The sequence below is a fragment of the Sorghum bicolor genome, chromosome 9, assembly GCF_000003195.3.
Source record: "Sorghum bicolor cultivar BTx623 chromosome 9, Sorghum_bicolor_NCBIv3, whole genome shotgun sequence".
NCBI classification, from domain to species: Eukaryota; Viridiplantae; Streptophyta; class Magnoliopsida; order Poales; family Poaceae; genus Sorghum; species Sorghum bicolor.
In genome coordinates, this window is record NC_012878.2 from 49,347,065 (window position 1) to 49,418,819 (window position 71,755).

Below are 71,755 nucleotides of genomic sequence, written 5' to 3' on the forward strand. Positions count from 1 at the left end.
AGTAATCGGAAACATTTTACCTTTAATTTGGTTGATTTTAGTCACCATAGTCAACAATAGTCATTAGATTTATTGAAATTTCTAATAACAATAATTAGAAACATATGTCCATTAGATGACGCTGCGAACTGAAGTCTTTGTCTTCTCGCTGCCCATGGTCTGGAAACTATGGTGGAAGATGTCTGGTGTTCTAGCTTTTGTTTCAGACTGTATAAATCTTGTATGTTGGCTGTCTGCGGGTCTATCTGTGCTGGTTATGGCTTTTGGTTTGGTGGCTTATCCTTTTGTGGAGGTAGTAGTAAGTTGGACGATCTTTTTTGTCTTTTCTTCTGAAACAGTCTGAAACTCTCTGTATTTCCGTTGGTCATCTAATGGAAATGGGTATACCCCGGTTTGAAAAAAAGAAACATATGTCCATTATAAGTTGGGTAACTTTAGTCTGTAAGCATTATAAGCACTAATAGCCCCAAATATATTCTGTTTCCTAAAAAAAAGTATCCGCTTCTACCATTAGAAGAGAAATGACATCCTAATCTACATCTAAAATGCCAATCTCCATCATTATAAAAAATAATTTAAAATAGCCCCTTCAATAGTAAAATTACCCACATCTTATATTAAGAAATATAACCATTAATTTGTCCAAATTACCCACATTTATCATCACAAAACATGTATATATTACTACTATTAAATCTAAAGTACAGGTAAATGTTATTTGCCAAGTATATTTGCATACATTAACGATAAATATATATATTAATCGTTTATCAATCGCGAAACAAGTTTGCCTTTTACAAACCAAATATCAATGACACTTGTAATTTATTTTTAATTAATTATATTAGAACTCTATCACAATATTATAAGTTGTTGCTTTAGATAAGTTTATACATTTGAACTAAAACATTATAACATATTAATATTTATAATTCAACTATATGCACGTTCTTTTTATAAAATACTAATATACACACAAATCTAGTGGAAATTCAATATACTGAGAGGTAGTTGCCCTAGTATGTTTTGGGGTTGTGTCGGCTTTAGCCCAAGCTTGAGAGGGCTTGGCTTTGGGATATTGTGGAGATGGGTAACGGATTAGCACTGATATCTATATGGATATAAATAAAATCTAACTGATCTACAAAAACTAAGTTAAACCTATTCTAATACAAAATGATTGATATCCAATCCAATTGCTCCAATATGATCTAAAATAATAACAAAACTATTATAACTTCCTCTGAATTCTATGTCAAAAGTTGAACTCCATAATTTTAAAATTCATGTCCTCACCTTAAATTTTTAGCGAAATTGATTGAAATTTGTTAGAGACGAGTCAATATAATTGATTGTTACTTTGTAAAGACTGGTAAGTAAATATATAGGACCCCACGTTGAAAACCAAACCCTACAATTTAAACCTCGAATTCACACCTTAAAATTTTAGCAAACTTGACTAAAAACTATTAGAAACGAACAAACGATTCAATATGATTGCCCGGTATTTTTTCAGATCCGTGTATTGATAAAAGTGGGCCTCATGTTGAAAGCCGCACCCTAGAATTAAAACCTTACACGAGCACCATAAATTTTAACAAAATCAACTGGTTTTTTAAATGATTTATTAATATGATTGTTCGCTGCTTTGTGCAGACTAATGTAACTACATATATACATGGACCTCACGTTAAAAGCAGGGCCTTAGAATTGAAACCTCACATTCATACCTTAAAGTTTTAACAAAATTGACTTAAATTTCTTCGAAATGGTTGAGTACAATTGTTCGCTACTTTATGTAGATAGGTGCGACTACGTATGTAATTGGACACCAAAAGCCAAACCTCAGAATAAAGAACCTCGCGTTAACACCTTAAAATTTATCAAATCGTCTGAATCATTTGAAAATGACCTAATACAATTGCTTGCACCTTGTGCAAACTAGTGTAACTAGGTATATATATGGATCCCATATCAAAAACTGAAAACATCGTGTGCACCCCTTAAAATTAATTAAAATATATTGAAGATAACTCAGAACAATAATTACTCGCTATCCTTGTAGATTGGTGTGCCTAGATATATATTTAAGTCATGTGCCATAAATTTAAAGGTGTAGAGGTCTACCCTACCACACAAGTACAGTCAAGTCCGTATTAGTCCAATGAATTGGTCTTTTTTTTTCAGTTAGAGCTTAATTGGCGAGACTCCTCCTCAAATGCTCATTCAGAGGAGCCGGAGCACTTAATAAGGAGCTACTTTTTGTGGCTCAGGCTCCTGGCTTAAAATTGGTTCTGACTCTATCACAAAATGGCTCCTCCTTCTAAAATGTTTGGTAGAACTCGTCTGAAGAAATTGTTGCCGGAACCAGAGCGGGAGCCGTGTCAAATAGAATCTTAATATCTAATGAATCAAATCATTATCGACATTCAAGTCCAAAGAAATTCCATCTAAGTGAATCCAAAGTAACTATAATCCAATTAAATTTTGGATCTAGATCCACTGCCATCTCAACTAGTGGTGGTCATCGTCGTCGTCATGGTGGCGCTGGTGATGGTGATGATGGTGGCCATGGTGATAGCATGCATGACCACATCCTTGAAACAAGCTGCGTACCACCCACTAGTATCTTTTAGGACCGAAAATTCCTCAATTTAGAGACGATGGTGTATCTCTCTTGACTTTTCAGCCCCTTTGTGTTGGAGTTCGCCATCATATTTCTAGGCCAATTTTAGAGCAACTTATCTACCTGTAACAATATGGCATGCCATATACCTCCAGGGCTCTCACTCTTTTGAAGCTAATATATTTCCACACTTCTGCCTTCGACAATTTGGGGGTAGCAAAAGTAACATGCATGTACAAAGTCAAGAAATTCTTCCGCACCACATAGAAATTTTTGTTACAGTTCAGCTTTTGCATGGATATTAAATAGGAGGACGTCGCTAAGCTATCCTTCATTCCTTCATAGAAGTTTAGACCCTGTTTTGGATCCCTATAAATAATAGCTATCTCTTCTGGATCCAAACAGGTGCAACTAATGGAATAACAAATTGTTAGTTGGACTTCTAGATAGTAATTATCTCACTAGCCGGACCTAATCAGATAATTGCAGCTAATAGTAATCTTAGTAGCATTTTTCATTAGCTATGCATCCAAACACCTTCAAGCTAATAAGTAGTTAATAGTTAGCTAATATTAAGTATAAGCTATTAGTAGCTAATTATTAGCAGATAATAAATACAAACAGGGCCTAGTTCTGAACTCAGATAAAGGCCCTGTTTGGTTTTCCTTGCTAAATTTTAGCTAGCTAAACTTTAGTCACTTTAGTAGCTAAAGTTCCAAACACATTGACTAAAAGAAGCTAAAATAGTTTAGTTTCATTAGTCACCCAAAAGTAGCTAAAATAATTTTAGTTAGCTAAAATTTAGTAAGGAGAACCAAACAGACCCAAAGTCTTTTTGTTTTCATGAAAAAAGATAGCCACAACGTGTTCGTATACGTGTAAACAATGGTTGGTGCCCCTACTTGACAGCTAAAGCTTGGCAGTACAGAACTTCCACTACTCACAAAGGAGATGCTTGATACTGTTCTAAGGTTGAATTGTTTGATGTAAATCCAAAAACGTTGCCTGTATCGTGTCAAACAAAATAGACTGGTTTGACCAAGAGGGAAAACAACAAAAACTGCTACGGAAGGCAGGCTGCCATATGTGCATGGACCGGCGTGCTATGTGGTATCGTCCATCAATTCGTGTTCGCAGATGCAGCGCCCGCGGGCTCCCGTAGCAGCAGCAGCACCAAAAGGTGGCGTGCATGCACAGGAGTCAGAATTGAAAATTGAAAAGAGACAAAAACATTTGTAACAAAAGAGATTTTAGTGCTGCTCTTATAGGTGGACCTGACCTGCCCTGTGCCCTGCTACTGCTAGCTATATTCTGGTGAAACAGGCTACATGAAATTCGTGAAGGAAAATGGAGACTAAATGCAGAGGGGCATCAGGTTCATGAAACAGGGGACAAATCCTAAGGGTGATCTGATGGAATTCCAACAGGAATCTAAGCACTTACTAAAAGGAAAAAACACACACAGAAATCTAGCAAACCAGATCGAGCATAATTAAGGAGTACTGACAGTAGGAGGACGGAGTGCGTCACTCACCAAGGATGAAGGGCATGGTCCTGAACCCTCCCCGTTGCTTCGCCGGCATCTTCACCGCCGCCGACAGGTCGGCATCCTTCTTCTCTCCTCTGGCATCCTCAGCCATGGCGCTCTCTTCTCTTGCTTCAGAGGAGGAGCCGGCTACGGCCAGTGGAGAGGTATGGGGTAGGCACCGGCTGCCAGTGTCAGCACAGCACCCTTCACTTGTGATGTTTGTGGCCTTGTGGGAATTGAAGACGGGTACGCGTTGTACGCACGCTTTTATAAAGGAATCGGGTTAAGATCGGATGGAATTGGACGTGCGGTCTGGGAATAGGACGTGCTGCAAGGCTCGACCACTGTCTTTTTTTTATTTCTTTTATATATAACCCTCCGTCTTGTGCATGTCACTTCTAAAATTTATTCTAAAATATAGTACATTATTCTATGTAATTACTATATCTAGATTTAGCAAAGTTCATTAAAAAGAAAACCATAATTTAAGGATAAACTCTTTAATTGGATATAATCTATGGGTATGTGTATCATTTGAGTGTTTTCTTAAGGTGTCTTAAAATTTTTAGAATACATGATAGTGAGGGTAAGGATTAAAGTATGATCAATATAAGAAGAATTATATGTTTTTTATTAAAAAAAGAAAAATATGCACATAAATTTTAGTTGAAGATGACTCAAAGTTAAATGTTAGGGTCAGTTTGTTTCATGTTTTTTTTGTTTCTGCCAGCTAGAAGCTGATACAAACAACATAGTTATTGAGTTAGCTTTTAAAAGCTAGAAAGCTAACTTTAAAGCTAAAAGACACACCGAGAGAAGTTTCTTGAGTTTTTGATGTGGAGCTAAAAAATATAGTACAAAATTAATAGCAAAGGTTCAACAGCTAGAAGTTAAAGCCAAAAATGAGTTTTTTAGCCAAAAATCTAAAAACCACGGCTCAAATAAATAAGCTATTAGAACTAGACGTATGACTACATCTTCCACCCTACTAGTTCCGCTAAGCTCACATTCTAATCTATAGGGCTTGATTGAGACGCAACATCATTGAGGACCTCCAGGCACTGATCCTTCCATCCACTGCAGTCACATCAGGTGGCACGAGCAAGTCAATTTGATTATTATTCGGTTTTCACCACTTGGTGCTCTAGATTTTGTGCGGACCTGGATAGCCGCGCGTTGAGGCAGATATGGAGGTAAAGCAAATCTAATAAGGATGCTTCCTTTCGTCCATATAAGAATGCAATTCTCACTTAGAAGTCAGATAATCTGAATTTTAACTAAAATTACATTGAGTAAGGAAAGTTTTGTCAGGTTTGCCTTTTATACTTGTTATTGGCCTTTTGGGAGTTTTTTCTGAGTAAAGCCTAATTCACCATCTCTGAATTAATTAATTAGTCACTATTTTTAAAGACCCCTCAAATTACAATGGATAACATACTCCATTTAAAATAATTAACCATATCAAAGTGGTTTCACGGATGCTCTGTTAAGGCAACAGTGGGGCCCACCTGTCAGTTGGTCTCTCTTTCTCTTATATATAGATAAAAATGCATAACATTTTCATATATAGTTGTGCAAAAACTTTATATCAAATTTGTAGGCTGGACACAATCTACAACTTTGTACTCCCTTTATTCTAAATTATAAGATGTTTTGGTTTTTTACTACGTATCTAGACAGTGTGTGTATATATCCACACACAAGTGCTATTATACACCCTAGGTGTAGAATACTATTCTACCCGTACTGAACAAAAAATATATATAAATGCTTAGCAGAAGCAATGTATTTAGAAAAGCTAAAATGTCATATAATTTGGAACGAAGGGAGTAGTTGACAAGTTTTTTACTTATAAATTTTAGAGACTCAAATATTCGTTTTAGTTTACCATACTTTAAAATTAAAATTATTTTTTTCAAATGACCTCAGATGTTTAGTTTATACCAAAATTATAGTTCTCAGTCAGATATGCAACTTTGTAGTTGTTAACTTTTTTATCTTAGATTGTTTAGAGCCCTAATTTTCATTTTAGGCTCTCTAGTTTTCAAATTCATTTTTTTGAATTGGTCAAACAACCTCTGATATTGACATAGTTCACACCAAAGTTGCAGCTCTCAACATGTTCTACAACTTTATATTTGATATTTTTTATTTGATATTGTTTGTTGGCCCAAATGTTCATTTTAAATTATTTTGCAAAATTTAATTTCTTTGATTTTTTTTAAAAGATAGAAAATTGGGATTCTAAATGATATCAAGCAAAAAAATTATTAAATACAACTTTGGTGTAGACAATGTCAACATCTGAGGTCATTCGAAAAACTCAAAGAAATAAATTTTGCAACTTTAAATGAATATTTGAGTCTTTAAATTCTTTTAAATGGAAAAGTTATCAACTACAAATTTGTAGATCGTGTCGATCTCTACAACTTTGATATAAAGTTTGTATTCATACGACTTTATATAAAAAAAGTTATGCCTTTATATAAGAGAGAGAGAGAGAGAGAGAAAATTTACAGATAAAAGAAAAGTCAATGCAAAAAGAACAAAATGAGACGGGGCTCACAAAACCATCCAAGGTTGGTTGTCCCTACTGGTGTGGCTAACCCTGCTAAAATTGGCACTCTTCTAGAACCGACATTGGTTGATTTTCTCTGTGAAATGTCAAATCAACTCCAAGTTTACTCAAATAAACTCTAGAAAGCCGATTTAGCAAATTGGAGAATTTCCACTGTGGATTATTTATGTGATCCAAGTGCTAAAGTTGACAACCATATTTGGCGGAGTGCATTCAATTTTTTTGCACAATAATGATTTATACTAAACAACTGTTGAGGACTTGTTGGTAAGTGGTTAGATTCTAATCAAGCAAAGGTGGCTACAACAGAAGTTCACAAAAACATCAGTAGTACGCATCAATCAACTCCAAAGATAAAGTGGTTATTATGTTGGGATGGTTTCTATTGGCCTATTATGATTGTCGATTGTTTTCTCTATTACAATAGATGTGAATAATGTCAACAGTTTAGTAATATTTAGCTGGTGTTTGTTGTGGTGATGCATCCTATTATCAAACCATGTCCATTTCAAAGTTGGGGACTACATTTGATTAGCATTGGTTGTTGTAGTGATGCATCCTATTATCAAACCATGACCATTTCAAAGTTGGAGGCTACATTTGATTGGCCAAATTCATCCCCTGCCTTCACCAAAGGGACATTGTTTTGTGCTAGTTGCAATGAATTATTTCACAAAGTGGATTACAGTTGTAACTTTGAAGAATACGACACACAATGAGGCAATTGAGTTTGTTACTGAGCATATTATTCATAGATTTAGCATCCCTCACACATTAACAGGAATCAAAGTACATCTTTTGTATCAAAGGAGGTACACGATTTTGCTGAAATATATAAGATCAAATTGCTCAATTCATCTCCATATTATGCTCAAGCTAATGGTCAAGCTAGGTCTAACAAAACTTTGGTTAAGCCTACTAAGAATAAAATTGAGGACAGTACCATGAACTTGGGCTTATCGTATATCTAGACATGGTGTTACTAACGTTACAATTTTTGAGTTTGTATATGTGAAAGGTCCTAATATGGCTAGAGAGGGGGTGAATAGCCTATTTAAAAAAATCTACAAACTCACTAGAGCAAGTGGTTAGTAAATAACAAAGTAAAGCTTTTTGCTCTAGCTCTAATGGGGTGTTTGCAAGCCACCTATTCAACAATTCTAGTTGATATGATCACTAGGCACACAAGATCTATGTCACTACAAGCTATACTAGTGAACTATGCTACACAAGGCAAAGTAAGCAACTAAACTAATTACACTACTTTGTGGTAAGTAAATGAAGAGGATGAGATATTTATACCGCCGTGTAGGGGATGAACCAATCACCAATATATGAACAATCAATCACCGGGAGAATGTCAATCAAACACAATTGAGACACTGATTTTTCTCTCGAGGTTCACATGCTTGCCGGCACTCTACGTTCCCATTGTGTCGACCAACACTTGGTGGTTCGGTAGCTAAGAGGTATAGCACAAACCTTGTCCTCACTAGGACACCGCAAGAACCTACGCACAAGTGAGGTAGCTCAATGACATGCGCAATCCACTAAAGTTGCCTTTGGCTCTCCGCTGGGGTAGGCACAAACCCCTCACAATCATCGGGAGATGGCCACAAACAATCACCAACTCGTATCAATACTCCTCCGCTGCTCCAAGCTATCTAGGTGGCGGCAACCACCAAGAGTAACAAAAAAAACTGCAGCCAAATCGATCCCTAAGTGCCACCAGATATAATCACTCAAGCAAATACACTTGGAATCACTCCCAATCTCACAAAGATGTTTAATCTATGAAGGAGATGAGTGGGAGGTGTTTGCTTAGGCTCACAAGGATGTATAGTAGTCAAGAATGCCAAGAGAGTGAGCCCTAATCCGGCCAACAACTATTTCACTGGACAGCCCACGGGGTCACTGGACGTTCACTAGGTGACCACCGGACGCACGACCCCTGCGTTTGGTGCTCCAGATGCAGCCACGTGTTAGCTAATCAAACCATGCACGTTGATTTCTAACGGTAAAATTTGAACCACTGGACGCGGTCAAGTAGATACCGGACACGTCCGGTGCACACCAGTCACGTACGCAGAGAGGTTTACAAAAATGCAAGAGCACTGGACTCACACCACCGGACTCACTCCAAGCGTCCAGTGCTCTTAGTCAATCTCACTGCTGAAGTCAAGCCACACCGAACGCAAGAACAGGGTCTAGCCCACGTCCGGTGCTTGGCGTCCGGTGCACACAGCTAACGTCGCCAGACACTGACAGCACACCGGACGCGCAGGCTCAGTGTCCGGTGCCTGCGGTCAGAGCGTCCGGTGAGTGTTTTCAGTAAGAAACACTCTGGCGACTTCTCCAAACTTTCCACTGGCGCAACATAAAATATGTATTTTATTTTCTCAAAAGCGTCGAATCCCGCCGAGGAACTCAAACCTCTCTCTACCTTTTACACTCCACCTCCTTCTTAAAGTGTGCCAACACCACCATGTGTGTACCAACAAGTACAAGTATGTTAGCATTTTCACAATCATTTTCTTCGAAGGAGATAAATTAACTCACTAGGTTCTAAATGCATGCACATGAACAATGACACCTAGTGGCACTTGATAACCGCTTAGCCAAAGAATCCTCTCTTTACAGTACGGCTATCTATCCTAAATGTGATCACACCCTCTTTGGTGTCTTGATCACCAAAACTAAAACCCTAAGCGATACCTTTGCCTTAATCTCCATAGAGTTTTGTTTTTCTCTTTCTTTTTTTCCAAGCTGAGCACTTGATTATCTTGTGGTCATCACCAACATCACGATGATCATCTTTTACTCCATCACTTGACATGTACCAACCTCATTAAGTCTACACACTTAGTATAGAGGTTAGTACTAGTGTTTCATTAATTATCCAAAACCAAACTAAGGCTTTCAATCTCTTCCTTTTTTGGTAATTGATGACAACCCTTTTTTCAAAGATTTTCAATATTTTTCTCGGATTCATATTGTTTGTCTAAGCATTTTACCAAATACAAAGGTTATGGACAAGTTGGCGGGAGCTTCCACACCCTCCCAGTGCATTGCAATGCTGAATAGAAAGCAAAACTTGGCATGTCTTGTTGCATCTCAAAATCATTGGAGTTACTCATTCCGTTGAAAATTACGTGTCATTCTTACGTCCAAAAAAGTCAAATGATTTAACTTTGAATAAAATATGCAAGAAATCATTAATACTTATGGTATATAATAAGTGTCATTAGATTGTTTCATAAATATATTTTCATAATATTTTTTTTGAAGATAAAAATATTGCTAATATTTTCGATAAAGCTAGTTAAACATAAAAAATTAACTTATACGAAACCCAAAATGTCAGGAATGGGGGTGCACCTCCTGATGATATCATCAGTCGCCCGTTAATTCAAGCCTCTTCGTCCTGTATTTCCTTGACTCACGCGCGCTCCTACTAAGGACAATTTTAGTGGGTTTCAAGTAAGTTTAATTTATATTAAATAGGTTACATAAGAAAGACAAGAAATAAGCTTTTGACTCAGTTATAACTCTCTATAAATCTTGAAATTAAATGCTTTTAAAATCATAGAATAAAACTCTTCATTGAAAATAGATATTTCGTGCCAATTTTATTTTATTTTATATAACATGACAATTTTAGAAATAATATCATGAAACTTTACCTCGAGACTGAAGCAACAAATAGAGAGCGCGCGCAGTCGTCCAGATCACATCACGGTCCAGGAGAGCAACGAGATGCCTCCAAACCTCATGTGTCCTCTGTGCATCTTTCGCGGCGCTGCCCACCGGCGTCGCGCACGCTGACGGCGACGGCACGCCCGATCATCACAGTGCTAGGCCTTTAGTTCAAAAAGAAATTGTAAAATTTTTAGATTTTCTATCACATCAAATCTTACGGCACATGTATAAAACACTAAATACAAATAAAAAATAACTAATTACACAGTGACCGTAATTTGCGAGACAAATCTTTTAAGTTTAGTTAGTCTATGATTGGATAATATTTGTCAAATACAAATGAAAGTGTTACAGTACTTTTTTTTAAAAAAAATGGAACTAAGCCCTTGTTTAGTTGCTGCCCGCAAAAAATTTGGGACACTGTAGCACTTTCGTTTGTATTTGACAAATATTGTCCAATCATATATTAATTAAGCTCAAAAGATTTGTCTCGCAAATTATAGACAAACTGTACAACTAATTTTTATTTTCGTCTATATTTAATGTTCTATGTATATATCTAAAGATTAAAGAATTAAAAAAATTAGAAGGAAGTAAACAAGGCCACAAGCCACAGTCATCTTTCTCCTATCTGACAGAGGAAAAGAGATGATCACTATTGCTACTTGTTGAAGGGCCCACGGCATCAATCATGCGCTGCCATCCTCAATACTCCGTAGTCAATATGGCACTTCCGACGATCAAAAACATTGCTGGCACGATTTTGGTTCCTGACTGAAATATGATACCAATCATGGGAGCAGCGACATCAGCGCGAGCTGTCTCGGACAAAACGTGGCGCACTTTAGTACTTTTCAGTACTAGTACTACCACTTTGGTATTATCCCCCCTTTTTTATAACAATATTTTTCTCCTTCTAATTTCAGTAATTTGCTAGATGCTAGTGCCCAAGTATTTTCTTATATTGGTGAAAAAACCAGAAGTACACAATTTGGTATTTCAACATACTATCCTACCAAATTTGCTAAAAGCATAAAAATTCTCCTCCAACAACTCCTTATCTCAACTTGCTAAATTTTCCAAGTTGCTATCCAGAGGTTTCTACTGTCGAGATTTGTCAAGTTGTTATCCCAAGTTGCTATCCCGAGCGCAACTTGTTGGAGACACATATTCTTTTATCAAGTGAGCGGGTCTCATCTGTCATCATCTATTTTTACCAAGTGAGAATAGCAATTTATTGGAGACACATCTTTTTTTCTTTTGCTAAACAAATTAGCAACTTGCTATAACTCAAGATTTGACAAGTGAATTTTACCAAGTTGTTGGAGATGCTCCATTCAATAGTTAAGCTAAGTTTGGAACACAAAGATCGTTTTACGAAAATTTCGATGATATTTATATGCTCAAAGATCGTTTTACAGGACCACTAGCCACCCGTGTACCGCACTAGTTTGGATATAGAGCTTTCCATATGATAATTCAAAAAAAAAAACTCAAAAGGCTACGTAAGACTATATGCCCATAAGCTCCTGCTGAGAACTTAGCACATGACATTGTGGTCCACATCCACATCCTCCTTTGTCATGTGTCAAAGTACCTTATATAAGATATAGGAAGCTAGAGAAAGTGTTGTGACACTCCATCCATTATATGAGAGCTCAGTGATCATATCCAAGTCTAGGATTTTTCTTATTGCCATCTTTAGCAAGTCAAGGCTTTTGCTTGAAGGCTACAGTGAGAAGGGCCTTGTTCCCTTGTAACCTTGGTGGGCCAGGTACTTGGAGTAGTGTTGACTCTCTGACAACTCAATTCTCTGAGTGTAGAGGGTGTTTGGTTGACGATGATAAAATTTAACAGCTATAGCATTTTTGTTTTATTTGACAATTAGTGTCCAATAATAAACTAATTAGACTTAAAAGATTTGTCTCATAAATTATCCTCTAACTATGTTTTTAGTTTCATAAATAGTCTATTTTAGTACTCCATACATGTGTCCAAACATTCAATGTGATGGGTGATAAAAAATCACTTGGAACAACAACTTGGTCTGTAGGAACAAGTGAATAACACTCCATCCAAGACTACGTACGATTCTGTTAGTGCAAGTGAATAACACACCATCCATCATATGAGAGTTTTGTCATTCCCAAAGCTTAGTATTCTATTTAGGGCACTCACAATGTAGAAATCATCCATAGTTTCTATAGCTTAGGATATCGTATCAATAAACTATCCTTCACAATGCAGTTTTTCTAATTGGAGTCCAAATAAAATTCTGCCCAATCATTATCTATGTGCTTCTCTGCCATCACTAGATCTTCTGCGCATGCTTCAGCGTGTGCTGTGAGGGGCGGCGAGCGCGTCTCGGACTTGCGCGAGGCTGATGCCATATAAACTATGGTAGAGTCTTGTATTAGGAGTGCCCTAAGTGCTTATCTTTGTGAGAAGTTAGGTTTTAGCTTGTGAGAGCAAGTAAAAACCCCCAACCCCAAAAAAATTGTAACTTTTTTAAAGCATGTGTGGTGATGTAGCATGCAGAAGAAATAAGCTTAGTTGGGTTAAACTCATGACTAAATCTAATTTAATCATGGTTTGAGAGCCTAGGACATGGATTGCACTAAGTAACCAAACCCTATGTGAGTTGCTTCTTATGAATCCTTTGCATAAACTCATAAATAATTTTCGTATAACCAAAACCTATGTGTGTGCATGTATGTGTATACATACATACATAATTTGGGTAACCCATCTGTTAGGTACTCAACAAATACCAAATGCATAATTCATTGTTTATATTGTATGGGTAAGTCCAATTGAGTATGCTTGTATGCTCATGGTACAACTTGTTGAGTTTTGCAAGTGAGGTCACACCCGCATATGGGTTCTTCTATGCCCCGATCCCTCGGCGGATTGGGAGCACCAAAGGCCTCCCTTTTATGTGTGGCTTAAATCATGGTTATGGCATGGAACATGATTTGTTGTATTAAACTTTATGTTGTTTAAGAACTTCCATTGAGATTTGATAGTCGTTTGGGTGAAATGTGATGAACTAATGTGTGAAAGAATATGTTGTAAAACTAAGCACTATCTTTCGTTAATTGTGATGTAACTTGTGGTGAGCTACGATTGTCCAGTTGTTGTGGATCCTGCAGGAAGCATGAATAGATATAGTGCTACCAATGATAGTACCAAGACAATGCAACTAGCAGGCCAGGGTTAGGCTAAGTGTGGTCAATAGATAATGACTTAGCCTAATCACCTGGTCCTCCCGAGAGAAATGCTGTCATACCACTAGGTAAACTATGAACTCAACATTTATGATTAATTGCTTTACATAGTAACTACTACAAAACTGAATTTTAGTATCGATTTACTTTAATTTTTTAAGATGCAGTTGTATTAGAAACTACTACAAAAAATGGTTCCAAGTGCAGAACGTCACTGCAAATCGATTTCTAGGGGCTGATTCCATCGTGGGTGTTATGAAGCACACCTAAAAATAGGCTAGGGGCGTCGAAAACACCAGTCATGACTAGAAATCAATTTTCACTGATAATGTGACCCACCCCTAAAAATAAGCATAACACAAAAAAATATCTCTTTTTCAAATAAAGTTGAATGAAGATGATCTTTGTATCGAAGTTGTAGAGAATGATGAGTTCTACAACTTTATTGATAGCTTTTTCATTTAATATCATTTAGTATCCTATATATGTATTTGAAGTTCTTAAATTTTGAAACTCAATCTTTTTTCAATTTTTGAATGACCGCGGATAAAGGCATGACCCATATTACAGTTTCTGTGCTTGACAAGGTAAAAAGTATATTTTTATTTGAGATCATTCTGTTCCGTTCATATTCAACACAAAATTTATGAAAGTTGATATAAAATGACATCATCTTATACATGGCCACAGGTGGGTGTGTTGTCTGGTGTTAGGGATGCGGGAAAAACCATGTGACTTGTGATTTGGCTAGTTGGCTTGTCCCAACATTTTTTTTAAAAAAATGATATTTTTATGAGTGATTTTCAATTTCTGAAAAAGAATATTTCTATGGGTGTTTGGTTTTTTACCACTTGTAAAAATTGATTTTGGGAATTGATTGTGGACCGGTCTCTAAAACTATTTTATTTCTAGAGAACCCTAGGTACTTGGGTAGGACAACAACCGTCTTTAATATCAAATCTGACCACTCCTGGAAAAAAAAGACATCATGTCTTCAACTTGCAAAACTTGTTCTGCAACTAAATATGGAATCACTTTGCTATTAAGAGGGTGTTTAGGACTGCTTCACGAACTCTACTCTATAAACTTTACGGTAGAGCAGCTTCTCAAAAATTAGAGTTTACGAAGCACCCCTTTAGGTGCTCTCAAAACTTTACCATTTGTCCTCGAATAGAGTTTAGAACCAAAACCGTTTAGCTAAAAATGTGAAGCGAAACTAAAACCGTAGGGTAAAGCAAACACACACTAAATGGTTCCAGACAGTTTGTCGCCAAATTTGGCCTAGGGAAAGATATATGTACATGAGTTCCTGCTACAGTTATTGTGTTGTTTTCTTTGTCATAATATTATAGAATTTTATGCAGTGATAAAATGAGTCGAAATATTGCAAAAGTATAATGACAAATATAAAAATCATAATCAATGCAATTTTTTAAAATATCTAGCCGTCGAGCGAAGGCAAATATAACACATTGATAAAGACGGACACTGTTGTGACAGTATCTAAAACATGCACTGAGATCACTCCGGAACGGTTGACCCAAAGGACCCGGCAGGTGCAAGCACCAGCAGACCAGCTAGTGCGTGGCTTCTATCTCCTATCTCGAATAGTTTTGATGTGCCATGGGCAATGAAGACCTAGCACATCCAAGATGCTCATAGCCTATAGCTTCTAGCCCCGCATTTAACCTACCGAGACTCCGACACGAACTAACCCAAAATGGAGAGGTTTGTATAGGGCTGAAAACGAAGACGGTAATTCTACATTATCATATATGTTTTCTACCAATTTTTCCCTTAAATGGAAACGGTGACGCTAACTGATAAAACGGAAACAAAAATGATAAAAACATCCGATAATAATGAAAACAAAAGTGATTTTGCCTCTTTTCCAATCGTTTTCAAAAAATATTGTATTTAGGGTATGTTCGGTTGCATCCAGGTGGAACCAATCCAGGGAAGGAGAATATCGCCTTTCCATTGCAGAGTAAATGTGTGGAGGAATGCAGTCCATAATTGACATGTAGATTTCGAACGGAATTGGTTCTGCTACTCTAGAGGTCCGGATTGAATCTAGGCGGCCATCATGCATGGATGCAGACAGCGTGGGTGACGATTGTGATACTGCTAGCATGATAACAAGGTGAGCAGCCGGCTATTGGCCGGCCTAGACCTGTGGAACGCAGCAAGGCCCGGGATTAAATCCAAGGGGGTTGGTCGCTATAACCGAACGGGGCCTTAATGGGTAATCTACCGTGACTCAAGCAGAGAAGGCGCCCGCTAATCGCCCCAGCCTTTGAGGCCTCGAGGGCACCTTGGCCATCTTATATCTTCATCCCCAGCCTAGTGGCCTCTGCCACCCTGCTTCCTTATCCCCTTCCTTTTCTCTCTCTCTCTCTCTCTCTCTCTCTCTCTCTCTCTCTCTCTCTCTTCATCACAATGGGCCTTGGGTTGGCCCTGCTCATCATTTTAGCCGCATTTTTTGGGGCCATTGTGTTTGGACTGTCAGCTAGGCATGAAGCCTAGGGTTTGCTGGCATGGAGGGCCCTATCGTGCCTACCTGGTTGATCGTGCCTAGTATGGGGTCGTGCCGAGTGGAGCAGGGCCGGCCCGTTGCCTATCTATACTTGCCTTTTGTGTCATGGATCATTACTAAGATCTTGTTTAGTTTCACCCAAAAACCAAAAAATTTTCGAGATTTTTTGTCACATCGAATCTTGCGGCACATACATGGAATACTAAATATAGACGAAAACAAAAACTAATTACACAGTTTGGCTGTAATTTGCGAGATAAATCTTTTAAACCTAGTTAGTCCATAATTGGACAATATTTGCCAAATACAAACAAAAGTGTTACGGTAGCCAAAACCAATTTTTTTTGACTAAACAAGGCCTAATACACTATTATTTGTCATGTGACCTAGGTTAATCTATAGCTTGTCATGCTTTGCATATTGGTGTGTTTATTGTATTTTAGATATCGCTTTCATAGTTTTCAAACATTATCGATGTACTTTTGATTGAATAGTTTCGGTTCTGAATTTACTGGAACATTGATGCTGTTTTCTTTCCGATAATATCATATCAATTTCATATTCGACAAAAAAATGTGAGACTGAAAATGATTTGACCTCCTAGAGATAGTTCCGATCGTTTTCAGCCCTTGTAAACTGGGTCCAGCCAGGTTTAGGTAAACAGATTATGTTCTAGTAAATTGGATCAAACATAATTTGGATTTGGTTCAGGTTCACAAATATTTTACCAAAACTCCTGAATTTGGTTCAGGTTCACAAATATTTCATAAATATTCTAAAACTACTTTTAAACACAAATCTCACATCATTTGCATAAGTTTAATCCAAATATTCAAATAGCTAAAGATGACATATTGCGTTAAAAAAAAGATAATGATGACAAAAGTTTGAACTTGTTGACTACCCATTGGCCATCTATGACTGTAGGTAGTATATATTTGAACAATCATCTCCATCTATGGACAAGAACTACACACCTCAACAGGGCTCCTATAGTCTTGTGATCTAATGATATATACTTGCGTCAACAAAACATAAACGGGAACTCAACAGAAGTAATTGGGCTTCTCCAACACAAAAGTTGGTTCAAACATTAACAAAAAAAAAGAGAACTCAGATTATGCTTGGTGAATTGTCCTCACCAAATTAAGGTGGCATCCACATAGGAAGCTACAAATTATTTGTTACATAGCTATATCTATACCAGAACATTCACCTACAGCGTCACTGCTTTGCTCTGCCCTTCTACATCAACCGTGCACAAATTAGTTGATGAATTCAGTAAGGCAATCACAGCTGCTCTAAACATGACAAAATTGTCCTATGATATAAAGCTGCCATGGCGAGAATCATTCCCCAAAATTTTGGACCAATAAAATACTAGGCACTGCCATTCAATACTTTACAAAACCTGTTTGTTTTTGTGCTTTGCCAAGAAATGACTCTATATCACCGTGGAATAGAGATAGCTGTTTAGCTAAAGCAAAACCACAATACATACCATCCACAGCAGCACTTAATATGCCCCCAGCATAGCCAGCACCTTCCCCAATTGGATATAATCCTCGCAGTGATGTACTTTCGTATGTTTCTCCATGTCGTGAAATTTGTAAGGGAGAACTTGTCCTAGTCTGGAAACAGATCTTAAACAATAAGCATAAAAGTAACCAGAGGGTGGAAATATTTTTTTTTTCTCAAATAATCAGGAAAGCTGCATATCATTGCGTTAAGAAGAACACTGAGAATAGAACAGCACCAAAACACACACAAATGAGCCCACACTGGAGGGTGAAATAAAACTTCATTGATAGGAGATACGGGCAAATGATTAAAGTAAACTTTCTCATGTTTAACTAATTGGAATTTAGAAATTTATGAGGTGAAGACTCATAGGAAAGAGCAGACCAATTTGCATACCTCCACACCATGAAGTAGGGCCTTGCTAGAAACAAAGCCTGGCATCTGAAAATATTGCATTACAAATGAATAACCATATGTGGGATTTGAATCATAAAATACAAAATAAGAATTGTCATACCTCTCTGTCAATCATTATTATTGACTGTTGTAAAGCTTCAGTTATGTAAGGAGGGAATAGCTCATGGAGATTAGATGGACGAACTCCTAATCTGTAGCTTGATGGTGGCAGTGTTGTAACTGGAACAGACAACCAGGTTAATTAAAGAAAAACTAAATGATTGCTTTCAACCTTAAAAGTTTTAGCAACGCCAGTACCTGACAGTCTGTTGCTGATAAAATCGGTGACACACTGTGCAGGAACAACAAAATTCCCTCCACCCATCATAGCTGCTCTTCTTTCAAATTCTCTCTGGTTTTAATGAGTACCAATTTTTTGTGAGCTTAAGGAGGGAAATAATGCACATCCATCATAAACTTTAAGATGGATGGCAGTGATTTAAGTTGTCATTATTCTACATTAATTATTATTGAGCTGAATGTATGAGCCAGTCCATTCAAACGCTTAAGTTGGTGAACAAAGGTGGGCAGTATATTTGTTACATTATTTGCACAAAATTCTATATTTTCCATCCACTTGATCATTTGAGTCTTTATCTCAAATTAGATACAAAAACATGTACCATAACAGAAAATTAGCTAAGTAACTCCCTAGAATTATTCCTTTGATATCCTTTGAGAACCGCTAACAAGTCAAACTTTATCTTTTTAGTTAAAGGAAAGATGAAACTCAATATGGATACCATGTCTTTCCTACCCAACTTGGATACAGAACTTCTACAAGCACGTTTGCAGAGTGATGGAGTGGCCAATAACCAGTAAGATCACTCTAGTTGGACTCCTTGGCTCCTTGCCTTTATATCTCAAATCAAATTATACTAAATATGTTTCCAGGTTGTATAGAGCCAAAATAGTTGATTCAAACATGAGGAACAAATATGTTTCCAGGTTGTCAACCTCTTGCGAGTTGTGACATCTGTGATTATTCTAGTGTGTTGCTTATTGAATGCACACTATTTGAATACAGGTAGACATTAGCAAGTTACTACAGCAATTTGAGTAGTTCTGTTGTTATTGTTGTGAAGTATTAGTGGATTGTCCACCTCTTCCCAATCGCTTAAGCTTTTTGGTTCACTTGGTTGGTGCATGAAACCTAACATGGTATCAGAACCAGAGGTCTCGAGTTCGAGTCTCTCGTAGAGGCATCTTTTAAGTCCTCTGCTCCCATCTTTATTTCCACGTTTGCGCCTTGTTCTGGCTGCACGTGAGTGGGCTTAAGCTTTTGGGTTCACTTGGTTGGTGCATGAAACCTAACAGTTATCACACATAATTCTCATATAACAAGTACCTGGAATTCAACAAATAAGTACCTGGAATTCAACACCAGCAAGAGGACCATGGGATTGAAATGGCTTGAAATCTTGAGATGATACAGTGACTACAAGAGCTGAGTTTGCCCACTTTGATGCACGCCTTGAGAACGACATGCCATTGATGCACAGTTCTGATGGATTTGTGCTGGTTGGAACAACCTGAATGCATGTCTCAAAAATTTAAAGGAAATGTCATCATAATACGAAATGAATATCAGATAGTGAAGGGAGAGAGGGGAGGGAGGGAGAGCGAGAGAGTGAGAGCGAGTGCCTTGCCTGTCCACCCGGGCACATGCAAAACGAGTAGCAACTGCGACTTGGCTCAGCTATGCCAAGTTCATTCTCTGTGTCTCTTTCACCAACAGACTTTGCTATTTTGTAATCTGCCACAGGTATCCGCCCACGTCCTCTCTGCACTTCAGCCGCCAGTTCGGAGTACTGCAATTTGTGACATTAACAATAGCATGCACCATATGCTTAGCTACACCAAACAGACAAGTAGTTGAGAAGTAAATCATTATTTACCAAGCCCACAATGTGCAGATACACAAAGGAGCACAGCAGATACTTCAAAATATTAAAATAGTACATTTTGTTTCCACTATTGTTTCCGGTAATTTGCATCACCATTTCTTCATGTTTCATATTTTATGGAAATGATTCAGTTGATGGATTTCCATCGCTGCTTTCACCCTAGTATTACTTTATAACTGAAAAGCAGAATCACTTGTGGAAGCAAAGCTTGAGCTACCCTGGACCGAGGCTGACCCTTGGTCGCAGCCCAAGAACAAAGGCACAATACCATGCTTCCGTGTCCTGTCTAATAATTGTAAGTGAATTCATTCAAGTACGACACATGTTCCTTAGCCCTGCAGTACACAGGCTACCCTGCTCTCTGTTTAAAAGATAATTATTCAAGCTGCTATCTGCATTACAAAACTGGGTGAAAGACCTTGGAAACAACAGGCAGTTTCTTTATTGTTTCCTTGATTACTAACATATCACTCAGAAACAAGTTAACACTCTCTTGCGCGTTTGAGAAAAATAATGGCAATCACACTGGAATTTTAAACCTCGAATTGTTGGCTTTGGCTTTAATTTTCCTCATTCGAAAATATCCCTGAACATCAAATATCATGCATGTAATAAAGGTAAAATTACAATTTCTTCTCTCTTAATGAAATGATACGCAATTCTCTTAAGCATTTGAGAAAAATAATGGCAATCACACTGGACAGTGTCATCCAGAAAGAAGATGATCAGAATAAAGAAAAAGGTCTTACTTGGATACTGTTTATCAGTTCTTGGGGGTGCTCAATTCTTAAGCCAACCTGTAACAAGAACCTTTGACTTTAAGTTACATGAACTGAAGTGTAAGCAATTATTATTTAGTAGTGTAACTTGCAAAGATAAAGTGAATGACAGTTGATAAAAAGGCTACAAGGGGGAGAATGTCGGAACACTTATGGCCCAGTTTAGTCAAAAAATGAATTCACATTAAGCATTTCTAAGGAAGCTGTGCGATTTGTGTGGGTGCACAAAATGTTATTACTAGCAACATTGCATGCAAAAGTAGTATTTGAGGCTGGAAAGTAAAACAGGGTACTGGGGTATTGTTAAAATAAAGAACATTGATAAGCTATGGTGAAATATTCAGAAGCTCATTAGTTTCTAATCCACAGGATTAACAGGTTGTCTCTTGAACTGGATGTGTGCTACATCATTTTAAATTTTCATTTCCACAATGCCACCCAATGAACTTTTGCATTTTAAAAAGAACGGCCTCATATCTTCCATTATAAATTGTCAGCCATGTGACCACTTGATACAATTTTCATTTCCACAATGCCACCCAATGAACTTTTGCATTTTAAAAAGCATGGCCTCATATCTTCCATTATAAATTGTCTGCCATGTGACCACTCAATACAACCAACATAAGTAATATCAACCTATAAAATGATTTTAATAGCATAGGCAACTTACAGCAAAACTTTTTGGGCTCATGTCTACATTATGCTGCCAAAGCATACTATATGTGTCACGAGCTGAGTGACCAACTGCCAATACAACTGCATCAAATGCTAGTTTCTGGCTGGCAGAACCTGGCCGTAGTTCTGCATCAGAGACTACAATTCCTTTTACCTGCCCATCTTCCACTATAAGGTCATCTACTCTAGCGTTAAATCTTATGGTAACCTGTAAAACAAAGGAATATGGTTCATCAATGCAATGGATCCTGCAGAACAAAAGAAACTACATAGCTCAAGAAACACATACGCTGAAACTTACACCCAACTCTCTTAAGTGATGCCTGAAATTTCGCAGCAGTGGAACAAGTTTATCAGTACCCAAGTGTGGTTTCCCATCAACCAAAATGTTTGGAGGGGCTCCAAAGTGAACAAATGTTTTCATAACCTGCAATCCAAGACCCACGGTAACTAAAATAACGAAGTTTGATCTAGGATTTTGTTTTATCAAAAAAAAGGAAATACTCTAATTTGGATGCCAATGTGTTCAAAGTTCAAACTGTAGAAAATGCCTGATAAATCAGTTAAAGAGGCTTAAAAAATCAAAACTTAAATTCTCCTATTGTGGGAGCCATGCAGTCAAGTCAGTGGACAGGCTACACAGAAATGGCCTCGGCTCCCTGATCATCTTGATCGCATGGGAGATTTAGAAAGACCACAATGACCGAGTCTTCAACAATGCTTCCAAATATTTCCATGGTGGTTAGAAGAGGAAGGAGCCCTATGGAGCTCAACCAGCAGGGCATCCGGAACCTTATCTAGGTTCTTTCTGTTCTTTGAGGTCTTTTTATTTGATTGAAGGTGGCTTGCTTGCTCATTGTGATCTAGTGTAAGGTGGTTTTGGTGTGTGGTGTCTTGGTGTTGTACATTTGGTACTCTTATTAATGACACATGCTCTCCTGTGTAGTCAAAAAAAAAAATCACAGCAATAGTTCCTTTGAACAGGAGGGAATGAGGATTGAGGAACATCTCTGAAGAAGATAAATTGCAATGTCCACAAACAAAAAGTTTAAGCTAAAATCGTCCGAACTGGTCAGCCTATCCATGATCAGTATGCCATTAGCTTGCCGGATACCATGGAATCCAGAACCTGGTCTCCTAGTGACTGACAGGTCCTAAAAGGCTAACAGTGCTGTTTAAAAATCCCTTATAAAAAAATGCTGTTTAAAAATCATGGTCAGATATGAAAGCTATTTCATTCAAAAAAAAGTCATGAGCTCTTGAACAATTGGAACAGGAACGTTTGTCATGCCTGGACACCGTGAAAAAATAGTGCACTAGTAAAGCTTTAAACTGAAATAGATTGATGTAGGCAGGAAGATTCTCACAGCCTGAACACCATCAGTGTTTCTTCCTATCCTGGTCATCAGCTTCCCATCACTCCATGTACCTGCACCACCCTGTTATGATTAAGAACAGAAGATCAAGAATCGATGGCCTTAAGATTTGAAGGAACATGAACACTGGATTAATTATTTGATCGATCCTTTTAGTACCCAAATGGGTTCTTGATAGTCCAAAATCATGTTCCGGGGCCTATCTCATGCCAAAAGTACTACTTGTATCAGACTAAACAAGTATAAGCATATTAAGGGTCCAGATAATGCATAAAAAAGGCAAGACTCATTTAATAATCAAGAAAGGAGTTCACAAATTGTTAGACTCGATAAGGGCAGTCCCAATGGAATATTAATGATAGTTTCTATCTCTATTAATTATCTTGACACGTCATCATTTTGCTGATGTGGCAATAGAATTAATGAAGAGAGAGAGTGAAAAATGAAGAAACCGTTTCTCCCTCACGAAACGATGTCGACGCTCGCAACGAGGCTTCAAGAAACGACGAAAACGCCACTGGGGAGAAACGAATGGTTTCCATCCGCATTGATGCGGATCGAGTGCGCCCGCCGCCGCCGGCCCGCTTCTCCCGCAATCTCTCTCGCGAGCGCGCGCGCGGCCTTGGCTTCTCCCGCGCTCGCTCTCTTCCCGCGCACGGCCTTTGCTTCTCCCGCGCGCGCTCGCCGGCGTCCTGTCCAAGCACTTCGACCCTTATTTCCTCCGGTCCAAGCACCAAATTCCAAGACCCAACATTCTCTGGACCCAATCCATCCCAAATCGACATGAATCCACTCCGGCCGCCGTCCTCAAGTTCCAAGCAAGGCAAGGCAGGCCGAGGTAGGGGTGCTCCGGCCGCTGTCGCTGCCCGATCTACTTCGGTCGATGGTGCTCGCATCGCCCCTACTGATGGATCCAGTTCGGCCGCTGGTAATCCCGCTGTCGTGGCTGCAGCAGCATCTCCTCCGCTTCCAAGTCTTCAAGCCACCTGATTTCCTGCTTGGTGGACAAGTTCTCCGATGGGCTCCAATGAAGGTTATGTTCTGCGTTCATCAGCTCATCAGTTCGCTTGTTCTGGATAAGTTCTCCGATGGGCTCCGATGGGCTACTGAGTTTAGCTATGGTCTATTTATTTTTTATTAAACCTAAGATCAGTTTCTATTGCTAAGTATATCTATTCAACCATGCGAGATAACTAGTAGCGCAGCCAATGATCCCAAAGCAACTGAATGTCAGGATCCTAGCTTCGTGCTGAATCTAGCTTGATTGGTGTCATGGTGAATTCTGTTGTCTATTTATAAAAAATAGTGGACAATGGATTCAGTTTCTTGAGCTTTTCTTGTTTGGATAATAAATTCATGGCAAGTATTCTGGATAAGATATGACTGCATTATTAGTAATGGATTTATACTTCTTTTGGCTAGGAAAACTGAGTAGTGATACTGAAATTTTATTTTACATGTTCAGTACTGAAATTTTATTTTACATGTTCAGATTGTAGTTATTTTGTTATCAACTATGTATGCTACCTATTATCTTTATTCCTGGATTGCTATTGTTATATATGGTTCTGGACTGCAGAAATAGTGTATTTTTTACTAGCGTGCAGAAAGTGTGTTCTGGAGCTTGTGTAATGTCGATACAAATTGTGTGTTATGGAGGCTACATGGATGATTGCCACAGCTGATCTGCACTCCTTTTGTGTTACATTTAATTTATCCTTTGTGTGAACAAAGCCATAGAAACTATCGGTTGGGAGAGATGGTTTCTATTAACATTAATTACTTTCTTTCTCTCTTGGAAATAGCATCAAGAAACCAGCCATTGGGATTGCCCTAACTCAGTGTGAGTTGGCTTTAATTGAACGTAAGAAAATAGTTTAGTGTAGTAAATGTGTGCATGAAAACAGCTTACCAAAATGGAAAGGTTGTATAAAAGGTTACAACTGAATGTTCTTTTATAATTCATTCAGTTCATCAGGAACATCCTTAAATGATCCATAGATAAAGTCAAAACATGTATGTCTTCATTTTTCAGAAGATTATTAAATCAACATACATAGCTCATTTTAATTTTTAAATACACTAAATCAACAAATTACCTATGTCAATATTGCTTAACAAAGGCAACTCACCCCACTGATCATTTTGTGATGTCTTAGTAGAAAACTAGGAATCACTAGAATACCTCGCCAAAGCAAAAGTTGCTCTCTGATTGTAGGATTCGTCTAACTGCTAGCGCACCAATATCACGACCTCTCTGTTCAACAGGCTGACCACGCTCCAATAAGGTAACTTCTGCACCAAGTTCTCCTAGCACAAGGGAAGCAAACAAGCCAGATGGTCCACTTCCTATAACTGCCACTCTCGGCTTCTTTTGTTGATGATAAATCATATCACTATGAGTATCCCTGATTCCTAGTACATTATTGGAGCCTTTGTTATTAACATTGAGCATGCTGACCAGATCAGCTGCTGACTTCTCTCCAGGCATGTATTCTACAGCTCCAAGTTTGGGCTCCAACCGAGCAATAAAATCCCATGCCCTTGGCTCTATATCAAGAATCTTCTTAACATCCATATCAACAATGTAAGTGAACTGAGGTTCTTTCAAAACCTGTAGAAGTAACACATATTTTATTATTGATGGTATGAACAAATATATCCATTTTCGGATACTAATAGAAGCAATAAATACAGTTACAAATGTGGTGCAAACTAATCCAGTTTTGTCCACATAAATATATCTAGCAAAGGATAATAAGTACATAGATAAACTAGTTGATTGGACTTTGGAGCAAGCAGATATCACAAAAAACTATCACTATTGCAGAATATCACAATTTTCATAAGACCATAATGTCATTACTATTGCACTCAACAAATTGCTGACATGGGGGGATGCCTAGAATGGGTGAATAACTATGAAAAAGGTAAAATGTTGCCTTCCAGTCTGAGTGGGAGCACAGAACCACCAATAGAACGCTGACAACTTAACTGTGGAGATCAGGAGATGCATGGTGAATCTTACCATATTGTTTCTTAACATCATGTCTACTTGCTTATTTGGACCTTTGTAATACAATTTATATGAATCGTTTCAGTAGTTTCAACATCAAGCATACATATCCCAATATTAACTAAGATAGAAATGATATCATCCCATGAAGAACCTTTCGTGCGTCGAATGACTTGCGGATGACAGTGAAAGCCTCGTCAGGAAGCATAGAAGGAACCTGAAGAACAGCAGAATCAATTAGAGACATAATCACAGCACAAGTCTTAACCACAACAATGACAGCATAAAAGATGAACGCTGTACTATGAAATAATGAGAGCAAGACAGATCCAAGAAGGCAACCATTTGGATTATAAGTTTGTATATGGGTAGTATAACAGTACAACACTCATCCTACCAGTTAACATACCACATTTATTCTATGCAGGTCCATAATGCAGCCTGGCAATGTTGTCGTTACCTTAAACATGCAGATGTTAATCCAATTGCAAACCCTACCTTAGTGCCAAACCTACATTCGTCACGAACTATATTTGAACGTATTTCAAAAGGAGGTTTAGCGTGAACCCAGGGATGGTGCAAGTGGCTACGAAGAGTAGATGTCAGTTTAAACTAGCTTAATTCCGGACAGTTCCTAAAATTCAAGCAAAACAAACTCCATACCACAAGTCTAACTACTTGAAAAGGGAGGTTACCAACAATTTAAGGGATTGTGCACGAGACTAACCTAGGAGGAACTAGGCAGTATATCAATGCGAAGAAAATAGGCACCAAAATTCAGGTTGAACTCGTTGAAGAGAACTCGAATCTGGATGGTTGGGTGCGTGAACATACATCCCAAACCAACACGTCAGGAAGAAAGTAGGCACCCAAAGAAATGGATGTTGTTTCTTTTTATTGCTAGTCACTCATTGTTAGTTAAGCCTAATTGCTATGTATCTTAATTTTAGTAGTAGCAGTGCCTTGGCATCCAAGTTTGGAGCAGGCATCTTTACTTTTGCTTTAGCATATTCTAGAGTGGGTGGCTGACCACATTGCTATATAAGTGGCAGACCCCCCCCCCCCTCCCTCTATTGTATCCTGTAATCACAATTTTGATTCAATCCAAGCGGCCAAGGGCCAAGCTGCCCTCTGGGCATTCCAGATCCAAATCTCTATGAGTTGGGCAACAATTGGTATCTAGAGCTTTAGGGTTTACCCAGAGAGAGCCATGTCCACCGAGAGTGCTCGCGTCCGGGCCGCCGCCGCCGCCGCAGCAGCAGCAGCTGTAGCATCCACGGTGGAGCAGCGGGGCGCTGGAGCCTTCGGCGTGGGGGGAGATGACCGCAGGACGCGCCTTGCTGCCGCAGAGGCAGCGGCGGCGGCCGCGGCCGCCACGGCCCAGCAGGCAGCAGCAGCGGCGCAGGCCGCAGTTGACGCCGCGGCCACCCTGCGCCGGGAGCTGGAGCAGGAGGATGCGGTCTCCGCGGGATCGCGATCGCGCACCCCCGAGCGCCGCCGCCAGTCGCCGTCTCCTGAGCGGCGCCGTGGTCGTCGCGGGCGTTCGCCGGTGCCGCAGATGGTCTACCGCGACTCCGGGGCCGGGACGCTGTGGCCGATGCTCACCAAGAGCAACTACCATGAGTGGAGTCTCCTGATGAAGGTAAAGCTCCAAGCTCGACATCTTTGGGATGCAGTTCACCTCGGTGGCGTCACGTATGAGGAGGATCGCCGGGCCTTGGAGGCTCTGTGCGCCGCTGTTCCACTCGACATCGCGGCCTCCATCGCCAACAAGAGGACGGCGAAGCTGGCGTGGGACGCCATCGCGTTGCGCAGAGTCGGCGGTGACCGGGTACGCCGCGCGACGCTGCAGCGCCTTCGCGGGGAGTGGGAAGGCCTCGCCTTTCAGCCCGGCGAACATGTCGAGGACTTCGCCGTGCGCCTCAGCAGTCTGATGGAGCAGATGAAGCTGAACGGCGACACCGACCTCACCGAAGAACGCGCCGTCGAGAAGCTCCTTCGGTGCATGCCTAAGAGGTACAGGCAGATCGTGAACTCGATCGAGACCCTGCTCGACTTCGACGCGCTCACCATCGAGGACGTCACCGGCCGGCTCAAGTCGGTCCAGGACCGAGAGCTGGCGGATGACCTCGAGTCTGCAAACGCCGGCGGCAAGCTTCTGTATACCGCCGAACAGTGGCGGGCCTTCGACAAAAAGAAGAAGGAGGAAGCAGCCGGGCCGTCTAAGGACAAGCGACGGCGACCTCGCGGTGGCAAGAAGAACAAGCCACGTGGCGATCGCGATGGAGGCGGAGCCGGTGGCGGAGGGGCGCAGGCGGACAAGGCAGGAGGTGCGGACGGCGAGCGCAAGCCGAATCGCGACGACCTCTGCCTCAACTGCCATCAAGCAGGCCACTGGGCCCGAGATTGCCCTCATCCCCGACGTAACCGAGAGCGCGGTGGCGCCGCCAACGTCGCCCAAGTGGATGAGGATGCTGCCGCCTTCCTCGCGCATGGCTTCCTGGAGCTCGACGCACAAGGGAGCTGCAGCAAGGCCCAAGCTTCAATCTTCTGCACCAAGAACGGCTGCCTCGAGCTTGAAGAACCCCGTGCGCGCGCCTACCTCGACACCGGCAATGGAGAGAAGATGGACGGATGGTACCTGGACAGCGGTGCAACCCACCACATGACCGGCCGACGCGAGCTCTTCACCGACCTGGACACTTCTGCCAGAGGATCGGTGAGGTTCGGCGACGAGTCGAAGGTGGAGATCCATGGCGTCGGGTCCATCATCTTCGAAGCGAAGAACGGGGAGCACCGGGTGCTCCACGGCGTCTACTTCATCCCAGCGCTCAGGAATTCGATCATGAGCCTCGGCCAACTGGACGAAGGGGGATCAAAGGTGGAGATCGAGCACGGCGTCCTGAGGATTTGGGATCGACACCGGCGGCTACTCGTCAAGGTGCGCCGCGGTGCTAACCGCCTCTATGTCCTGCATCTGAACCAGGCCAAACCACTCTGCCTCGCCGCACGCAAGGATGATGCGGCATGGCGCTGGCACGAGCGCTACGGTCATCTCCACTTCGACGCTCTCCGGCAGCTGTCCAAGAACGGCATGGTGCGCGGATTGCCTGCGATCACCCACGTCGGGCAGTTCTGCGACACGTGCGTCCTCGCCAAGCATCGTCGAGCCCCGTTTCCGGCGGAGGCTGAGTACCGCGCGCAGGAGCCGCTCAACCTCGTCCACGGCGATCTCTGTGGCCCAATCACGCCGGCGACTCCGGGCGGCAGACGCTACTTCCTGCTACTCGTCGACGACGCCACGCGGTACATGTGGGTGTCACTGTTGACAACCAAGGACGCCGCCGCGGACGCCATCAAACATCTCCAAGCTGTAGCTGAGAAGGGGAGCGGACGCAAGCTCCAGGTGCTGCGCACCGACAACGGTCGCGAATTCACCGCCATGGAGTTTGCGGCCTACTGCGCCGATGAAGGAATCGAGCGCCACTACACCGCCCCCTACTCGCCGCAGCAGAACGGAGTCGTGGAGCGTCGGAACCAGACGGTGGTGGCCATGGCTCGTGCGCTGCTGAAGCAGAGGTGCCTTCCGGCTCGGTATTGGGGGGAGGCAGTGGTGACTGCTGTCCATCTCCTGAACCGAGCGCCTACCAAGAGCTTGCAGGGCAAGACGCCTTACGAGGCATGGCACAGCAAGACGCCGGCGGTGGGTCACCTGCGCACGTTCGGGTGTGTGGCATACACCAAGGACCTCACTCAGCTGAAGAAGTTGGATGATCGGAGTCGCCCCGGCATCTTCATCGGGTACGCCGACGGTGCCAAGGCGTACCGCGTGCTCGACCCGGCGACGCAGCGAGTGCGCGTGTCGCGGGATGTCATCTTCGACGAGAGCCGCGGCTGGGACTGGGTGAAGGCTGGAGAGGACGTAGCTCCAGTGAACACGGAGTTCGTCATCGAGTACGCGGTGTTCAGCGGGAAGGAAGGAGCACGAGGCGAGTCTTCAACAACCTCCTCTGCTTCGACCACTCCGACCACCGCAGTTGCTCCAGCCGCGCCCACATCATCTCCGACCACTCCGACCACTTCAGCGACTCCGACCACGCCATCAAGCTCACCAGCTCCGGGGGAGAACGGGAGCGGTGCTGGAGCTGCTGCGACACCATCTCCGACCACTACTTTGACCACCGATCAGCCCCAAGTCGAGCTCGCGACGCCACTGGAGGATGACGAGGATCGCTTGGACGCCTTCTACGACGACGAGCCCCTCCGGTATCGCAAGATGACCAACATCCTGGGAGATGTGTCTCCTCCAGACCTGGCGCCGCGCCTCTTCGCCCAGCTCCACCTCACGCACGCTGGCGAGCCTATCAACTACGCGGAGGCACGATGTGATCCGGCGTGGGAGGCCGCCATGAAGCAGGAGATCGAGTCGGTGGAGAGGAACAAGACCTGGGAGCTTGTCGAATTGCCTGCTGGTCATCGCCCGATCACCCTGAAATGGGTCTTCAAGCTCAAGAAGGACGAGAAGGGCTCGGTGATCAAGCACAAGGCTCGACTGGTGGCGCGGGGCTTCGTCCAGCAGGAGGGCGTCGACTACGACGACGCGTTCGCCCCCGTGGCGCGCATGGAGTCGGTGCGCGTCCTCCTCGCGCTGGCGGCTGAGGAAGGGTGGTCGGTGCATCACATGGACGTGAAGTCCGCCTTCCTGAACGGCGACCTCAAGGAGGAGGTATACGTGCGCCAGCCACCGGGCTTCGCCGTCGCTGGAGAAGAAGGCAAGGTGTATCACCTGCGCAAGGCCCTGTACGGCTTGCGGCAGGCACCGCGCGCCTGGAACGCGAAGCTGGACGCCACCCTGAAGGCGATGGGTTTCACCCAGAGCGCGCACGAGGCGGCTGTGTATCGGCGGGGCAGCGGACGCTCTGTCCTGCTCGTCGGGGTGTACGTCGACGACCTCATCATCACCGGGCTGAGGAGGAGGAGGTTAAGAGCTTCAAGGCGCAGATGAAGGAAAGGTTCGACATGAGCGACCTTGGCTTACTCTGCTTCTATCTCGGCGTCGAGGTGCGTCAGGATGCCAGTGGCATCACTCTCCGCCAGACTCACTATGCCAAGCGGATCCTCGAGCTCGGCGAAATGGTTGGCTGCAATCCGGCGCACACGCCCATGGAAGAGAAGCTTCGCCTGAGCAGGGAGAGCAAGGCTGAGGAGGTGGACTCCACGCACTACCGGCGGCTTGTCGGCAGCCTCCGGTATCTCGTGCATACCCGGCCGGACTTGGCGTTTGCCGTCGGGTACGTGAGCCGGTTCATGGAGCGGCCCACGGTGGAGCATCTGCAGGCGGTGAAGCGCATCCTTCGCTACGTTGCTGGGACTCTGGAGTATGGTCTTCACTACAAGAGGGCTCCTGGAACAGCGCGCTTCATCGGCTACTGTGACAGCGACCTCGCCGGTGACATCGATACAAGCAAGAGCACCAGTGGGACTATGTTCTTCTTGGGCGATTGTCTGGTCAGCTGGCAGTCAATCAAGCAGAGAGTGGTGGCTTTGTCAAGCTGCGAGGCAGAATACATTGCTACTGCCTCTGCTGCAACTCAAGCACTATGGTTGTCCAGACTGCTCGGGGAGCTGCTGGGCAAGGAAGTTGATGTGGTGGAGTTGAAGGTGGACAGCAAGTCTGCTTTAGCTCTGGCCAAGAACCCAGTCTTCCATGACAGGAGCAAGCACATAAGAATCAAGTATCACTTCATCAGAGACTGCCTGGAAGATGGAAGTATCAAGGCCAGCCACATCCCTACTACTGATCAGCTTGCAGACATACTCACCAAGTCTCTAGGAAAGGCCAAGTTTCAGGAGATGAGGAGGAGGATTGGGCTGGAGCAGATCAACCAGCATTAGGCTTAGGGGGAGAATGTTAGTTAAGCCTAATTGCTATGTATCTTAATTTCTGCATTAGTAGTAGCAGTGCCTTGGCATCCAAGTTTGGAGCAGGCATCTTTACTTTTGCTTTAGCATATTCTAGAGTGGGTGGCTGACCACATTGCTATATAAGTGGCAGACCCCCCCCCCCCCTCCCTCTATTGTATCCTGTAATCACAATTTTGATTCAATCCAAGCGGCCAAGGGCCAAGCTGCCCTCTGGGCATTCCAGATCCAAATCTCTATGAGTTGGGCAACACTCATGATCATTGCTGGATGGCTCTGACCGCCTTGCTCAGTGAGGACTCCAACATCCTTCTGTGTGCTGTCACTGTGATTAATCTGTGGAAACAATGAACCGTCTTTCTCTATCCTGTGTATTTGCACGTGAGTTTTGGATTAAGTTGCTGCAGAAGGTTGGTCTCCATTTCTGTGCCACAGCCGGATGATTGCTTGTTGGAAGAGTGGTGGAGCAATTTCTCTTCCGGTTTTAACAATCAATTTCAGATGGGTGCCAATTCTCTTATTATACTAGGAGCCTGGACCTTGTGGCTGCACCACAATAGTTGTGTGTTTGATGGGGCATCTCCTAACCTGGCCACAGCTCTTGCTCGCTAGTGAGGAGCTGCATTTGTGGGGTTTGTCTGGAGCCATGGAGCGTGAGGCATATCTTATCTCTTTACACTACAGCCAGACGGCAGTGGAGTTTCGGTCGTGGTCGTGTGTTTTTCACTGTAATTAAACTGCTGCCCCTGGCTTTTACGTTTTACCCTTTGTGTGGTGTGTGTCTGTAAAGGCTCTTACCCTTTTTTCTTCTTAATTCAAATGATACGTGGCTCCCCTGCTTCTTCAAGAGAAAAAAAATGGGACTGTAAACATGCCAAGAGAAGATACGATCATGTGTTAGCTAAATGGCAGTAACCAGGTTCAGCTACACTTTCTACCAGCATTCATAGTTAAGCATCGTCGAATGCATGAAGTCTCAAGCCTACCATTTTTTTTAAGCAAAATGGGACTGTGCTCAAGCCTACAGTTCAACGCACCAAACCTCTGCTTCAGTAAGCTATCGGTCATTGACTAAAAACCTCGCAATTGCAGGGCATTTCGAATTAAATTATCCCATCGATTTAAAGCGGTGGTTGTCTAGCGTACCGGGAACTTGATGGCTTTGGCGATGGCCTGGAGTAGCGGCAGGGAGATGCTGGTGAAGTCCTTGCCTGGGTCGTCGCGGGCGGGGACGGCGAGCTTCGACAGCCGCCAGTACCCGGACTCCCGCCCCTTGCTCCCCTCCTCCGGGGCGGCCTGGCGTAGCAGCTCCTGTTGTCGCCTGTTCAACCGCTTCTTCTCCGACGGGTACCGCCGCTTCCCCGTGCGCTTCGCGCAGCGCACCACGGCGCCCCACCCGCATCGGCGTGGCCGCGGGAACGAGCTGGTCGCGCCATGGAGGGCGTGGCTAGGGCTCGGGCGCAGAGACTGGAGCAGCGGGAGGGAGAAGGCTGTGAGACTGAGGCTCGAGGCGGAGGCGGAGGCGGTCGCGAACGCCATCGCCATGGCGCGGATGGTGGGCTGGATTGGAAGAAGGCAGAGCGCATGCGCGTGCGCGGCCCCCTGTGGATAAGGGAGTGGGTTTTAGAGGTTTATTCCGGGTCATGTACGACACCGCGTGTTCATTTGAACACTCAAATTTATGCAAAGCGAAAATCAAAATGTAAAATAGGTCTTCTGATATATCGAATGACGCGGCCTGGGTAGGGCAAATATATTGTTATTGCAAATTATAAAAGGGTTTTTCCTATATTTGCGATGCTTCCTTCACAACATAAATATAATCCGGAACGAAGTTCGTCGAACATTTTTCACCAATCTAGGGATAACAATGCAGACAACACATTCGAAATTCAAGAGCGAGGCATCAACTAATCATTAAAATTAAAACATTTCATATATATTTATATATACTACTATACTAGTACAAAGTTGTTTTCAGTTATTGTCTTCCCTCATCAACTGTTACATTTTCAGCTCCGCAAACAACGAGTATTACAGGATCATACACCAGAGAGAGGTGTCTCTAAGAACTCGACTACATAGAAGCACAAACCTCATGGGTTAAGGTTGAACTTGCAGAACATTTCGCCAGTCCCCACTACAAACCTTCGAGAAACTCAAATTACCTCAGGCCGAGTGCAAGTCTTAAAAAAGTCTATTTCCATTGTTAGCAAGCAACGCCACATGACTGTATTCATCTACCTCCAGTGCATCAGATCAGATTCCCCAAACTATCTAGACGCTCATGAACCAGAAAGCTGCACTGGCCCCAAGGTTAGTTCACAAGGTGGGGGGTGGCACTCTTGAAAGGAAGTGTGCACGAGTAAGTCACGTATCTGACACCATCAAGCAGTACGACGACAAATATCCTGGAGAGGGGTTTTGTTGATACTCTTGGATCACCATCCCCATTGCCAGCCTCCCTGGGATCAGCTAGCACAGAGACGATAACTGATGATGCTGGCTTGCTATCAGGTACCTTGCTGCTTTCAGAAGTGCTGTTAAAAGACCGAGGCTCTGTGTTGTTCACCGTTTTTCCAGTGAGTGGAATCGCCTCGTTATACATGATCCTCCTGTTTTTCAGCTTGCCCCCAAAAGCAGGAGCAGGCTTCGGAATTTTCTGGGTAGCATTGACACTTGAGGAGTTCACAGTTGGAGAAGCAGGTATAATGCCACCAGATTTGGCTGAAGCTGCGGAAATATCGAACTGGAATACCTCACTGCACATTCCCGAGTTCAAAACAGGTCCTGAAAATTGTTACACACAAATCCCAGAGTAAGACACTATGGATAAATACTCAAGGAGTATCAAATTTCAACCAGACAGTTGGAGATTCTGACACGAAATGTTTACCAAAAATCTGGATATTCTGGAATGCCTACTAAACATTATTGAAATATCAAAAAAAATGAACACAGATTTTATCATTGAGAGTTCCAATTTGTTGAGTCTTCTCATTTTATCAAGGAAAAGCAACCGCTAGAATTAAATCTCTGATCAAAGACAGCAAAATTCAGATTTGAGGTCAAAAACTATCTCCTAAGATGCAGAAACTTTACTTCCAAGTTTGAATTTTGAACTAGGCTTAAAGCTTGTAAGATTTTGTGAGCAAAGGCTGCAAATTTAAATATGCACTGTTTGCAACCTCAGAAATGGGTGAAGAGAGCAAAAGCATAGATTAGCATACAAAAATCACCCCATCCAAGTTGAAATTTCCTTGCTGTCATTGTACATAGCCACACAAATTATACAATCAAGCATTAACACACAAGTTCTTATGAGTCCATATGGCATGGTCATCACAATTATAGATATCCCCCTCCGCCCCTAAAAGAAAGATACCTCAAGTATGGACATAGTTCCATTTTCTTGCCACACTACCATGTCATGTTACTAGCTGCAACCCTCAGATCACAACAGATGATGTTTTGGACAGCAAAATGTAACTAATTGCAAGTCAACTTTGCTGTCCAACCAAAACGCCATTTAATTATGATTCAAGGTAGTAGCTTTATTTCCCAATCTAACTTGCTTTTATGTGTTTTCTACAAATCACTTGATCAAGCTTACCATTTAGATTTGTATTTTAAATTTGTGAAGTTCTAAATTTTATATTATATATTGGCATACCTGAATGAATAACAAACACAAGAATCATTATCGATTACATCACATCACATAAAAGGATGTTTGAATGCTACACACACATGGTGACAAATGAATTTCATGATGAATGTGCTACCACAAATAAACCAAGAATATGACATTGCTAAACAATTTAATCATCAACGTGCTTACCTTCCATTCCTTCACGAAACCACTGTGGCAGTGGTGCATCTGGCGGGAGCGTCTCTTTTGAATTCAGATCCGTTCCAGGTGGGGACAGATAGCGAGCTATAGCAACACTGGTCTCCTTGCGATCTTTAACTGACTGACCATTTGAGGCCTTATGTGCCACTGCTTTCTCACTTGCAAGCACAGAATGAATAATCAAATTGCCATTGATCTTAACATGTTTTCCATTCCTCGGCACATACAACAAAGCAGGCAAGATCTCACTGGAGTTATTTGCAGCTCGATGCTTCTGCCCTGCTCCATCAGCATGCCCAGTAATCATTCCAGGATCAGTACTGATGACATCACTACTATTTAAACCACCTTTAGGCCCTTTACCATGGTTAGTGACACTAAACACCCTAGCATCAGAATGGCCGAAATTTCCAAACATCATATTGTCGCTCATTCCTCTCATTCCAAGACTATGATTGAACCCGGGAACAAAAGCACCAAAGACAAGTGCAACAAACAGCAAACCAAGAAGGCTAATACTTGCCACCTTCTTGGTCTTGGTCTTGGTCTTACTCTTGCTGTCCGCAGACTTCTTGACCTCCGGTTTCTTGGATACCTTCCCTGCAGCTGCTGCCTGCTGTGGCTTCAATCGTGGGATTGGCACAAGTGGGACATGGGAGCCATGAGGCCGCATTGCATACCCAGGAACCCAGGGGAAATGAATGCCTGGCAGCGGTGGCGGTGGGTACACCCCAGATGGCGGGCCACTCACCCCGGCACCACCGAGTTTCTGCCTCAGTGTGGCGTTCTCGGCCGCGATGAAGGAGATCTTAGAATTGAGGTCATTTATCACCGAGTGCATCGATTTCACCTTCTCCTCCAGCTCCTCGACGTACCGCTTCTTCCTCTGCCGAGAGAGCTGCGCGCTCTCACGGTTGCGCATCAGGCGCGCAGTCCGGCGCTTGTCCTCTTCTTCCTCGCCGCCCGCGCACCTCTCGTCGGAGTCCTCCGCGACGGCACGCGACGCCGATGCCGATGGGGAAAGCTCCCCGTCGCCGGATCGGCGGCACTTGGCCCCGTCCGAGATCGCTCCTCCGGGACTCGCCTGCTTCCGCTTGAGGCTCCAGTTCGGGGCGGCGCCGCTCCTCCCCTCGTCCGAGTCCTCGTGCTTCACCTCGTGGACGCCGGCGTTGGCCACGGCGGAGTTGGCGCCGGAGGTGGCCGGGGAGGCCGAGGAGGACGCGGTGGGGCCGGATCCGGCGGCGGAGCCCTCGCCGGAGTCGTCGCCGTCGTCCCCGCGGTCAGGGGAGCGGAGGAGGAAGTCGTCGATGGAGAAATCCACCGGCAGGTCGAAGTCCAGGCCATCGCAGCCTTCGTCGCCGGCGAATTCACCAAGCGGGAGACCGCCGGCGTCGAGGGGGAGGTCCGGGTCGAAGATGTGCGCCGGGTAGTGGCGGAGATCGAAGGCGGAGGAGGGGTCCAGGAGGGCCGGCTCCGCCATGGCTGCCTGCCGCCGCGTCACGAGGAACAGGACGGGGAGAGGCGGGGGTTCGCGCTAGGGTTTTGGCATCGTCGATGTGTAGTGTAGGCACGGGAGGAAGGAGCGGGGGGTGCTTTGGAATGGAAATCACGGGTACGGAGTGCGGACGGAGTCGGGGGTTGACGAACCTCGTGCCCGGGACGTGCCACTCCCCGATCCGGTCTTCCTGCTCGAAGTTTACCCGAACGTACGATTTCTTTCCAGTGACAGGTGGGACCTACACTTGTCCTAGACCCACAAGTCATTGGCGCATGAGTAGACGTGGGCGATGTGGCTGGGTGGGTATAGCAGCTAGTACGGAGTAGTAATAGATCTGGACTTGCTACTGTTGGGCACTGGCGGCTTGGCGTGCTCAGAGCGCTTTAAGCATGAGTAACGGAGAAGTTAAGACGCCTGGGACTGTGTGCGCTGGCATGTGGGGTCATGGTTTGGATGGTGTTAGGTTTAGCGAACGTGGGTATGGATAGAATCGGTTAGAAAAGTTTACAGGGTCTGTTTCGTGAAGGTTCTGGTGGGGCTGGGTCAGTGGGTGAGTGGTGCAGCGAATGTGACGATTTGGATAGGTAATTCTAGTGACTTTTTTTATTTTTTGGGAAATTTTTACAAATCGATCCTTTGAGATTAGCTGAGGCCTTGTTTAGTTTCTAAAAAATTTTAAGATTCCCTGTCACATCAAATCTTGCGGTTGCGGCACATACATAAAGCATTAAATATAAATAAAAATAAAACTAATTGCACAGTTCACCTATACATCGCGAGATTAATCTTTTAAACTTAGTTAGTCTATGATTCGATAATATTTGTCAAATAAAAACAAAAGTATCAGTATCCAAAAAGGCAAAATTTTAGAAACTGAACAACCCCTGATTTCCGGTTGCCTCTTCGCTCTTGGGCCGTCTACATTACAAGTTTATCTTAGGCCTTCTTTAGTTCCGAAAATTTTGTGGTTTTCGAGACTATAGCACTTTCGTTTTTATTTGACAAACATTGTCTAGTTATAGAGTAATTAGACTTAAAAGATTCATCTCGTGATTTATAGATAAACTGTGCAATTAGTTTTTATTTTCGTCTATATTTAGCGCTCCATGCATATGCCGCAAAATTCGATATGACAGAAAATCTTGAAAAGTTTTTTATTTTTTGGGTGAACTAAACAAGGCCTTAGTGGTCTCGTATGCATAGTTATATAGGATTTTTTTATGATTTAGATGGAAAAGAGAAGAAAAACAATATGGGAATATTGTTATTTCATTAAATAACCATTCACAACCTGAATTTTAAAGTTGTATTTAAAAAATGTGAGTTAATACGAGGTAATCCAAATGACAACTTATTATCTAAGTTGTCCAATTAGTTGACTTTAAATTGCATGACACTATTATAGGAGACCATGTACAAGATAAAACCAATGTACTTACCCTTGGTTGAATCTTGCAGCTAGTGCGATTAAATTCCTTTTATTAAAATTTAGGGAACATACATATGTCCATTCTGCTTGCCGTTCTACCACTAAGAGCATCTCCAACCATTATGCATTTGAAGTTATGCATTTTAGGTAAATTGCAAACACCCAAATGAAAATGGCAAGGCTAAAATCGGGTGATCTCCAACCGTTATGCAAAATGTCAAGTTCATCATCTTTTTTTCCCAGAAATTTTGTTTCGCGGCACTCTTTCCCGCGCGGCCAATCGATCCCGCGCCAAACAGCCCGCCGTCGTCTCCCGTTCACCAATTCCCGCCCCTTGGCTGCAGTACCGATCTCCATCAGGTTCTGTTCCCCATCAGTTTCCGGTCGCCGCCATCAGTTCGTCGTCAAGGCAGGTCGCCGCCATCAGTCAAGCCGTTGCAGCTCGCGAGCAGCAGAATTTCGTGAAGCCAACATGGGATCGAGGGTACCGGAGAATGGATCTAGCCGTATTGCACAGCGCATCGCCAAGGTTTGAACTTCGTAGCCGAATATCTTGATCCAATTCATGTGGTCTTTGTTCGATGTACTGAGCTGCGCAGTTGTTATCAGTGGCGGCGCGAAGGGAAACCGCGCGAAGGGAAGAAAAAAGCCCGCGAGGTGGAACCGAAATCCCGTGATCTCTATTTGCATAGCCAGACTCCTTTGGCATATATGCCAAGTTTCCCCCTCCAAATGCATAGCTATGTAAAATGCAAAGTCCAAATGCATAACGATTGGAGGGGTTTTTTGGAGTTTTATGCATTTTGGTAAATGCCAAGTCCATTTGCATAATGGTTGGAGTTGCTCTAAGAAACTAAACGTACAACCGGCCAGCCGTCCGATGTTAAAAAAAAAATGCTCGCTTCATTATGTGCCAGTATATGCCAATAAATCTTACGGTACATGTATGAAGTATTAAATGTAGATAAAAAATAAAAAAACTAATTACACAGTTTATCTGTAAATCGCGAGACGAATCTTTTAAGCTCAGTTACTTCATAATTAGATAATGTTTTTCAAATTAAAACGAAAGTGATACAGTGTTAAAATTCAAAAAAAAATCTAAACAAAACCTAATTATGTAATATTTCGACAGTGAAAGCTCTTTTCTAACATCCAAATCTCCAATCGATGGCAGAGTGTGGGCTTCATCTTTTCATCAGAAAATTATGTACGTAGTGCAGACATCTTATCCCACTGTACCGCGTGTGGAATTGTGGTGCAAAGTTTGCACATGGAAGCAGGAACCTTGGGCTTCGTAATCTTTGATCAGAATGAGGGCGGTGCCATTGAGTGTTGAGCGCGTGCTTTCATCATTTTAGCCTGTGACTGTGAACTTTCCCTCGCGTAGAAGCAAGAAAAAGACCACGGGACAAGGCGTGACAATCCTTTTATCTAAGCCAGCCAATTTTAAATTTAATTTAATATATAAAATACTTGTATTTATAATACTAAATAAGTGTCATTATGTTGAAAATGTACTTTCATACTAAATATATTTGAATATATAAAGATTTATACTTATTTTTATAAACTTATTTAAACTTAAGAAAAAATAAATTTAGTCAAAATTTAATATTGTAAATTTTCTAGTGCGGAGGGAGTATGATTATAGGCCTCGAAACAATCATCGAAGGTGTGCAGACCTTGTTTAGATCTACAAATTTTTTGGATTTTGGTATTGTAGTATTTTCATTTGTATTTGAAAATTATTGTTTAGCCATGAACTAACTTGGCTCAAAAGATTCGTCTCGCAAATTACAAAAACTATATAATTAATTATATTTTTATTTATATTTAATGTTTCATATATGTACCGTAAAATTTTATGTGACAGGAAATCTTGAAAAAAATAGATTTTGGGTGGAGTTAAACAAGGCCTAGATTTATCACATCCACTTCAAGTCGTGTAAGGTGTAAGGCCTTGTTTACTTCCACCTAAAAACCCAAAATTTTTCAAGATTCTCCATCACATCGAATCTTTAGACGCATATATAGAGTATTAAATATAGACGAAAATTAAATCTTTTGAGCCTATAATCATGTGCAGCTTTATTTTAGGCGAGGATTATTACATATATTTTATGCTAAAATTACAGTTTTAGTTCGTTGTAATTTCTATAGACATAGGTGGTGTTTATGAGTGCTTCATAAACTCTACTCTATAACCTCCACCTTAGAACAACTCCAAAAAAAATTGGAGTTTATAGAGCATATTTTTATGTGTTTTCACAACTCCACCTTTTTTTCTCGAATAGAGTGCGTGAAACTGAAACCGTTTAGCCCAAAAACATGGAGCGGAGCAGTTCTAAACATCTTCATAGTCTATAATTTTCTAATCTGATTATAAAAAACCTGATAGACAACTAGAAGTCATAATTTTTTCTATAGTCAGACAAGAAAAAAAATAATATGTTATAACACAAATAATATTAACTATAAAAAGTTAATATGTTTTTTCCCTACAATGCTCCTCTCGCGCCCTTCCGAGATTTAACCCCACCTAGAAATTTGATCGCCAAAAAAACACCTAGAAATCACGTGCCCACATGAGCTAAAACACCCGAGTGTATTTTAGCTTTACGTTTGAAACTGACCATGTTATAAAATCCTATTAATATACATTTAAGAATTAAATATGTTTTTCTCAAACCGATTTAGCCGGATCTAAACTTTGGCCCATAAATAGAATTGGCCCACGAGCCCCTGTTGTCCGACGGCCTGACGCACTAGGAATGTGGACGAGCCCAGCTCCCAGCTCGGACGCCGGATGCGTGCTGCGCGGCCACCGTGGCACCGTCCATCCGCCCCCTGTCGTGGTCTGGTGAAGCCGATGGCCGGACTGAAAAACGCGGCCGAATCGCACTGTCACTTGTCCTCGCGCCGACCGTCGCCGTCGCCGGTAGTTTCGTTGCACAAGACAAGAATAGTACTACTACTTGCGAGTCCCGACGTGCATCGTCGCACTCAACGTCGTGATTGGTTGCCTCTCGAAGTTCAACAAGTTCAAAAAAATCATTGTCATTTGCCAAGGTAAAGGATCGCCTCATGTCTGTGACTTGCAGAGGCTAGTGTGAGGCTGTGACCGTGAGAAGAAGAAAGGATCCATGCTCCCGTGAATTGTTGGGGTTGAGATGAGTCCCAAGCTTTTTGACATTCGATGAGTCCCAAGCTGGTGTTACTATTAAGGGCTCCTTTGGAACGCGGATTGGACATATATGCAGGAATAGGAGAAACGTAGGGATAGAATAGAATTGCATGTGTAAAACTGAGGATTAGAAATAATAGGAAACTTTACTAGAGTTGTTGTTTGGATGGAGATAGGAAGTTCACATTGGGATAACAGATGCCTATGCTTTCGTGCCTAGCTTGATACTAGAATTCTTTTTTTTTCTTCTCCACATCAGTAAAAATATTGACTAGCTTAACTATAAACTCATTGTTGTATTGTTCTAGTTAGTAATTGTCTTTGGCTTGCCCTCGTATTTATACTTTACGTCTTTACCTACCTCACATTTTTAGGTGCCTTGTTGTGCCCGCGGTCCTACTTAATCACGACGCGGAACTTTTTCCCAACACAATTGCTATGGCATTTTGAAGCAAAGAAAGTGAAAAGGTACGCCCAGACAAATTAGGGAGAAAATTGGAGCTCAAAAGATTTAGCAGTGTAAAATAACTTTATAGAGGTGTTACTTTATAGAGGTGTTTGGTTAAAAAATATCTAACGTGGTGGATCATTAATTAGTTCTTATGAATTTGTAAAATGCCTCCAACCCTAGTATTTATATTATTAGATTTTAAGGTCAGTCTCAATGTAATTTTATTAGAGTTTTATGAGCATTGAATGTGCTGATGTGGCACCACGTTAATAAAAAGAGAGATGATAAGAGTTTTATGGGAGCAGAGAGAGATTCATAGGGATGAAACTCTTGTGTACTATTTTCAAAATAAGATGTATTAGAAACTAGGACATGAAATCTCCATTGAGACTGGTCTAAGAAATTAGATAATGATGCAGCAATCATTTCTATGCTACAACTAAAAAAAGTAAAGTGAAAATATAATACATCACCATATTTCTCGAAGCAAACACTCCATTATTTTTTTAAAAGTTTATTTCAATAAAGACATTAAAAAAGTGCCTCATATATGACTTTCATCAAGGAAAACAATAGATATTACAAGTGATGAACTACTTGACATAAAACAACTACTTATGCTGATGTTGATACTGATTTCTTCTTAGAAAAAAACACTTTTTCATAGCTAGAAAGTAGTGGTTAACGTTGTTTCGTGACTAATCTGTACGCTTGAGCTTATCGGCCACTACTTTTTAGCCAGAAAATAGTGTTTTTCCCTAAGAACAAATCAACATTAGCATTAGCCGCAGAAATGATCAACTAAATAGTGGGGTGATCATTTATGCGGCTGATGCTGATGTTATTGCTAATTTGTTCTAAAGAAAAAAAATATTATTCTATGACTAAAAAGTAGTGGCTAATATTGATCTTCTTTCTTTCTTTAAGGGGTGTCCTTTTGGCCGTGAGGGCAATATGTGACCGCTCGAGGGTCCCCAAATCTAAGAGGTCCACTATTAATATTAGTACCTTAAGTATATATTATGTATTAGGCTTTGTCTTAAGCATCCATGAAGCCTAAATGGTCCAAACTAAGTCTAAGTGTACTCTATTGTGACAATTGATGGTTTCTACATTCGTTTATCGTGTTTCTCGCTTGTTGCGACCGGCGAATCAAGGAGACATATCCTTTCTAGTTCTAATTGATCGTTTATCTTTTTTGTTAGTCTATACTATGCTACTTTTATGCAAATTTGTAGTCTATGTTGTCATTGTTTTATATAAGTTTCGCTCAGGATCCCTAAATTCTTAAATAAGTTGTTGCTGCTTTCTTCGATCGTTAACCAACAAGCAAAGCTTGAGAATCATATAGACAAGGATAATAAGAGAAAGGTACACTTGCAAACTCCCTCGTGGATTCAAGACCAAGAAAAAGAAGAAATTAATATACCCATATGGTTGCTAGGTTGTCACAAGTTGCCCTTCAAATTAATCAGTGTAAAATGGACTAGTAGCGTGGCTGTACACCAAAATAGTGACTTGCAAGTTAGCATGAAAAAAAAGCCTAACCCAACAAAAAATATTGTTTCGATGTAGTTAGATACATACCAATACACATGGGTTGAAGTGATTTATAGTGGAATTTAAATTAAATTTCATCTCAATGCACCCGACACATAGATAGACGTGAATTCGACAACATCCAAATAAGACCTTGTATACAAAGTTAACGCATGTATATATATGTCACGTGTTAAAGTGTCGTGTGAATTTACACTGTTGTTCGTTAAATGGGTGGCTAGCTGAATCTAGAGACAGATAACTCAACTAATTGAAAATCCCTTTAATATCCATGCGTTAGTGTCATGCCATAGACAAAATGTTAATTTACGAGAACTATTGTCTCAATAGTTATATACCAAAAAAAGTGTCACTTTCTTAGTCATCCACACCTTGAGCTTCATTTCTTCCTCTCCAAAGAAATCCCCTTTGAATTTGGTCAATGACAGATCTTTTATATTGCATCTACTATATAAGTTGTTTTAAGGGAGTATGCTATATCAAATGAGGATATAGAAGAATATTGTCGCAACACATTGACTAAAGCTTGTCTCTAATATTTTTTAGGGAAAAGGGAGAGGGACTGTCTCCTTTATTTAGGAGAGCAAACGTTTCTTTTAGGAGATCTCTTTTAGGAGATTTTTTAAAAATAAGTTGTCTAGCCCTCACTCTCGGGTGTGGGGAGTCCACTCCACACCTATGTTTTTATTACGCCACTACTGCCCACTACGCCCATGGAGACCTCCATGGCTATGGTCACCCCACCCCACCATATCTGCCTGCCTCCTCTATCGCCTATGCCTTGTCACCGTCTCTTACCGCCCCGGGAAAGAGAAAGAAAAGAGAAGAGAAGAATCAAATAAGAATCGCCCCAAAGCACTACTCAAGTGTAGTATAAGATCTCCTAAAAAAGTTTGTAAATATATGAGATGAGATAAGAGATTTGGAGCAGCACCTCTTCTATCTTCTAAAATACTATCTTGTAGATATAGAAAATCGGATACTATATCCAGTGGAGATATTTTCGTAACTCCTCTAACATATCGGAGGAAATAACTATTGCCACGTTGCAGCACTTTCCGCACCAGAAATGTTCGGACTTCCTTTGAAATAATAAAAAAACTGTTCATACTTGCGTGTGAATCGGAAATCGCCACGGCCCACGCCGCGTACAAAAAATCCGCGGCATGCCCCCCCCCCCCCCCCCAAAGAGGTACTCCGGGCCGCCCGATCTCACACGAACGCTTACGATCGTGACCGGTCTCCGGTTACCCGATTCCAATTCCAGCGGCGACGCTACCACTCCGATCCCCAACCCGAGCCCGATACCGTCGCCTCATCATCTCATCCGCTGCGTGCCGCACCGCACCGCAGATCCCTGGCTGGCCTGGCTTCACGCGGCGTTAAAAAATCCGGAGCCGTGCTGGCGCTGGGAACCCCCCGCCCGCCCGCTCTCCTCTTCTCGGGCAGACGGGCACCGCTTCGCCTTCTCCGCGCAGGCAAGAGCAGCCAGCCGCTTCGGGATCGGGACGCGGAGAGGGGAAAGGCGAGTCGTCGTCCGTCCACGGCAGCTTCCCTCCCTCTCCTCTCCGCCCCCGCTTACCCTAGGCCGGCCCCGCCTGCGCCCCGCCCCTCTCCCCGCCGCCGCACGATGAGCACCTCTCCCGCCTCCGCCTCCGCCGCAGCCGCCGCCGCCGCGTCGCCTCCCGCTGCCGACGAGGCCGCGCGGGCGACGGAGACGGTGGTGGTCGACGAGAGGGTCGCCTCACACGTGGACCCGTTCCTCGTCGAGGCGCTCGACAACCCTCGCCATCGCCTCATGGGTACGTGCCGAGCCGCCCCTTGTCTGTTCGCTCACCACATCGCCTCTTGCGCCTGCGATTTCGGTGTCGTAGGATCATGCTTGTGCGGATGTGATGGTTGCTGTGGCTTTGCGTCCGTGGGCGGCGGGATTTGGGCCCGGATTCCCGCGCCTTGTCCCTAGGGTTTGGGACTGGTGCTTCCTCAGTGCGGAATTGGGGATTAGGATTTCCTTTAGGTTTGATTTATCTCGGGAAGCGGCGGGATGATAGCCTAGTAGTGCAATTGTGGTAATTCCTAAGTTTCCTGATTTATCTCTGGCTTATTTAGCTTGTAATATATATATACTTGCTGCTGCTGATTATGCTTTCAGCCTGCAATTTTATGCGCTACAAAACAATACTGATCGTCGACCTGTAGTTTTGGCTCAGTTATAGGTTTACAGTTGGTTTAGTGTATCGAAAACTTGCTGTTAAAGATGAATGGATGCATGATTGTCAGGAATCAAGCTGACTCTTTTTTGGGCAATTGTTGTAGCCTCTACAATGCTACTAGCAGTGTACTGAAAGGAGGAGCGATCTGTTCAGTGAATTGAAATGGTATTACCCAGAACACTTCGCTTCCAACCCGAGTACCACCAAATTCCTACTTGCCATGGGCCTGTGCTGCTTACATTTGGAATTGGTGGTTCAGTGCAGTTGTACTTGGCATGGGCTGTACAGTATGCATAGCACTGCTCTTCTTCGAATCACTACTTAATTGTTCTTTGTTTTTGGCCTTAGATTGTAGATTTCACAAGATTACTAGTATGTTGGGCTAATAGTTGCAAACCTACAACATTTTGTGCCCATTTTACAAACCCACAACTATTTTGGTTTGGTTTGATTTGCATGAAACTACAACTTTGTAACTATTCCCCTCTCAAAATGGCCAATTGGGTCCACATGTCAGTGGCAGTACATCACATTTGGCATGCAGGCCTTTGTCATGAGCATATAGCTGGCATGTAGGCATAGATAAGACCATGAAAGTGGAATAATAACAAAGTTGTAGTTTCATGAGAACAAATCCCAAAATATTGGTAGGTTTGTGTTTAATCTACTATAGATTGTGTTTGCAATGAATCATAAGCTCTAAGTATTTTTGGTTAGTGGTGATATAAATGGTTTACTACACGAGTGAACTATCCACATATCAACCTGTGTCCCTGTCTCCCCATTCTCCACTCTTATGCCAGTATTCTCTACCACCAGATTTTAACAATATGATATTAGATCTTTTGCCTTATTTTTTTGGTTGCTTTTTTGCCTTAAAACCACATCTTGGCTCTGAAGTTTGTGCCTTCACCTCATCCAAACTCCTAGGCACGTGCCTCGCATGACTGTACTCTGTACATAGTATGGTCGCTTGGTGAATACATGAAACAATAATAATGAATTCTATGCAATGAACACTAGTTGCACCTGGATCTGCACCATGGATTTTTTCAGAATAATAATAACACATAAATTGAACATTTTATGCATTTTACTTATATTATATGCTTACATTTTTGTACTTTTACTTATATTATATGTCTACATTTTTGTTGTCAGTAGGTTATTTTTCATATTTAGTCTTTCATTATTACATAATCATTCCAGTTCTCTCTTATTACAGTTCTACGAATGGAACTGGATATACAAAACTTCATGCAGAACCCTCAGCTGCAGGAGTTTGAATTCCAGAACTATCCGACTTCTTACCTCCGCTGTGCTGCTCATCGTGTTGCACAACATTATGGCTTAGAGACTATAGTAGCAGATAGTTTAGTAGAAGGCTCAGTTAGCAGGATTGTTGCAAGAAAAACACCAGAAAGCAGGTATCCTGCAATTGCTTTATCAGAAGTTCCTAGCAGACAAGCAAGAAATGATCATGAAGCGGCAGAGAAGCTTAAGTTTGTCATCTATCAAAGGCCCAAAGCATTCCAAAATGGAAGCGCTGATTCTAGAAACATGAATGGTGCACCAAAAACTGTTGAAGAGAGAATAGAGGAATATAATAAAGCACGAGCACGCATCTTCAATGGTTCTATTTCTGCAGATTCTGATGCTGCAAGTGTTTTGGGAACTCTTTCCACTGGCAGAGATGAGGCAGTGAATGTTGAGCCTTCTGTTGATGAAATCAAAATCAGCACAATGAACAGCCGCTCCAGAGTTGCTGTTTTCAAGGATACTGAAAAGGATCGTAGTGACCCAGACTACGATCGAAACTACACAAGGTTAGCATATCCATCAGTAGAATTTTTTGTTGTGGCCACCAATTGATGTTAGGATGAGATGGTGAAGGTCTAACATATATCCTCTTGCAGGTATGTTAGGAACCCAGTGCCTGACTTCAACTTGAGCCCAGGTGCCTTCAACTTTGTTGTGCCCCAGTTTATGCAGTACGGTGTTGGTTATATGCAATCTCCTGGCATGTCCACAAACCAGCCTACTGTGTACTTTGGCCAGCCTGATCTAGCAATGGGGTCTTCTTCTGGAGCTACTGTCTACCCACATTGGCCAACGCCAGCAATGATGTATCCCCATTGCTATGATAATGTTGGTCCAATGATATCTCAGGTGAGCATAATCAAATAACTGAATTCTGACATTGCAAATATTGCATTTTGAGTATACTGTGCACCTTCAGCTATAATCTCCAATTGTAATACTATCCTCTGCTGAAGCATTAGAGCTTATCTTTTTTGATCATGTTTTCTATATTTCAGTAGTAGCCCTACAAAAGTTTTAATGTTTAGATGTGAATAGCCAGCAAACGTATTCTGGCTACAAATTAGTTTAACGAGAAGAACATGTTTTTGGGAACTCAAGCTCAATCTGTACATTCTATTTTCATATATGAAATTCCATACTCATGTGAAGATACAGGCAGGTTGAGCTTACAATTTTTGCTAGCCAAACTTTTAAGAATGCCAGATTCTTGTTACTGGAGGGGGACTGATGATCCCTTTTGCATTGCTTGATAGGAGACTTTTTACATTTTTATTCTTTGTAAAGGTGATGTTATGTAGTATGCTTAATAGGGTCTGCAGTCTTGCAACTTGAAAATGACCCCTCAAACAAATGAAAACCTGACAGTTAAATTTATTCGGGATTTCTTCCTTCTGACGAACTGAACATCATCTTTTGTTGTTCTCGCAGGTTCCTCTGTACCAATCTTTCAACCATGGTTAGGAGATTCTTTCTGCTTGCTGGAAAGTTGGGAACACTCTCTGTTGAACTTGCTATGTTGTGCTGTCCTATGTTAAGTGGAGTTACTTTAGATTCGAGCCATTTCTATTACAAAAAATTCATGTAGCGTCGAACGTAGTCTGTATAAGGAGTCCTAATTCGTTGAAACTATTATCGTGAACTAGTCTGGAACTGTGATGCTTGTCTAATGTCTAGTTCTCGTCTGCAATTTGCTCTCGGTTTAGGGTTCACCGCCTGGTCTTGAACTGTGGTATGGTCGTACTGGTACAACCAGGTTCACCGCCTGGTGTCTTTTTATTTTTGACCCCCTTTTAATCATATATTTTAAAACAATCTTCCCTAAAAGTTATCTTTAGATCTAATAATCCACTTGGTTGTGCCACACCACAATGGCGACCTAATAAAGTTGTTGTCTCGTGTATTGACACGATAAAGCTATCAAGTTGGGATCACTTGTCGGACATGGTGATCTTGTTGTACCATTTCTTGTAGTACCACAAAGTGTTTTTGTCATGTCACTCTATGTCACTCTTTGGAGTGATATTTCGTTCGGTACCACAGTGGTTGTCATGATACTCCATTTGGAGCGATTGCGATAGCTATATTTCGTTACCTTTTGTATCCCGTTAAGTCATTATAATTTTATCTCATGAAACTTAGGGGGTGTTTGGTTTAGGATGTTAAAATTTAATAGGTACTATAGCAGTTTCGTCTTATTTAACAATTAGTATCCAATCAGTCTGACGACTAATTAGGCTTAAATGATTAGTTTCTCAAATTACTCTCCAGCTGTGTTTTTAGTTTTTAGTTTTATAAATAGTTTATATTTAGTACTTTACGTATGTGTCTAAACATTCGATATGACGGGTGGTAAACTTTTAACAGGGCAGACCAAACGGGGCCTTAATATACTAGTATATTGTCCGTGCTAACGCTACGGCGATATCTAAGATAACACACATTAGATAGTCATTCATCAAACTTAGTAAAAAATCTATCTTATGAATGTGAAAAATATGGTAAATCTAAAGCAATCTATTACATTTGATCAATGGTTATTACAGATGTGTTAGCCTGTTGCTATAGCCATCTTTCGGTAATTTCCATATTATTTCAGGCCTTGTTTAGTTCCCAAAAATTTTCAAGATTTCCCGTCACATCGAATCTTTATACACATGCATGAAGCATTAAATGTAGATGAAAATAAAAACTAATTGCACAGTTTGTCTATAATTTGCGAGACGAATATTTTGAGCCTAGTTACTTCATAATTGGATAATAATTGTCACAAACAAACGAAAGTGCTACAGTTGCCAAAACCAAAAATTTTCGCGAACTGAATAAGGCCTCAGGATTAAATGGGTGGCCTCCGCCTAGCCATCTTGCTGCTGCTTCTTCCTCCTCATCTTTCCTACTTGGCGGCCGATGCATTTATCTATGAGATAAGGATTAAAAAGTTAAGGCTGATGGAACTCATGTGTTTGTACTGTGTAACATTCGAAAAAAACTATATTATACTAATTTGTTGTCAACTACTAAGATGTATCATGACCAGATATATCATCCGTGCTAACTCTATGGTAAGTAAAATACAAAACAAGAGCGGAGTTCGTGTGACGGCGGCGGAGCCCACCCACCGCCCCTACAAAGGCCTAGGTTGTGCTGCACGAGCATTGCATGGCTGCAGATGCTGATGGATAAAATCATGTAATGACTTCCTCGGCCTACTGTGGATGAACTGCGGAAATATTTGGCAGCAATATCCCGGCGCAATGCCTTCGATTTATCACTAATTAACTAACAAATAACATGCCTGACTAAGCTGATCATTTATTAGTGGATTCTTTATTACTGTGGAGAGATTAGAATTGGACATAAACAACCCAAGTATACTAAAAGAATTGCAACCGCAAGAGATAGTGACAGAAAAAAAAAATATTAGAATGGTTCAAAAGTCCTGCAGATAGAACTAAAATAGTGCACATCGAAAAAGATGAATGGATAGAAGAGTAACCATTCCTGAATTCAGAATCTCTCTACAACCACCTAGAACAAATCTCACTACATGAAAGCTAACCTGTGAAGTGTGAATCAAATCCAGATGCCCCAGGTCCGCCTCGCTCTGGTAGTAAACGATGGCCACCTCCCGAAGCCCATCCTCCCAGCACATGATCCCGGCGACCGGCGTCCACCATCGCCACCCACCAGAACACGGGAACAGCCCCAGACCCCGTTGGCCGCGAGGGCCCAGCGTACGAGCTCTAGCGGGAGGCCATCCCGGCCTCTCCTCGCAGCGAGCCCGATCTGGCGGCTGGCGATGGCCTCCGCTCACCTTGACCCCGTGCCTTGCCATGGCCTCGCCGCTCCACTTGCTCCTCTAGCGGCAGGAATTGCGAAAGCATCAAAGATTCATTTTTTTTTCTGAATCTGAAAAAAGACAATACAGAAGTTGGGTGCATGCGGGATTCGATATCTGGTGGCCTGGCGCCCGAGGATGAGGAGGACCATACACTCAATCCTCGCCCTTGATTTTGAGTGAGCAAGAAGAGAGAATGTTTAAAATTAATCTGGACAGTTCATTTCTAAGGTGTAATTTTTTTGGTATATTTTTATGGGTACCTGGTTGGAGGGATCCTGGGGATTTTTTTTTTGTGGATGTAGGATAGAAAATGTTGGTGTATTAGTAGGGTAGATAGATAGATGTAGCAAGTGCAAACAGTTCTGACAGAGAGTGACTAGCATTGGCTTTTCTATTCCGTTAACTTATTATGATTTAATCTCAACGAAACTTGCCTAAGGCCTTGTTTAGTTCCAAAAAAATTTGCAAAATTTTTCAGATTCTCCGTCACATCGAATCTTTAGACGCATGCATGGAGTATTAAATATAGATGAAAATTAAAACTAATTGCACAGTTTGGTCGAAATTGACGAGACGAATCTTTTGAGCCTAGTTAGTCCATGATTGGATAATATTTGTCAAATACAAACGAAAGTGCTACAGAATCGATTTTTCAAAAAATTTTGAAACTAAACAAGGCCCAAATTTTCCTAACTTTATAGCTCACCGTACTGCTGAATCGGCCGGGCCCACGGGGCGGCTCACCCTCGGGCTCCCTCGGCCCAAATCCAGAAGACCCGCACGCTGCACGCATCCACCAAGGCCTTTCCAAACTCTCAATCCTTCAAAGCCCAGACAGCCCAGAGCAGGCCTGCAAAATGTGTTCATAGTTTTTCTTGGAAGTATACCATAGATCCTCTGCGCACTCATGGTTCCAAGATCCAAACAGGACTAGAGGCAGCATTCCCCACCCAAAAATTTTTCATCCATCCCATCAAATCTTTGGACACATACATAAAACATTAAATGTAAATAAAAAATAAACTAATTACACAGTTTAGTTGAGAATCACGAGACGAATCTTTTAAGTCCAGTTACTCCATGATTAGCCTTAAGTGCTACAGTAACCCACATATGCTAATGACAGATTAATTATGCTTAATAAATTTGTCTTGCAGTTTCCTGACGAGCTATGTAATTTGTTCTTTTATTAGTTTCTAAAAACCCCTCCCGACATCCTTCCGACACATCCGATGTGACACCCAAAAAATTTTCGTTCCCAAGCCCTTAAATTAGTCGTAGATTCCGGGTGCCTCCAAATTCGTTGCACTTGCGATCAAACATGCCACAGACAATGTGCCCACCACATTCTTTACACTTGTTGTGGATCAACGATACATATATATGTTTAGCCCATATCCCCGGATTAGACGAGATTTTATATATACATATATTAGGTTAGATTAGAGTAATCACTTGTGGCATCAGCAGGGGCATGAGCTCAGTGGCACCACCAAGTGGAAGTGGCGCGCATTATAAAACGCAATCAGATTCTCCCGGCCGCGCCAGTGGGCATGATTGGCAATACACTATCATATCTTATCTCGTCGTCTCGTGGATAGGTGCTGCGTGTTTACGGCCGCATAAACTAATGGCGGCGCGGGTCGCGGGCGCATGCTGCAGAGTGTGAGATGAGATCCATCTCGAATCGATGGAGCTGAGCTGAGCTGAGCCTTGCTCAACCGTTTAATATTCCTTCATGGCATCTGCTGTGCTGGGGACAATAATTAATAAGATATATATATCTCTAATGCCAGCATCTTCTTCTGCTAACTGAAAGATATTCTGGTAGTAGCTGTACTCCCAAGCAAGAAGCATCTCTATTGTCTCTCTCTGTTTGCAGATATACTCGGACGATCTGTAGGATTTGGTGTGGTAGCCGGTGGTTGTACTTTGTATGTGGGATGATGCCCATCAGATCCTGTGAAGCTTCCTTCTGATGCAGGACACAGGAGCACCCATGAATTTTCTTTTCTTTTTTCTGAATCACTGACTTGGAGATTTGCAGCATGACTGCAATTATATTGAGCATTCTGATCGGTAGGTGGCTTACCTGCCGTGCCGAAGGAGGGGGGCACAAGGGAGGCATGACATGGTGACCTAGAGTATTCTAGTTTTGACACCATATGGTGTCTCCATGTCCAGAGGAATATATATTTATACCTGAACCGACAGTGAGAGCATGACCTTACAACCAACAGTGCATCAGTACGCCACTAAGCAGCAGCAAGCCGATCAGACGCTCCGCACTTGGAAAGTTTCTCTTCCCTGACACCATCGTGGTACTGTATTATTAGTATAAAGACTGAATGGACTTGTAAAATACAGTTCAGATCATAACTAGGAGGAATCAGACCATCTGATTTCTGAACTAATGCTGCTGCTGCAGGCTACAGCTGGACTAGACTAGTGAGAAATTCACTGGTATTTTGTATTAGCATGTGCTGCAATGTCATCTACTAGCATCTATCTGTTCTGCATAGTCTGTATTAGCCTTTACCAAAATTCATTCTTCTTCTATGAACTAGCAAAACAATTTGCAGGCTTAGATTCTGGGGCTTTTATGAATGATGAAATATTCTAATTCGATCCATTGAATAATAGTAGCTCATTATGTATACAACAAAAAAAATGGAGAGATTGGCTTGTAGGGAACTCTTTTTGTTTAGTTACATATAGGAAAAAAAATGGATAGATTGGCTTGACTCGGCTAATAAACAACAAACATACAAAGATGATATTGTCATGAGATAAGACTGACATGGAGATTTTCTCCCCCATTTTCCTTTTATTCTAGAAGACGACGGCTTTCAGAAAACAACCCCAATCTTGTCAGTAGTCAACTGGCTAGTCCTTTGGCCAATGAACACCTGGGTCCCAATTCTTATGTCCGGCATCACAGATTTGGTCATCTCAATGCAGAAACTGCCTAAATCTCCGAACATTTACAGAACCAATAAGCCGGAACATGGAGCTTTATGGTTCAGATATCCTGGTTTTTCCGCCCTTTAATTGGCACTAAATTCTGTACTATGCTGTCGCTGTTTACTATTACTCGATCCTAACCACCACTGTTTGGGAGTGTGAGAAAACAGAGCATCAAGAAAGCATGCCTGTCCCCCAGCCCAGTCCATGGAAGAGCTCTCTCTCTCAGCCGCTTGCGATGATGGTGACCAGCAGTGATAAACAAATGCCAACCAAACTGGCAGGCACTTCCTTAACCTGACGGCTAGGCAACGCTTAGCTTGCAGTCAACTTTTTATCCTGCTCTCACCTCTAGATGAATGATGCTATCAGCCTTTGGATTAAACTACTACAAGGGATTACCAAGGGAATGTCACTTTTTCACGTCCAAAGCAAAGCTTGTGTCTGCTCTTGTTTATTCCCTGCTGCAAGAGCACAAGTGAAAGCTGCAGTTTACTTTGACTGGACGTAGGCGGCTCGATTGTGCGTGAAAGTGAAACTTTGGGCCTAACTCCGGGGAATTTTGCTAAGCCTTTTGCGAGTTGGATTCTCTAGACGAATCTGCAGATGCTGTGCCCACCAATTAGTTGATACTATCAGAGAGCATGCACACAGACAGAATTTTAGTTCTTTGTAACAGGCATCTACTGACTACTGCTACTACTGTCTCTGGTCTAGCTAGACCCTCCATCAAAATTCAAGTGGAAAGAATCCAAGGTTAGTCACTGCTAAAAAGCTGGACAAAAGAATATTAATTAGCATGCTTGCTTTTTTACTTTTGATTAATAATTCAATCCGAACAAGAGGATAAATGAATTAGCATATCCTGTCTGAAAGTTGTTTAGCCTGAAACATACTCCTATTCAGACAACACAGAGAAGTGACCAAAGGTTTGGACAGGGTGAGAGGATCCAGCAGCGCCACATCAATACCTTGTACGAGCAGCTAAACGAACAATTCTGTGGTGTCAAACCGTCCTGTCCTTCTCAGCGAATAAAATTGAAAGAATCTGAAGGTCACCGTCACCCGGACAAACATCGCTGTCGCTATGCAATCTCCAAACCCCAGTTGATAGCTCGAAATCTCCCAACTCCCAGTTTGTTAATTGCTAGTGCCAAAGCCAACCCCATGTCATGCCATATCATTGTTTGTTCATCCATCGATCCACCGTCGCATTTCCGAACATGAGGCACCGCCGTACCTAAAGGCTTAATTAAATAACAAATCTCGGCTGATGTGTGGCCTAGAATTATATACTAGTAGTTCATTAGGTGATGGCGATAAGGAGGAACAAAGGATCAATGACTTTGGTGATAGAGAAAGAATAAAAAGAACAATGACTTGTTGTTTGTTTTTTTTTAAAAAAAAAAAGAAAAAAGAATTATTGGATTACATGGGGAAGAAAGAACTCTTTCATGCTGGATTGTTTAATCAAAGGCGATAAAGATTCGCCATAGACCAAAATTGTTTTTGGGCATGATATGCTGCCGCATATGTTGAGGGGAGGATACTTGATTTGCCAATCATCACTGAAATTTGAGGCTAACTACTTTTTTTTTCTATGAATGACACTCCCGAACCTGTTGGATCGCTTTGACTCTATTGATTCTTTCGGCTGAAAATCCGCTCCTTCAGATTTTCTTTTTTCTAAAACAATTTCTTATTCTCACTTTATGCAAATTATGAGTAGGACTAATTTTAGTATAATATTTCTTTTGAATCACAATCTACACGCACTTCCTGATCCTGAAAGATAATACTATTTCTCAGAAGTTACGGATAGTACTGCATCTGATAACAGGGATAAGCAGATCGGATACTGACAGACGGGTCAGACCCAGGGCTAATGCTCTCAGTATCACGCAGCACTCTTATCCGTGTGTCTGAGGACTGCGAATCGTCCATGTGTCCCTGGACGTCCCAGTCATGGCGACCCATCAGGTCAGGTGTTCAAGTGCCTCCCGACTTCCTGCGAAAGCTCAAACGCTGGGCCTTGTTTACCTCCGAAAAGATTTTAGATTTCGGTACCGTAGTATTTTCGTTTTTATTTGAAAAATATTATCCAATCATAGACTAAATAGGCTCAAAAGATTCATCTCGTGATTTATCAGCAAACTGTGTAATTAGTTTTTGTTTTCATCTATATTTAGTTCTTAATGCATGTGCCGCAAGATTCGATGTGACGAGAGATCTTGAAAACTTTTTAGATTTCGGTGGAAACTAAACAAAGCCTAGGCCACTTGCGGAAGCAACAACATTCCAAGGGCCGGCCCTCTCCGTCCGTTCATTCACATATTCCGCGTGTACGATGGCAAAAGAAACAAATACAGAAACCGATATAATAATCTAAGGGCAATATCTACGATGGTGTGAGAAAATACATACACGGCCAGAATATATACGGCAGTGGAGCTAGAAAATTTTACATGCCGGGACAATTCTTATTATGCAGGAATATTTATCTGGGAAGATGGTATATTGAAATTTGAAAATTGGTTACCCTCAATAATAATAAATGTAGTGAGGAGAAATGGAAATTTGATCATGAAGAAATCCAGTGAGGAGAATGCATGCTTAACATTGCATTTCATTGTCGGGCAATTTGAATGAATCGGCATTAGCAGCCCCTTCAAAGACCGTTGCGCACGGTGTATACTCATATACTCAATTCTTTTAAATTATAAGTTGGTTTGACTTTTTTAGATATATTTTTTTACTATGTATTTAGACATAGTGTATATGTATAGGTCAAAAAAAAGTTCTATAATTTGAAATAGAGGGAGAATTTTCCTATCCTGTAATAATGAAGCGCCAATTCGAGGTCGCTATGGTAAAAACTATTATTAGCTGATTTATTGTGAAAGAAAAACACCGTTAAATAGCTGTCAGATTCGGCCGATAAGTCTAACCAAACAAGGACCATGCACGCTTTGTACTTGGGGTCCTAGCGCGTGCTCTGCTTTTGGTGATGGATTGGTAGGGCACCGGGCGACTACACGCGCACGAGAGTGGAGCCTGAACTGGGCTGCACAAACGCAGGCGCCGCTGATCGTGATCTGATCACGCCGACCCCCACCCCCACCACCCCCGCTCCCGCTCCGCCGGCTTTTCTTCCCCCATGGCGATCTCGGGACCCGAGGATCAAGGGGGATTTAGCCTTCGAATCCACACCATGTTTGCAGTGCAGACGATGATTGGGAGCTGATTTGTTGGTTGCTGCTGCGTGCGCCCCCGCCCTCCTTTTCCGCGATCCACAGCATGCCTGCCTGCCTGCCTGCCCTCCTTTTCATCTCATCTCGCCACAACCAGGGTCCAGGGCCAAGGTTTTTTTGTGTGTGTGAAAAGGCGTGTGGCGTAGGGCTGAGAAAAAAGGGGGGAGCTTTGCCTACGGGTACGGGAGGGAGGGCTAGGAAAAGGCAGGCGTCAGGGATGGATGTTCTTGGGGCTACCGTGCACTAGTATAGTACGCCCAGGAGCAAAGCAACCAGCACGTATTCGGAGGATCATCTTGATCTCTGCGGGTGACGTGCCAGCTGTGCTTAGTAGTGTACTTGCCTTGTTTTGATCTGTTTTTTTTTAAAATTTTATTATTGTAGTATTTTCGTTTGTAATTGATAATTCAACTATGAACTAACCAAACTTAAAAGATTTGAGTAGCAAATTATAAGTAAACTGTACGATTAGTTATTTTTTATCTATATTTAATGCTTCATATATGTGTCTAAAGATTTGGTGTGAGGAGAAATCTTGTAACTTTTGGAATTTTGAAGGGATCTAAACAAGTCTAAACACTTGGTTGGTACTAGTGCAGATCTTGATGGCCATATATCGTCATTTGAATCATCTCCATGTGTTTTTGTATGCATCTGTACAGTAGTGTAGTACATGTGTTTGGCTCCATGGGGAATTTGTGTTGCTCAGCTCGACGACAAAGGTGGCGAAACAAAGATCCAATCACGGGTCACGACGTAAGTTGAAGGATGGCGTGTGGACCTCCGGTGAAGATTTGATAGGGGATCCCAGAATGTAATTGGTAGAGTATGCAGGTCGCTTCTTCCATAATTCATTTCCAAATCAAACTCGTACCTTTTTCCCAAATCAAGTCCTCTTTACATGTCAGAAAACACAAAAGGATTGATTCCCTTCGACCTTATTGATAACGCAATAACAAAACAAAACCAATCTAGTACTCCTATGACCTACAGTATGTGCCAGCAGCCGCGATATGGTCCTGCAACGGTTAATTCTTTGCTGTTCTTGATGGATGGTCAACCGGTGACCACACACACATCATCACCGGCAAGAAAAAGGAGCCCTAGGAAAGCAGGTATAAATGCGACACATACAAAATACTAGCAGTTTCACTGCCCTTACTTTCTCAATTATTCTCTTCCTTCTTGGCCTTGTTTAGTTCACACCGAAAACCAAAAAGTTTTCAAGATTCTCCGTCACATCAATTCTTTCAACATATGCATGAAGCATTAAATATAGACGAAAATAAAAACTAATTGCACAGTTTAACTGTAAATCGTGAGACAAATCTTTTGATCGTAGTTAGTCCATAATTGAACAATATTTGCCACAAACAAACGAAAATGCTACAGTAGCGAAATCTAAAATCTTTTCACATCTAAACAAGGTATAGTAGGTACCAAACTTGTTTAGTTCCAAAAAAATTTATAAAATTTTTCAGATTCTTTGTCACATCGAATCTTGCGGCACATCCATAGAGCATTAAATATTGATAAAATAAATAACTAATTACATAGTTTATCTGTAATTTGCAAGACAAATTTTTTGAGCCTAATTAGTCAATAATTAGATAATATTTGTCAAATACAAACGAAAATACTATAGTATTTATTTTGCAAAATTTTTTAGAACTAAACAAGGCCTAGAGCAAAGTTGTTGCATCTTGTTTTTGTCATACTTTTACAACAATCCTTTGAAAGAAGGGGTGTATGTGGGTTATCCCACAAACCTATATATACGCTTAAAATTGCATGTTTCTCGTGGTAACTCGCAATATTAAGCCTATATAGGAAGTTCATGAACCAACCACTTGCATCAAGGACACCTCGGGCACTCTCCTTCCACTTTGGCGAGGCTACAGGTGGCCAGAAGAAGAACGGGTCAATCCCTCACCAACATTTTAGTAAGTTCTTTAAGTTTAGTTGTTTAGGTTTACTCCAAATAATATATGATCCCATGAATTGAAACCAATATCTAAAAAAGGTTTCCCATTGTATTATTATATTACTTTCCAGTTCCTCGGAATCAAATTAACAGAGCCTCTTTAAATCAATATTGATATCAGTCAGGAACTTATTACATGCAGTAACTTCGATGATGACTATGACAAGATCACCATTGAGGGAGTCAACGGTAGGTCAGTTTGTAGTTTACTATCTGCAGAAGATAAGTTTGCTCATGTGCACTTCTCAACGCAACTGTAGTAGAAAGGATTGAGAAAAAGATTTATTTAGGGGGTGTTTAGTTCCCCATAGAATCCAAAATGCAAAATGCCAACTACTTTGGAGTGATGAGATGCATAAAATGCCAAAATTTTCAGAGTCGTGTAGTTCCATCCAAAATGCAGAATTTATTGTTGTCATAAAGGCTCTTGAGGCCTAAATCCAAAATGAAGAATAACTATATTTTTACCAAAAAAATCTGCATGGTGTTTAGTTCTATTTTGCAAAATAATGGATCAAAACCCAAAATTTTTTGAGAAAAAATGGGAACTAAACACCCCTTAGCGGAAATTTTCAGGGAAACTTCTCTTTCTCTCTTTGTCGAGCACTGGGATTTTGTCGGTTTCGCATGCGCAAGACTACACCTATTTGCTGCTAATACCAGTCATAATAGGGTAGTTAGACAAATCAAAGTGCTCTCTCTCTCTCTCCTCTGTCTTTAGATTTTAGTATAGTACTACGTACTAGTAGCACTCCATCAGATTCAGCCAAACTGAAACTGCATCCGTACGCGCATTGATGCGTGGACACGCAGCAGCGCACACAACATTTGCCAGATCCAGGATCCACCGCGACGATGATGATATCCACCTCGGATCGGAGATATACGATGCGGAGAGAAAACGGAACGGAACCCGAACCGAGCAGCAAGCCAAACAAACAAGATTCGTCCCCTCCCCCCGATTCCGTCTATTCTAGTACGAGTACAACTAGACATTAGGGCCCTGTTTAGTTCCAAAATATTTTGCAAAATATGAATAGTAACACTTTCGTTTGTATTTGACAAATATTGTTCAAGTATAGACTAATTAGACTCAAAAGATTCGTCTCGTTAATTCCGACCAAACTGTACAATTAGTTTTTATTTTCATCTATATTTAATACTTCATGCATATGTCTAAAAATTCGATGTGTCTGAAAAGTTTTGCAATTTTTTTGGGAAGTAAACAAGGCCTAGTACCAGTAGAAAGCTTAAGTGCGTGTGATCCGGCGTGAGACATGGCCACATGAGGACAAACCAAACTCCAGCTAAGATATCATCATCATCATCATCGCCCCCTCATCTGATTGTCATCTCACTCCACTAGATCGCTTACACTGCAATCTCACGAGTCTTTTTCGCTTATTTGTCTGTTTTTTCTCTCATAATATATTAGCGAACGGTATTTTCCGTAGCTTTTTAGCCGCTGCGAGAAGAACTGTTTTGGATGAAATTCGTTGCTCCGAAATACTGGGAATGCAGTACAGTGAGCGGTGGGTGAGAGAGTTGATCACCATTGGGTTGGGTTTTTGGAAGGCAGCAGCAGCAAGCGAAACAAGGAGCTGCAAAGATGGCACAAAAATAGGTTTGGACGGAGGGGCCGGGCAGGCCACTAATTAAAACCAGTGTCCAGGTCCAGCGCAGCGCCCAAAACTCACTCACTCCCCAGATTCTCTCTCGCTCATCCATCATCAGCAGGCAGGCAGCGGCTAGAGAAAGAAAGACTAGAGAGAGAGAGCGGAGACCGGAGGGGGAGGATTTATCATGGCACGGCAGAAGCAGTAGCCGCAGCAGCAGGGGATCGAAAAACCACCCTCCCTCCCTCCCCCCTTGCTGTGCTGTGCGAGCGAGATACTACTACAAGAGAGAGAAAGGAGAGAGAGGAGAGAGAACGAAGGGCAGGAAAGCTAGAAGAAGAGAGATCCACCTCGAAGTAACCCCTCCCTCCTCTCCCTCCTCTCCTCGCTTGCTCCTCCTGCTGGAGTGGAGTCGAGCCTCCTCCTCCTCCTCCTCCTTCCCGGCGTCGAGTCGAGCGACCGAGCTGCAAGAATTGCTCTGCTCGCCCCTAGGAGAGGAGGGAGAGCAGAGGAGGACATGAGGGAGGAGGAGGAGCCCAGCTGGTTCGCGCGCGGCGGCGGCGGCGACGAGCACCAGCTCCCGCGGCCGGACGAGCTCATGCCGCTCACGCAGACGCTCATCACGCCCGATCTCGCCGTCGCCTTCGACATCGCCACGCACGGCGGCGGGGCGGGTGCGGGGGGCGCCGGTGGCGCGGGCGGTGGTATGCCCGACATCAACGGCAACGGCGGCGGCGGCGGCGCGTCGTCGGCCGCGGGCTCCAGCGGCGGCGCCGGCGGGGGCGGCGCCGGCGACGAGCCGGCGCGGACGCTCAAGCGGCCGCGCCTCGTGTGGACGCCGCAGCTGCACAAGCGCTTCGTCGACGCCGTGGCGCACCTCGGCATCAAGAACGCCGTGCCCAAGACCATAATGCAGCTGATGAGCGTCGACGGCCTCACGCGCGAGAACGTCGCGTCCCACCTCCAGAAGTACCGCCTCTACCTCAAGCGCATGCAGGGGCTCGGCGGCGGAGGCGGAGGCGGAGGTGGAGGCGGAGGCGGTGGAGGTGCGGGGGGAAGCCACTCCTCGGGGTCCGGCACCGACGCCCACACCGAGCACCTCTTCGCCACGGGGCCCGTCCCCTTCCTCCCGCCGGGCCACGGCCACCGCGCGCCCGTCGACACCTACCCGCCCTTCTCCCCCATGGGCGGCGCCGCGCACCACCACCACCAGCAGCACCACGCGACGCAGATCGGACACTTCCACCACCCCGCCGCCGCGCGCCCGCTCGCCCACCACTACGGTGCTTCGGCTACCGCCGGTTTCGACCACGGCGGCTTCCTGAGCCGCGTCGCCGCGCCGCCCGTCGTCGGCCCGCCCGGGATGCACCACCACCGCATGGTCGGCGCCGGCGCCGGGATGGGGATGATGGCGCCCGCCTCCTTCGCCGACGACATGGACCTCGGATCCCGAGGCGCTGGCGGCAGCGGCGGCCGCCGCGAGCTCACGCTGTTCCCGACGTCCGGGGACCACTGACGGCCGGCTCGCCGGGGCTCCGTCCGACGACGGACGGCGATGGGCATCGGAGTCACTGCGGGCGGGCGGCCGCCTCCGCCCTCCGCCCTCGGGTACATAAAATTCGAAATTCGTTTGCTTCCTGTCCCCCACCCCTCTGCTGCGCAACCGCCGCTGCTTCCCACAGATCGGCATACAAATCGAGCAAGGCTCAACCCACCACATCTCAATCTCAATCTCAATCTCATAGAGTCCAAGAATTCTTGGGAATTAGCAATCCGTCCATGCGTTCCTTCCTTCCTCCTAGCATCTCTCGTCTCGTCACCCACCATTGTTGCTGTTGCTGTTGATGTTCGTGTACTGCTGCTGCTGCTGCTGCTATTTGTCATCTTCTCCCCTCCTCCTCTCCTTCCATTGTTCTTGCTGCTGCTGCTGATGACATAAAAAGTTAGCCGTAGAAGAGATGATATATTTAGAGGATTGTACAACGAATTGTGACTCGACAACTTTCTCGCATCCACCATCATCCGGCTTCAATCTTTGCGATCGCGCCAAGATTCCAGGCTCGACACTCTCTGTTCTTGTCTTCTTGAGTGATGCAATGCAACGCAAGCCACCTTTGCTTCAGAGCAGCTAGTGAGTGACCCGTCAAACAACAAGTGATGCAACCGTTGTGCATGATGATAAGAGGTTTCTGTTTTCATATATGGATAAATATAGGCAGGGTTGAATAATCGGTACCAAGGTGTAACAATGGAGATGAATAACTCTTGAGGATTATTACACCTACATGTATGATAATCGGATCTTTGTGGGAGTGAAACCATCTGCGAGCGTCAAAGTGGAGATTCAGAGCTTATTCTGCTGCTCTGTCAGTTTTCTTCCTCAGCACCTCCTTTGATGGAGGGTAAGAGTTGATGAGTATATGATATATAGCAAGCAAGTACTAGTATCAATGTAGCAAGGGTTGCAACACTTGATCACATTGTGTTTGTGCCTCCCTAGAACAAACATTGGAGCCAGCAGCTCAAATTGGAGTTTGTTGTAGTAGCAAATTGTAGCCATCATCAGCCATTTGTAAATCTGCGCGACTTATAAAAGAGCTTCTTTGTAGCCCTGAGGAAACAAAAAAAGAGACCAGCTTGATGAATCATGCTGCTACTAGTACAGTGATGATGCTTACCGTTCTTGCATAAGTACTGTGTTGGGCTCTGTTCAAGTCATGATCTTAATGCTCTGCTGCATCATTCACGCCCCTGCTGTTTTTGTTCTTTCTATTTTGCTCCCTAACAAATGTCGCTGTTAAGAAAGGGAGTCCATCCCTTGCTCCTCTGATTGGATTGCCCTGATGTGCGATGTGTCCATCTAAATCTGGATTAGTTTATGACAAGCCAGCAGTCGTTGGCAGTGCAATTTTTTTTACTCACTCCGTCCCACCATTCCAAGAATCTTAGAGAGCCAAAGCATTTTCACGTTTAACCAAAATTATAGAATAAAATACTAAGATTTGTAACGTAAAGTGAGTAAACTATGATAACATAATTAAGGAAGAATCTAATGATATTTAGTTGGTATCATAATAATTATTATTTTATCGTATAAATTTAGTCAAACTTTAAAAAGTTTGACTCTCCAAAATTCTTGGAATGACTTAGGCCTTGTTTAGTTTCCAAAAAATTTCAAGATTCCCCATCACATCGAATTTTGTGGCACATACATGGAGTATTAAATGTAGACAAAACCAAATACCGATTACACAGTTTACCTGTAATTCGCGAGCTGAATCTTTTGAGTCTAGTTAGTCTATGATTGGACAATATTTGTCACAAACAAACAAAAGTGCTACAGTAGCCAAAACCAAAATTTTTTCCTCAAGTGAACAAGGCCTTACAATTTGGAATGGAGAGAGTAATAGTTTTCCAACACTTGCCTACCATACCAGCAGATTAGGATAGTACTTACCTCATTGTTGCCACCTGATCTGATCTACCAGTGGTGTGAGGAGATTTAATTTGCAGTAGACTCTGGCCACCTCATCATCTCTGCGTGGGCTGTGGCCGCGCCTGCAGGCGTTGACGAGTCCAAGGATACGGAGTCCAAGGCTATGGTGGCTAGGAGTAGGCTCCAGAATAGAAGACGCACAGAATGCTTTGTTGGGCCTTTCATTAGTTCCTGAAAAAATTTACAAAATATAATTTTATATTACATATATAAAGCATTAAATATAAATTAAAAAATAAGTAAATAACTAATTATACAGTTTGTTTTTATTTGTAAGATAAATTTTTTAGTTTATAATTAAATAATATTTGATAAATACAAACGAAAATATTACCGTATCTATTTTGAAAAAAAAAAAATTTGCAACTACACCGGTGCTTGGGAAGATCGCGAATCGAAAGAAGCCAGAAAAATGGAGAATACTGTAGGGGAATCAGGAATGGCGTTGTTGCATTAAATTTCCTTGGACAGGGAGGCAGGTGCATGTTGGTAGTATTTATACGTACGACGTGACTACGAGCGAGAAAATCTACGCAGGCGACACCGACAGCGAGGTGTGTGGGTTTTGTTCAGGTGAGCCAGAGCCAGCGGCCCCCTGTCCTGTACGTCTCCTCGGGACGTGCCGGTGCCGGCATCGGCATGCATTGACATGGAGCAGCAGCAGCACACACAGACAGCAGCATGGCTTTGCTTTGCTTCTCCTTCCTTCGCTTCGCCCCCACATCTCTCATCGATCAGCTTGCACGAGCTGGTGGCGTTGCCGATCCAATGCAATGTCGTGCCTTCACGGCAGCACGGGCCGGTCTGAGGCCGCCGGAGTTACTGTTACTGTTGCGTCGTCCATCCAAAGACGAAGAGTGGGCATGCGGCATGATGGCGGCACGGAACGCGGCGCGCAACCGCACCGTAATTAGTTAGGGAGACACCGAGACACAGACAAGGGTACATTCCGTCCGTCGTCGATCTGGCCGAGTGGCCGGCCGGCTTCGTTTGCTTTGCGTTTGCTTGGGGGTCATGCATGATGGAGAAACTGACCCGCTCGGCGGGCGCGACCACACCAGGCCGCTCCGTTCCAAGGAAACCAACGAGAGAGAAAAGGGAAACTGATTGCTTGCTCTGACTCTGCAAACACCAAACTCCTACGGAAAGCCGGAACCTTCCAAAATTGACCTCGTACATAATCATTCCCCGTGTCAATGGCCAGCGTGACACGGTGCACCCTGGCAGATCCATCCAGTAGAGTAGAGTAGAGTACCCGGCGTAGAGCACTACTGTAGCTCAGTAGGTAAAAGATCCGGAGGAATGAATGAGACTGCATTATTCACGGGGTAAACAACAACAAGAAGAAAAGGCCACTTGGTACTTTGGTTTATTTCTATCCACCCAATCTACTACTTTCCCTGCTTTTCTTGCACACGCTGCTGGGTGCTTCGCTCTCATGTGCTCTTAAGCCCAGCCGGTTTGCTTGCAGTATGCTGATGCTGCTGGAGCTGGACCGCCCCAGTTCTGGTGGAGGAATCAGGAAAAGGCAGCCGCAGAAAAGCAAGCAGCCAGGACAAAAGCTAGGATCTAGCTGCTTGCTGGGCCTGCCTGAACAGCTGCCGTGCTCAGCTGCGAGCTGATCCGGGGCGCCAGGGGAAGGAGAATGTGCCGCCAAAAGCTACCCATCAGGGGGAATTTCTATCCCACGGCTGCCGACGAGAGCTACCGGCATCTCCACCCCGGCGGTGGACGGACGCATCTGATGCGCCTGACGCTGACCACCTTCTGATCTGCTGATAAACCATAGTACTATTCGCAGGCAATCATTGTCCGTGCCTATACAAGCTATTTTTTTTAAGTATCATAAGATTGGGATTTTGGCACCAATTATGCGTTCCTAGGGCCTTGTTAAGTTTCTGATAAATTTTGCAATTTTTTTTATTTTTTTCGTCAAATCAAATCTTATAGTACATATATGAAGTTTTAAATATAAATTAAAAAATAATTAATTAAACAGTTTACTTGTAATTTACGAGATAAATCTTTTAAATCTAGTTAGTCTATAATTAGACAATATTTACTAAATACAAACAAAAGAGTTATAGTGTTTATTTTGAAAAAAAAAAATTATAACTAAACAAAGCCTAGCTACTAGATGAATTATCACCTTTATTTCCTCGACCAAGATAGTGGAATACTACTACGTATAAGGATTTGCAGGAGCTACAGGCTACAGCTAGCATGAGCGTGCGAAAATAGATCCCTGACGTTTTCCTAATCGAGGGCGGGGAAGTTGCGTTGCGCGGACAGAATATACCACTGAATTGATCGGAGGCACTTGTGGCGCCCTTTTTTTTAATTAGAAGAACCATGTGCAGCCAAAACAGGCAAGATCTCTGATCTCCCCCATCGGGATGATTATTGGAGGACCTAACAGAGTGACATTAGATCCACACAGTTGAACCGGATGGGCCTGGTTCGGTAATCTGTGCTTGCAAATGCCATGATGACTCAGGCACGAACCAAAACTGCTGGTTGCGGATCCTCGGAAAGTTGTGTAAACCCTACATGCCACTTTGAGTTTGAAAACCACCCTGCACGCTAATAACAACAACTACACCTGCCATTTGCAAATTCCTCTCTTCACACTATTCGGTTCACAATTTTTTTCTCTAAATAAATAAACTGCAAAACATAGGCAATAACAAGGGTTTAAATTTTGCATATATAGCAATACTACTATAGTTTTTTTTTTATTTTCCCGCCTAATTATACTTTTGTGATGATGATCCTCGTGGCTGCATATTTATTCCTCTGATGTACTCGTTTGTCCGTCCACTATTAGAAACCATGCCTTTTTTTTAAAAAAAAAACGAGCGCATGTAGAAGTACTCCTACTTGATAGTGTGAATACGACCAACCAGAAAAGGTCCACAAGAGCTGCTGCTACGAAATGGAGTCGTTGTCTTCATCTCCAATCCAACTAGCTGAGGGAGTATTTGATTACGTTAACCCTCCTATAATCAACTGTGTTGGGGCTGCTTTATTATCTGCAGAGACTTTGCTATCACGGAAAACTTGGCTGGACGAACAATTCTAGTCCGTTTTAGTCGCCCAGGAACGAGGACGTTAGAACGCAGTAATGTTTGGCGGTTTCAGCTTTCAAGGTCCCATGCAGCCAGTAGCATACCGATTTGGTCTCAGGTACGGTTCAAAAACTGTACACAGCCTGTTCGCTTGTGAATCTCCCTGTCATTCAACAATATTTTTCTCTTATAACAAATCAGCAAATAGTACTTTTAGCTATGAATTATCAGTCAAACGAACAAGTTGGTACGATGGTGGAACACACACCATGCTTATTTAGGGCACAAAACCATGCTTATTTAGGGCACAAAATTTATGTACATCTCCTTTTTTCTTTGAGAATACACCTCCTTCTGTTAGCACTACAAATCACTGATGACGATAAAAGTGGCTTTTGAAGCTGTGTTGATAACCATAGTCCATAGTGAAGACACATATGATTCACAAATTGGAGCCCGTGCATAGGAATTCTCCTGTAAATCCTTGCGCCCTACCGTCAGCGACGACTCACCCCCTCCTACCGGCTTGTGCTCCATTAGAATTGAGAGGGGGAAACCATGGGAAGAAGAAGATGAATGTCAATTTGAACATTTCAAAAAAAAAAATACTCCTTGAAGCCTAAAACTCTCACCAGCCTCTCCCTCAACCCACACCCAACCCCTCGGTCCAACTCATCATACATTGGGATCACAAACTTTATTGACCATGGCACTAAACCCCAACTCCAATGTAGCCCTTCTCTGTCAATGGATGACCTTACGGATCTAGTAGAATTGTAGAAACCATTAATCTTATCTTCTAGTGGACAAGGACTCTAAGTTCGTTTCTCAATTCGCATAATCTTCTCTAATCAAATCAAGTCAATAGGGTCAACCTTGGTCAACTTCATGGCTGACTTACTAAAATTCTCCAACTTATCACTTGGAAGATGATCTCTGAACCTAGGATGATTTCTACCAACTCTTTAAAGTGAATTAAAAACCACAATATCAATTTTTCCCCTCTTCAAACTCAATATCCAAAAATATGTGTTCTATTGAACCGTCTCGTGTCATGGCGCCAGATCATTTAGTCAACAAAATTAGTTTGGATGAGTTCTCTCTCTCTCTCTCTCTCTCTCTCTACCTTGGCCCCACTTGCCAGTTCGAGATGGGATCCTCTCAGTTGCTTAGCTCCCCCATTCATTCCATCACGCAATCACATCCTGGTCTCTCCTCAATTGAAGAAAACAAGAACAAACAAGAACATGAGAGGAGAGAGAAAAGAACATTAAGGAGGACCAAACATTGTCATATCAAGGAGAAGGTGAAGGTCATCACCTCCATCTCCATTCTTGGGTGGAAAAGGATTTTGTGAGGCAGTGCGAAAACATTAACTAAGGTGTTCCGCCCTCCGCCTCCACCATGGGTTGTCATCCTCACATTGTCAGCGTCGTGCCCGCGTTTCTACCTACAGGTACTGCAGACCAAGGTCTGCGACATTGACCCACTAAGGCTCATCGCCGGCACCTTAGACCAAGCATCACCTCGCCCTGTACTGACCGCACCTCAACTTGTTGGATAGGGGCTCCTTGCCCCTCCTGATCTTAAAAAAAAAAAAAAAAACTTGTTGGCTCTGTCGTCGTCCTAAAGGGCAGGAACGGACACGCGAGGCACAATGCACGTGTGTGTCTCACGCAGCGACCATTTCGTTCCTATCCTACATGTTTCCATGAGACTTGAGAGAGTCTAACGGCTCCAATTGAGAATGCCATTAGTGAATGAAAATAAAAACATAAAAAGAAAAGATGCATTTATTACAGAACTTCAGTAGCAACATGGTGACTTTTGTCCTAACCGCAAGCCATCTCTCGAATAAAACTAGGGCCTCGTTAGACGTGGAAACCTTTTGGATTTCACAATTATAGTATTTTCGTTTATATTTCGTAATTTATATACAATTATAGACTAACTAAGCTTAAAAGATTCGTCTCGCGATTTACAGACAAACTGTGTAATTAGTTACTTTTTTATCTATATTTACTGCTCCATGCACGTGTTGTAAGATTCGAAGTGACGAGAAATTTTAAAAAGTTTTTAAATTTTGGGGTGAACTAGAATGATGTCCCGTGGTTTGGACAAAAAATACTAGCAGCGTTGGCCTTGTTTGGATATGAAAAGATTTTGGATTTCGCTACTGTAGCACTTTTGTTTGTTTGTGGCAAATATTGTTCAATCATAGACTAATTATGATCAAAAGATTCGTCTCGCGATTTACAGTTAAACTGTGTAATTAGTTTTTATTTTTAACTGTATTTAATGCTTCATGCATGAAAAAAAAGATTTGATGTGACAGGAAATTTTAAAAAACTTTTTGGTTTTTGGAATGAACTAAACAAGGCCTAATTCTGCTGAGTAAAATAAAAGAACACAGTGGTAGGAGGAGGAGTAGGCAGCTCGTGATCCCGACCAATGTACCCTCCTAATTCTCTGATACCCCCGAATCCCAGAAGAGGCAAAGGTAGTACACTCCTGTGCCGGCGGGCTGCCTGATCCTCAAGGCTGCCAGATAAACCCCATGGCAGCAGCAGCAGCAGCAGCTGGCGGCCACTGCAGCCCGGGTGTGTGTGTGATTGGGGTCGGGTGGGCCACGGCGCGTCAGGGGCCCGGCCCGGCGGGGTAGAGTGGTGGTGCTGGTGCTGGTGCTGGATGAGGCGGATGCGGATGAGATCAGAATCTGAGTTTGTCCTTTTCTCGTCCCCCCTCCCTCCCTCGCTTTTTTTTTTTTGGGGTGTGTGTCCGCCAGGGAAGGGAGGGAACGAACGGGCCGTGGTGCGGGGCCCCCGCGCGTATCTGATCTGCTCCGCTTGGCGCGGCGCGTGGAGGCGTTTGCTGTCCAGGGGCAGATGCTCATGCGATGCGATTGCGATGCGGGCCGCTCCGATCAGTGATCGCGTCGCCGCCTTGCTTGCCTGGACCAGGACCACGGCACCAGCACCGGCACCAGCTGCGGCAGCGTTCGTCCGTCCGGCCGGTCGACGGACGCCGTACGTACGTGCAGAGGCCCCTAGCTTGCTTTCCCATTCCCATACGTCGGCCCGTCGGCGACACCTGGTTGGATCGCGGGTGCGGAGCCATCCATGAGAGTGAGACGATCGACCGACCAACCAACCTGCGAGCGTGGTATCCATCCAGTTCGTGCAAAACATGGGAGGGCCTGCTGCTGCTGCACGGCTCGCCCTCGCCTCTTGCTGCCCTACAGGTACCTGCTGGGACGAGACGACGTACGCCAGGCAACACGTACCGTACCTTTGCCAAACTTGTGTGTTGGGGTTTCAGAAAGCGAATGCCGGCGTTTCGCGCCAGTCCAGTCCAATACAGCGGTCACGTACTAACGGCGGTTCAGTTCAACACTTTACAAATTGCATGCCAAAACTTTCTCCGTGACCGTCGTGGATACAGTATTGCAAACACCCCCATGGGCCTGGTTTTCTTCCGCTTCCGTCTCGATGTGGCGAGCGATGCTTAACGCTTTTTGCTCGCAGGCTGGGCTGGGCTGGGCTGCAGCTTTTTTTTACCCGAACTTTGGTCCTCGAGCGTAGAACTCGATTGGGGGCCCGGCCGTATCAGCCCTCACTAGGTGGGCTATAAAACGTGCGTATGAGGCCGTTTACTTGAAGTATCCAGCCCAAGTTTCTGGCAACAAAGCCTACAACTGTTCGGGCATTTCTTTTTCCAAATACAAAAACACACAATTCCATTAGAGCTTATTATACTTTTCTTTTACGAAGCATATGCACATATATGCTATATATATACTCTTTTTTTTGAACTATATGCTATATATACTCATATTTACACACGCGCGCACATTCAACCATGTAAATACACATACACATACCTAAACTGTAAGGAAAGACGTTTTCGAGAGACTAAACTAATAAATCTATACTCCCTCGGTCCTAAAATATAAAGCCGTTCTCGCTTCTTAAGAATTTATTTTTTTTAGATTTGACTAATTATATATAAAAAGTATAGATATTTAAAATACATAATTAATATTATTAAATACATCATTGAATATATATATATATATACTTTCATAATAAACTTATTTCGGATATAATTGTTGCTTGCATTTTTATGAACTTAATCAAAATTGAGAAAATTTAACCTACATATATTACATAACGTTT

General features: G+C 42.9%; 5 protein-coding genes across 7 annotated transcripts in view; 2 read left to right on the forward strand and 3 right to left on the reverse strand.

Annotated features, from left to right (window-relative positions):
- Window positions 1-4,402, reverse strand: part of LOC8076956 (protein NRT1/ PTR FAMILY 3.1) — a 6,374-nt gene extending 1,972 nt beyond the window's left edge. The window contains exon 1 of the mRNA XM_002441049.2: window positions 4,161-4,402. Within this exon, the coding sequence (XP_002441094.1) occupies window positions 4,161-4,266 (106 nt within the window). The 5' untranslated portion in view covers window positions 4,267-4,402. The remainder of the gene's footprint in view (window positions 1-4,160) is intronic.
- Window positions 17,288-33,508, reverse strand: LOC8085133 (uncharacterized protein Cbei_0202). Of its 2 annotated transcripts, none has more exons than XM_021446876.1 (13): window positions 32,996-33,508; window positions 26,082-26,144; window positions 25,097-25,525; window positions 22,903-22,974; window positions 21,825-21,962; window positions 21,531-21,743; window positions 20,828-20,875; window positions 19,821-19,982; window positions 19,542-19,703; window positions 18,430-18,523; window positions 18,233-18,351; window positions 18,112-18,156; window positions 17,288-17,825 (listed from the first exon to the last, which is right to left on the reverse strand). In XM_021446876.1, exons 1-13 carry the CDS (start codon window positions 33,392-33,394, stop codon window positions 17,589-17,591), a joined length of 2,181 nt encoding a protein of 726 aa, XP_021302551.1. In that variant the 5' UTR covers window positions 33,395-33,508; the 3' UTR covers window positions 17,288-17,588. The 2 variants fall into 2 exon arrangements, with proteins under 2 accessions (XP_021302551.1, XP_021302552.1); XM_021446877.1 differs by having other exon boundaries at window positions 21,837-21,962; window positions 32,996-33,503.
- Window positions 33,761-37,326, reverse strand: LOC8085134 (bZIP transcription factor 39). Its single transcript, XM_002441051.2, has 2 exons — window positions 35,691-37,326; window positions 33,761-34,639 (listed from the first exon to the last, which is right to left on the reverse strand). Exons 1-2 carry the CDS (start codon window positions 37,180-37,182, stop codon window positions 34,167-34,169), a joined length of 1,965 nt encoding a protein of 654 aa, XP_002441096.1. The 5' UTR covers window positions 37,183-37,326; the 3' UTR covers window positions 33,761-34,166.
- LOC110430213 lies at window positions 45,239-49,072 on the forward strand. 2 transcript variants are annotated; one of them, XM_021447447.1, is made up of 5 exons: window positions 45,239-45,629; window positions 46,144-46,205; window positions 47,266-47,866; window positions 47,957-48,209; window positions 48,792-49,072. In XM_021447447.1, the coding sequence occupies exons 3-5, from the start codon at window positions 47,274-47,276 to the stop codon at window positions 48,822-48,824; spliced, it is 879 nt and encodes a 292-aa protein (XP_021303122.1). In that variant the 5' UTR covers window positions 45,239-45,629; window positions 46,144-46,205; window positions 47,266-47,273; the 3' UTR covers window positions 48,825-49,072. The 2 variants fall into 2 exon arrangements, with proteins under 2 accessions (XP_021303122.1, XP_021303121.1); XM_021447446.1 differs by lacking the exon at window positions 46,144-46,205.
- On the forward strand, window positions 60,879-63,734 carry LOC8085135 (transcription factor MYBC1). Its single transcript, XM_002439757.2, has one exon. It carries the CDS (start codon window positions 61,534-61,536, stop codon window positions 62,530-62,532), a length of 999 nt encoding a protein of 332 aa, XP_002439802.2. The 5' UTR covers window positions 60,879-61,533; the 3' UTR covers window positions 62,533-63,734.

Coding starts and splice junctions, on each gene's coding strand:
- LOC8085133 (XM_021446876.1), bottom strand. CDS start 33,394: ATGGCGATGGCGTTCGCGACCGCCTCCGCCTCCGCCTCGAGCCTCAGT. Junction 26,145..32,995: donor CCAAAGCCATCAAGTTCCCG/GTACGCTAGACA, acceptor GCTGTTCTTCAG/GTTCCTTCTATGCTTCCTGA. Junction 17,826..18,111: donor CCCTACTTCATGGTGTGGAG/GTATGCAAATTG, acceptor ATCTGTTTCCAG/ACTAGGACAAGTTCTCCCTT.
- LOC8085134 (XM_002441051.2), bottom strand. CDS start 37,182: ATGGCGGAGCCGGCCCTCCTGGACCCCTCCTCCGCCTTCGATCTCCGC. Junction 34,640..35,690: donor GTTTCGTGAAGGAATGGAAG/GTAAGCACGTTG, acceptor AACAATTTTCAG/GACCTGTTTTGAACTCGGGA.
- LOC110430213 (XM_021447446.1), top strand. CDS start 45,458: ATGAGCACCTCTCCCGCCTCCGCCTCCGCCGCAGCCGCCGCCGCCGCG. Junction 47,867..47,956: donor TACGATCGAAACTACACAAG/GTTAGCATATCC, acceptor ATCCTCTTGCAG/GTATGTTAGGAACCCAGTGC. Junction 48,210..48,791: donor TTGGTCCAATGATATCTCAG/GTGAGCATAATC, acceptor TTGTTCTCGCAG/GTTCCTCTGTACCAATCTTT.
- LOC8085135 (XM_002439757.2), top strand. CDS start 61,534: ATGAGGGAGGAGGAGGAGCCCAGCTGGTTCGCGCGCGGCGGCGGCGGC.